Raw genomic sequence first — 72,089 nt, 5'->3', positions numbered from 1 at the left:
GAAAGAGATAGAAGATACGATGCGAGATTTTAAGGTAAGTAAGGTAAAGGTGAACAACGTACAAGATACTCAAAGGCAGAAAATCGTGAATAGTCCATGCTTCGGATAGAAGGCTAGAAGCATTGGGATTCAATATCCAAGAACAATAGCAGCATCGTCAGTGGCGTACCTTTTAGCCTATGGTTTCTAAGTACCGAGAGATCTAGTCAAGAGAGTAAAGAAGAGTTAGAGACGATGTGATGTCTTGCTTAATGTTTCAGAATAACATAAAGGAATCAATGGTGAAAGCAAGTTGAAGGAAGGTTGTGAATAGTATAAATAGATACGTAGAGGTCGCAAGCTAAAGTATAGTAAAGCGACAAGGTTTTATGACAGGAGTAAGGATGAGAAAGGGCGAGTAAGAAAGTGACGAGAATGGGTCATTTCTCGGGATTAAGCCCATGAAAACATGAGAGCCGATGGGTTCTCTAAGTTATAGAAGGCTCAGTATAGACTGAATGAACTCAAAGGAGTCTAAGACTAGTAGCATTTAGAAGAGATGGAATGCTTCCCTGGTAGTGAAATGAAGGTGTAATTGTGACAGATAAAAGATAATAGTTGGGCCTTCGACTGAATAATGATTTGAAAAAAGAAAAATAAAGGGGAGAAGGAGAAAAGATTTCGCGAACGGAACGAGATCAGAATACCCCCATAATGCGAATCATATCAAGATACTACAAAATACGATTACGAAAATCACTTCAAATATTCCTTGATGCAACGTAAGCCCTAGTGGCAAGGTTTTACGTAAGAAGTTTCAAGTTATCAGTGGTATATTGTACTTCAATATTGAGGTGAATCAATAATGGATGGACAAAAGTCACAAAGTACAAGATGAGATTAGACCGTCGTTCTTAAGATGAATATTAATGAGGAAGCATTAAAGGACTTAGATTTATACATATGGGATAAGCAAAGAGAATAACCTGGAGTTTGGTAGCAGGCCTCAGTAACGATAAATCGAAGTAAGTGTTATGGTATATTATGACCTACCTAGATGCAGTAAAGTCACACGGATGGATAACCGGGGCTATGAAACAAGATATAGCAATAGTCGTAAATTCGACAAAGTATCGAGGGAAGGACTTCAGTATACCTATAAATGCCCAGAGGGACATCTTTAGTTCTGTATATGTTCACAAAGTGAGGCCTAGAGTTTGGCTAAAAGCCGGAGGAAAGAGTCGCATAGGCGCATTTACAAGGTCAGAGTCGTACAGGCTGCATGATAGAAGGTAGCAACAGTTATGAGATTGGAAGGATTTCGACCACAAGTCGTGGTGTGAGAAAGAGGCCTAAAGGGAGGGGATGCCCTGGCCTTTGGATTTATTCACAGAACAGTTGCCTAGATGGCAAGGAGAGTAATAAAGTATTCAGAAGACATAGGCTATGAAAATGATCAGTGCACCAGTCAACATTCGAGGACGAATGTTCCAAAGGGGGAATGATGTTACACCCCATATTTTCGTATATGAAAGCACGCCATAAATAAATTGATGAGAGCTCGGAAATGAGATGTTACATCCCGTTTTTTTTTGTACACTAATATTTCGTCGTAAGTTAATCGACGTAAGTTCGGGAATGAGATTATTTTGGGATTATAAGTATTATGCTATTCAAAACAGGTGATGAGAATATCATGAAGGAAAGAGGGTAAGCAAATCAAAGCAAATGAAATTCCGACAATTTGGGATAAAATACGGTCCGAGCTATAATACCGGATATTTATGGATTAGTGTCATAAAAGGTACCATATGGCCATGATAGTATGATGTATAAAGTGTATTAAAAAGGAGTAGTATTTTAGGTAATTCTTAATTATGCAGATAATTGGTTAATTACCGGGTAACGAAATATTACCTAATTAATTAATTGATTATGGGATAAGATTACAATTACCCCCCACCCCCACGTGGCAGCAAGCCACTTCATAAAGAGATGACACTTAGTCATTCTTGATAGGTGGCAAAATAATGTGTTACCAAAACACTTCAACAACGTGAAGTGTTACCAAAACACTTCAATTCCAAAGATCTTTCAAAACAAAACCATAACTACAATCAGATCCTAAACCTCATTCCTAATAATTTCTATACCAAGACCTTACAACCAAAAGTAAACGTTAGCAATTCTCCTTGCATCAAATTCCAGCGAGAATTTTTAGAGTCTTAGCAATGGAGAAATTTTGCGGTTCTAAAGAAGTACGATGCAACCTTTTCCAAGAATATTATACGGATTTTTCCCTACTCCGGGTATGTTAAAGCTATCCCTTCTTTCCTTTTGGCATGATCTATATGAAACGAGCAAAAGCATAATTTCCATAAATGACTCTACTCATAGAAATATTAGGGGTGTCTATATTCTTGATTCCCCATGTGAATTATTATTATATCTTCTGTTCATGGGTCTCAAAAAAATACGTATTTGATAAAATTTATCTGACATGCATATTATTTTTATGACATTCCGAGAAAATCTTATTAACGTATTTCTTAAGGCATATTATTTTTATGACATTCCGAGAAAATACTATTAACGTATTTCTTATGCATTTCATGAATTTATACATATACATTGACCCATGACAAGATGGCGTTATATACGCGTATATTATATGTATATGGGATATGGGAAAAGGTTACGGCGTTATATACGCACCACCACCTGATCAGCTGGTATACGTTGATGATTTGCCCACAGTGGCTGAAATGATATGATGGGATGCCCTCAGAGGCTTGATGATGCTATGAACGCATATACCTATGCATGGTATGATATTTATACGCATATGCATGACATTATAAAAATAAAATGACTCACAGAGCTATGCACACATACATGTTGAGTCTTTTACTCCATGTTTCTCTCTTATCTATTATTTACTGATTTTCATTCCTTACACACTCGGTACATTATTTGTACTGACGTCCCTTTTGCCTGGGGACGCTGCGTTTCATGCTCGCAGGTCTCGATAGACAGGTCAAGAGTCCTCCAAGTAGGCGACCAGCTCAGTAGAAGATATTGGAGCACTCCATTTGCTCCGAAGTTGCTTGTTTGGTCAGTATGATTTAGATGTATATGGTTTGGTATGGCGGGGCTCTGTCCCGACCTTTATGATAATTATGTACTCTTAGAGGCTTGTAGACATATGTCGTGTACGTGAAAGATTGTACGGCCTTGTTGGCCTATGTTTTAAGTTTATAAATGATTATGTTGGCATATTAGGCCCGTATGTCACGTGTATATGATGATAATAATAAGAAAGATATGTTACGGTAGTACTCGGTTGAGTAAGGTACCGGGTGCCTATCGCGGCCCATCGATTTGGGTCGTCACAGTTTGTTTACTTATTTCATATTGCTTGGGGAGCGGGTTGCACGCCGCAACGGTATTGATAATAACAATATGATAGAATAAGGGAGGATGATGACGTTGATTAATGATGATATGGTGGGATCGAGTTGATGACATTATGTATGCATTAGTTGTTATTGATAATGATGATATGGCGGAATAAGGGAGAATTATGATATTGATAAATGATGATACGGTGGTATCGAGTTGCATACCGCAACGGATTGTATACGGATACTTGATACTGATTAATGATGATATGGTGGAATAAGGGAGGATTATGATATTGATAAATAATGATATAGTGGGATCAGGTTGCGCGCCGCAATGGACAGTGTGTATTATACTTTTTATTGTTGACGTGTCTTGTGTGAGTCAAGCTTTCTACGTGAACCGTGTATTACTTCAATGTATCAATTTGTGCTCCCGTGGTTACTTGGTGATTTGATTTTCAAGATGAATTCACAACGCGGAGTCATTATCTCATACCCTGTTGAGTTGTTGATAACATAACAGTTTTAAATGAAAAGAATTAGGAGCATGCTTACCTTATGTGACTCTTAAGTTAAAACTCGTCGTTTCATTTGATACTTTACTATTCTTAATAGCTTTCATATTTTACTTTAATTGATTTCTCGAATTAAACTCCTTATCCTATTTGACATTTTTACTTTACTTAAAAATCATCATTATGTTTTATTTTAACAAATTCTAGATTTAATTCGGTGACTTATCCTATGCTTTATTTTATTTGAAATATATATATTTTCCTTACCAAATAGCTTCTAAACTAAACTTATTTGGTATCTTATCTTGTATAAATTGTACTCTATTTCACTGTATTTGGTTCCTAAATAGAAACTAATTTTCTCATTGATTTTCCTACTTTATTCAAAACTGCTATTATGCTTTATTGTATATAAATAGACTCTTTAACATTTTTATTATCATTTGACGTGGATACTATGTACATGGTAGCACGTGGACTTTGCCGTGCGAAAGTGATTTGGAAAATGTGGGCACGAGGTGCCATATGTGTAAGATTTGGAAGTTGTGACTTATTATTTGAGATTTACAAGGAGCGGTACCTCGGGTAATTATTTTTGTAATTCGTGTATTAGGAACGATTTGATTGATTGAGTTGTCACCGGTTCTCCTTCCTGGAATTCATTCATATTTCATTTATGTTATGAAAATGTTGTTTCTTTATTACCTGGTTACTTCTTGTTACCATTCGTGCTTCTATTACCTTCACTGTTGGTTATAAATTTGTGATATTTTTGTTGTTGGTCTTACATTAATGTTCTTTCACTTGTTAGCTTTATGTTATATCCTACACAGATTTACATGTCTGGTAGATGTCTTAATCTAGCCTCATCACTACTCTACCGAGGTTTAGGCTTGAAACTTACTAGGTACCGTTGTGGTGTACTCATGCTACGCTTATGTACATTTTGTGTAGATCCAGGTACTTATGATCAAGTTGGTTTGAGACTTATGCTTGCGCGGCTGGAGACTTTAAGGTATACCTGCTCGACGTTCGCAGGCCCCGAAGTCACCTTCTGTTGTAGTTTATTTCCATTGTTTCCTATTATTCCGGGATAGTGATGTACTCGTTATTTCTAGTTACTCTTAGAAAAGCTTATGACTTGTATTACCGGGTTTGGGGTTATGTAACTGATATTGGTTCATCCATCTTATTTTTAGTTATTAATTATTGTACTGCAGCTTAGTTGGTTAATTTCTGATAATTCTTTTCATGTGTTAGGCTTACCTAGTCTTAGATACTAGGTGCTATCACGACATCCTAAGGTGGGAAAATGGGGTCGTGACACTGGGCCAGCTTTGCCTTCGTGATCGCGAGGCTTCTTCTGCGATCGTAAAGATGGAGTGCTAGCAAAGACTTGTTTTAAATCGGGGATTGGGTTCACTTTCTCTCATTTCACTTTGGGTTAGCCGATTTTAGAGCTCTTGGAGAGGGATTTTTCACCTATCATTGTAAGGTAAGTAATTACTACTTAATGTGAGTTTAATACACGTATTTTGGGTAGATTTTATCATATAAATTGTGGAAATTCTAGATTTAGTTGAAAAACCTAGGTTTTGATAAAAAAGATTTGACCGCGAAAATGATTATGGAAGTGAGTAGAAATTATATATTTTTGTTCGTGAGGTTATGGGTAACTTTTATTTACAAAAAATTTTGGTATCCGAATATGTGGGACCGGGGTAAATTTTAAGAATCTTCCAATTTGGGTTGGGTAATTATTCTAATAGTTAAATTATAAACTTTTGAGCATATATTAATTAATTTATACAATATTTGGCTAGTTTTGATTGTGTGGCTCCGATTTGAGGCTTTAGAGTGAATTGTGGACCAGGAAGAGGACTTAGAATCGAGGTAAGTCTCTTGCCTAACCTTGTAAGAGGAAATTTTCCCCGTAGGTGCTATAAATGATTGTTTGCTAATAATTGTGAGTGTTACGTGCACATGATGTGATGAGAGTCCGCATGTACCTAAAGACTAATATATTTGACCTACTCTACACTTTATTTATTGACCATAGTAAGTGCTGATGTCGACCCCTCATCACCACTTCTTCGAGGTTAGACTAGATACTTACTGGGTACATGTTATTTATGTACTCACGCTACAATTCTTCACTAATCGTGCAGGATCTGAGGCAGGTGTATCTGGTGGCCATTCAGGCGGGTAGCCCCGCTACCCGGAGACTTAGTGGTGAGCTGCTCTCTATGACCGTTCTGCAGTGCCCGGAGTCTCTTCTTGTTGCATTTATTTTTCTGTGTACCTTACTCCAGAGGTATAGGAGATTTTGTGTGTTCTATTAGTTGCTCGTGCACTTGTGACACCGGATTTTGGAAAATTCTAGTAGCTATGTTTTTGGATTATTAAATTCACTACTTCACTCTTTCGTTTATTTCATGCTTCTACATTATTACAATCACCTATTAATCGTTCTCTTATTAAAAAAATCAGACTTTAAAATTATTAAAATGAACAATTACACAGATAGTTCACCATTGGCTTGCCTAGCAGCGATGTTGGGCGCCATCATGGCCTATAGTGGGAATTGGGTCGTAACAGCTTGGTATCAGAGCACTAGGTTTGTCACAATCTAATTTCCACTAGATGCCGTGATTGTGCCCAACGTCGCTGCTAGGCAAGCTAACGGTAAATTATCCATGTAATTTTTCATTTTAATATTTTTAAAATAATTGATTTTATTTAATAAGAGAACGATTAATAAGTGATTTAGTAATGTAAAGCATAAAATAATGAAAGAGTGAAATAGTAAATTTAATAATCAAAACCACAAAATATCTACTAGAATCTCCCAAAACCCGGTGTCAAGTGTACGAGCAAACTAGTAGAATATACAAAACCTCATATACTACTGTCTGCAATAAAATAGACAAAAAAATAAATGCGACAAGAAGATATTCTGGGCGCTGCAGAACGGGCATAAGGAGCAGCTCACCACTAAGTCTCTGGGTAGGGGTACGAGCTTGTATGGCCGCCAGATGCACCTGCCTCAGATCCTGCACGATTAGTGCAGAAGTGAAGCGTGAGTACATAAACAACATGTACCCAGTAAGTATCTAGTATAACCTAAAAGAAGTAGTGACGAGGGGTCGACATCGACACTTACTAAGGGTCAATAGATAAACTACATAAATTATAAATAGGCATGGAATACATCAGTAATAACGAATTAATGAACAATAAATAAGTGGTTCTTTAACTAATAATCAATTAAAAACTCCCACTATCATATACTGCTTTCAACAATTAAAAGCCATCAAGTAATTATAAATTCTCAAGTCATGGAAGAAATATCAAGTATAATCGGACTCCAAGCAATATCATGCACGATTTATGTCGAGGTTGTACGGTGCGATCCAGAATAATGTGTACAATGCCGAGGTTCGACCGGCGAGAACCATAGATGCATCTATTAAATTGGCGAGGCGTTCAGTCCGATCCACAGGAATAGATAATACTCTACAAGCTCCGATTAACGGCTACTACAGGAATAATGCACAAGAAGGCATAATTTCCACCAATGGTCAAGTAACCCGCCAAAACTCAAAGTAATGAAACTCAGTCTTTACGAATCCCTTATCCAATATCAAGTATAATTTAAGTAATTAAACTAACAAGTTGAGTACAAATAATACAAAAAATACATGAAAGAGTCCTAAGACTACACGGACATAAGCATAATTTTATTTAACTACATGCGGACTCACGTCATATCGTGCGCACGTAGCACCCACAATTATTAGCAAACAATCATTTATAGCACCTACGGGAAAAATTCTTTCTTACAAGATTAGGCAAGAGACTTACCTTGTTTCAAGTTCTCTTCCCAATCCATAATTCACACTAAAGCCTCAAATTCGTGCCACGCAATCCGAAACTAGCCAATTATGAAAAGATTAATCAATATACACTCAAAAGTTTATAATTTAACTATTAGAGTAATAACCCAACCCAAATTGGAAGATTCCTAAAATTTACCCTTGGGCCCACGTGCTCGGATTCTGGAAATGTTTGTAAATAAAAGTAACCCATAACCTCACGAACCCAAATATATAATTTTTACTCAATTCCATAATCATTTTCGTGGTCTAATCCCATTTTTATAAAAACCTAGGTTTTTCAACAAACTCCTAAAATTCCCACACTTTACGTGTTTACATTTATCCATAATCTATGTATTAAACTCGCATTAGGTACGAATTACTTACCTTCAATAGCTAGGTGAAAACCCCTCTCCAAGAAGTTCCAAAATTGGGCAGGGGAAAATGAAAAAATGAGAGAAAATGGCCTAAGTCCCGTTTTAATAAAGTCACTGCCTAGATTTTCCTTCTTCGCGATCGCGAAGGAAACACGACCAAAGGATGAAAAACACTACATCGCGAACGTGAACAGAGCCTCATGAACGCGAATGCTTTCCTGGACTACCCTACACGAATGCGAGGTCTTCTTCGCGAACGCCAAGACCAACAGTGTGTCACCCCCTCCCAGCTCGCCTTACCCTTCGCGAATGCAGACCACCTTACGCGAACGCGAAGGCTAGTGGCCTAGAGCTTTGCGATAGCGAGCTCCTTTCGTGAACACCTAGGACATTAATCTCCCTAGCCCAATTCCTTCATCGCGAATGCGAATCCTTTTCCGCGTTCGCAAAGAAGGAAATCAGAACAGCAGATAGCAGATTTTTGAACTCAACTCTGTGTGGTCCAAAACACACCCGAGCCACCCGAGATCCCGTCCAACTATACCAACAAGTCTATAAACATAATACGAACCTACTCGAACTCCCAGAACACGTGAAACAAAACCAAAACTAAGAATCGCATCCCAAAACCAAATTGGATCAAATTATGAACTTCAAGCTTTTAAACTTACTCTGAACGCGCCGAATCATACTTAGACCACCCGGAACGGCACAAAATTTTGCGTACAAGCCCTAAATCACCATACGGACCTATTCCCGGGCTCGAAATCCCAAATAGGCCTCAATAACACCAAAGTCTACTCCAACCCAAATTTAAAGAACTAGAAAATCTTCAATGAACCAACTTCCAACATTAAGCGCTGAAATATTCCCGGATCACCCGAAACCCGATTCGAACACACGCCCAAGTCCAAAATCATCATACGAATCTATTGGAACCATCAAATACCGGTTCCAAGGTCATTTACTCAAAACATTGATTCAAGTCAAACTTGGTCATCATAGGCCACTATTAAGGAACTAGGTGTTCCGATTTCAACCCGAGCCCTTCCAGACCTAAACCAACCATCCTCACAAGTCATAAAATAATAAAAGCACATACATGAAGTCTTAACTAGGGGAACGATGATCTAGAAAGCAAAACGATCGGTCGGGTCGTTACATTCTCCACCTCTTAAACATATGTTCGTCCTCGAACGGGTATAGAATTATACCTGAAGTGCGGAATAAATGCAGATATCTTCTCCGCATGTCCTCCTCAGTCTCCCAAGTAGCTTCCTCGACTGGTTGACCCCTCCACTGGACCTTTACCATAGAAAGCTTCTTTGACCTCAACTGGTAAACCTGCTTGTGAACAATAACAACTGGATCCTCCTCATAACCCAAGCTCTCATCTAGCTTAATCGTGATGTAATTAATCACATGCGACCTGTCAGTATGGTACTTCCAGAGGATAGACACATGGAAGACCGGATGGACTCCCGATAGACTGGAGGCAAAGCAAGCTCATAAACAACCTCCCCAACTCACCTCAACACCTCAAATGGGCCAATAAACCTTAGGCTCAACTTGCCCTTCTTCCCGAACCTCATGATACCCTTCATCGACGAGACTTTCAAGAGAACCTTCTCTCCTACCATAAATGATAAATCACGCTCCTTCTGAACTTCGTAACTCTTCTATCTGGATTGTATTGTGCGAAGCCGCTCCTGAATTAACTTTACGTTCTCCAAGGCATCCTTTACTAAATTCGTGCCATATAACCTAGCCTCCCCGGGCTCAAACCATTCGATGTGCAAACGACATCGTCGGCCATATAAAGCCTCAAATGGAGCCATCTAAATGCTGGAATGATAACTGTGGTTATAAGCAAACTCAGCCAAAAGCCAAAAATCTATCCTACTGCCCTCCGAAATCAATCACACAGGCTCTGAGCATATCCTCCAAGATATGAACTGTCTGCTCCGACTGCCCGTCTGTCTGCGGATGAAAGATTGTACTGAGCTCTACCCGGGTACCCAACTCGCTCTGTACTGCTCTCCAAAAATGTGAATTGAACTAAGGGCCTCTATCTGAAATGATGGAAATAGGCACACCATGCAACCGGACAATCTCCAGAATGTAAATCTGGGCCAACCTCTTTGAAGAGTACGTAGTCGTCACTGGAATAAAGTATGATGACTTGTTCATCCTGTCGACAATGACCCAAACGGCATCAGACTTTCTCAACGTGTGCGGCAACCCAGCTACAAAATCCATAGTGATGTGCTCCCATTTCCACTCCGGTATAAACTTCTGTTGAAGTAGGTAATCTGGCCTCTGGTGCTCATACTTAGCCTGCTGACAATTTAGGCATCTCGCTACATACTCAACTATGTCCCTCTTCATCCGTCGCCACCAATAATGTTGCCTCATGTCACGATACATCTTCGTAGCAGTCGGATAAATAAAATACCGAGAACTGTGTGCCCCCTCTAGAATCTTCTCCCTCAATCCATCAACATTAGGAACACATAGACGACCCTAGAGTGGCAAAACACCATCCTCATCAAATAGTAACCACCTTGGCACTACAATGTAGTACAGTCTCTCTAAGAACCAGCAAGTGTGGAACTGACGAGCCTTGATCCGCTCAAATAATGAAGACTGAGCCAAAACGCATGCAAGAACTTGAGTAGGCTCTAAAATATCCAACCTCACAAATCTGTTAGCCAAGGACTGAATGTACAAAGCCAATGGTCTCACCTCTATTGAAATGAATGCCAAACTACCCATACTATCGACCTTTCTGCTCAAGGCATCCGCAACCACATTTACCTTGCCTGAATCATAAAGAATGGTAATATCATAGTCTTTCAGTAACTCATGCAACATGCACTGCCTCAAATTGAGATCCCTCTACTTGAACAAATGTTGCAAGCTACGATGATCAGTGTAAACCTCACAGGACACCTCATGAAGATAATGTCTCCAGATCTTGAGAGCATGAACTATCGCGACCAACTCCAAATCATGTATGGGGTAATTCTTCTCATAAGGCTTCAGCTGATGTGAAGCATATGCAATAACTCTCCCCTCCTGGATCAATACATAATCCAGGACAATGCATGAAGCGTAGCAATACACAGTATACATCCCTGAAATGGAAGGCAATACTAACACCAGTGTTGTAGTCAATGTTGTCTTGAGCTTCTGAAAGCTCGCCTCGTAATCATCGGACCATCAGAATGGAACACCCTTCTGGGTCAATCTAGTCAAAGGTACCGCAATAGATGAGAAGCCCTACACGGATCGACGATAATAACCTGCAAACCCCAAAAAGCTATTGATCTCGATCGCTGTGGTAGACGATGCCAACTCTGGACTACCTCGATCTTACTGGGATCTAACTTAATACACTCACCTGATACAACATGCACCAAGAATGCCACAGAATCTAACAAGAACTCGCACTTGGAGAACTTAGCATATAGTTTCTGTTCCCACAAGGTCTGAAGCACAACTCTCAAATGCTACCCGTGCTCCTCCATACTACGCGAGTAGATCAATATGTCATCAATGAAGACAATGACAAACGAGATAATGTATGGCCTGAACACACGATTCATCAAATCCATAAACGTCGCAGGGCGTTGGTCAAGACAAAGGAAATCACTAGAAACTCATAGTGGCCATATCTAATCTGGAAAGCAGTCTTCGGAATATCCGAATCACGAATCATCAGCTGATGAAACCCAGATCTCAAGTCGATCTTATAGAACACTCAAGCACCCTGCAACTGGTCAAACAAATCATCAATACGTGGTAATGGGTACTTGTTCTTATTGCTAACCTTGTTCAACTGGCGGTAATCAATGCAAGTTCGCATAGTACCATCCTTCTTTTTCACAAACAACACCGGTGCACCCCAAGGAGATACACTCGGCCTGAAGAACCCCTTCACTAGCAACTCCTCAAGCTATTTTTTCAACTCTTTTGGAGCCATGCGGTATGGTGAAATAGATATAGGCTGGGTACCTAGTGCCAAATTGATACAAAAATCATTATCACGATCTGGTGGCATGCCTGGTAGATCATAAGGAAACACATCAGAGAACTCCCGCACCATGGGCACTAAATCAATTGTGGGTGTCTCTACAGCAATATCCCGAAAAAAAGCTAGATAAGCCGAACAACCATTCTCAACCATATATTGAGCTTTCAAGAAAGAAATAACTCGGCTAGACGTACTGATAGATGAACCCCTCTACTCCAATCTAGGCAACTCTGGCATTGCCAAGGTAACATTCTTCACATAGCAATCAAGAACAGCTTGGTACAGAGACAACCAGTCCATGCCCAAGATGACCTCAAAGTCGGTCATGTCGAGCAATAGAAGATCTGCTCTAGTCTCATAACCATAGAAAGTCACTATGCATGATCGGTAGATCCGACCACAATAACAAAATAGCCCATTGGCATGGACACATATACAAGAGCACCCAAGGACTCACGAGAAACACCCAGAAAATGAGAAAACAAAAATGAAACATATAATTACGTAGACCCTGGATCAAATAGTACCGAAGCATCCCTACCGCAGATAGATAATACATGTGATCATGGCATCTGAGGCTACTGCATCTAGTCTGGCTAGAAAGGCATAGAACCTAGCTGGAGCACCACTTGATTGGCCTCCACCTCTAGGGCGACCCCTACCCACCTGCCCTCCACCTCTGGCGGGCCGAACGGCTGGTGCGGTGATCATGGGTTGATGGCCCTAGTGTACTGCCTTGCCCCAAAACCTGGGGTAGAATCTCCTCACATGACCAAACTCCTCGCACTCAAAACAACCTATCGATGCTGAATATGACTAACCCTAAGTCTGACCTTGGAGACCTGAACACCCACTGGAAGAACCCTGAATAGCTGGTGGATCCTAGGAGCTCTTTGGAATGGCGCTGAAATAGGGCCGCACTAGAGCACCCCGAGAAGGCGACGGTGTTGAATACATGGGACTGCTAGACTGGCCCCTCACAAGCTGGCCTCTTCCCCCAGACGGAGCACCACTGAACCCTCTAAAATATCGAGGCCACTTGTCCCTCAGAGCCTGCTCGCCCTTGCTGACGAATACCCTCGATCCTCTGAGCTAGCTTCACAACTTGCTCGCAAAGAGTCCCTATCTTAATCTCTCGGGCCATAGTGACTTGGATACCATAGTGCAAGCCCGCAATAAACCTATGCACTCTCTCTACATTGGTGGGGAGTCTCATAAGTGCATGACAAGACAACTCAGAGAATCTCACATCATAATCGGTCACAGACATCTGACCTTGCTAGAGCCGCCCGAACTAACCCCGTAATACTTCCCTCTAAGAGGGTGGGATATATCTCTCCAGAAAGAGACATGTGAACTGGTCCTAAATCAAGGGAGGAGAACCTGCTGGTCTGGTGAGAAGATAGGACTACCACCATCTACAGGCCTTGCCCTCCAGCTGGAATGTGTTAAACTTCACTCCATGGGACTCCAATACTCTCATATTGTGTAGTATGTCCTTGCAATGATCAATAAAGTCTTGGGGGTCCTCATGTCACTCACCGCCAAAGGCAGGAGGATGTAGCATGGTCCGTCTATCTAATAGCTTCTGCCGCTCGCCGGTCGCGGATGATCTAGGCTCTGGTATAGCCGATGCAACTGGCTGAGCCCAACCCACAGGTAGTGCACTCGCGATCTGATATACGGCAAATGCATGCCCTGGAGCCTGAGCGGTAGGGGTCTGTGTTCCCCCTCCCGCCTGAGATGTGGTTGGGTCCACTAAAAATAAACCACATTACGTCATAGAGTCCATGAACTGCAGCATACGGCTTATGACCTCCTGGAATCCCGGTGCAGACATGAAATTCACTGGGTCCAGCTCCGCTGCAGGTACCTTGCCCTACTCCTCAATAACAGGATCCTCCACTGGGCTAGGGGTGCCCTTGTAAAGACTAAAACCGCGTTATGCCTAAAATAGTAGAGGTGCGACAGCGCTTTGGTCGTGAGTGGAAAATTACTTTCTGTCTGGTTACGAGTCTGTTCATCTCAATTTGTGCCCTATTTGAGACAAAAGCAGGCAGGGTGGCGACCGGGTCCTGATCGAACTAGAGATTCCGACAACCCGGGAAATCGGCAGAAAGAGATGGGTTGGATACTGGAATCTGCACAAAAGTCTTGACTTTTTTTAGGCAGGGCTTCGACCCGTATCTGGGCAACTCCTCAAACTGCTGGGTGCGGTATATTCATGGACTGGCAAAGCGAACTCTCAATTTGATTAGGAGATCCTAGAGATCTCTCTATCTTTCCCCAAATTCTGACTAGCGCGGTTTTGTTTCTCGACCAATTTGAATTCCATTTCATTTTTTATTTTAAGAGTTGTAGAGACATCTAGGGGTAAAGCACAGTTTCGGTGCGGGACGCGATCCCACTGGTGGAACAACATGGACAATTCTCGGATGCCCTCGTCTTCTGGCAGGAGCTGGAGCCCTCCCTCAGCCTCTGCCTCGGCCTCTAGCAACAAGGGGAGCATCTCCTCCTCCGCCGGGTACATCTGTCACGTGCGTTCTCACTATCTGTGAGAGAACAAGAGAAAGATACTTAGCACAACATCAACTGCACGATAGGAGATGTAAAAAGAGAAGTTTCCTAACACCATATAGCCTATCAAAGATAAATACGGATGTCTCCGCACCGATCTGCAAGACTCTATTAGGCCCGTTCATGACTTGTGAGACCTATGTGAACCTAGTGCTCTGATACCAAACTGTCACGACCCAATTTCCACTATAGGCCATGATGGCGCCCAACGTCGTCGCTAAGCAAGCCAACGGTGAACTATCCATGTAATTGTTCATTTAAATATTTTTAAAGTAATTGATTTTATTTAATAGGAGAACGATTAATAAGTGATTGTAGTAATATAAAGCATAAAATAATGAAAGAGTGAAATAGTGAATTTAATAATCAAAACCATAAAATATCTACTAGAATCTCCCAAAACCCGGTGTCACAATTGCACGAGCAAACTAGTAGAATATATAAAATCTCCTATACTACTGTCTGGAGTAAAATAGACAGAAAAATAAATGCGACAAGGAGAGACTCTGCGCAAGGCAGAACGGGCATAGAAAGCAGCTCACCACTAAGCCTCCGGGTAGCGGGGGTACACGCCTGTATGGCCACCATTTGCACCTGCCTCAGATCCTGCACGATTAGAGCAGAAGTGTAGCGTGAGTACATAAATAACATGTACCCAGTAAGTACATAGTCTAACCTCGAAGAAGTCGTGACGAGGGGTCGACATCAACACTTACTAAGGGTCAATAGATAAAATGTAAAAATTATAAATGGGCATGGAATACATTAGTAATAACTAATTAATGAACAATAAATAAGTGGTTCCGTAACTAAGTATCAATTAAAAAATCCCATTATCATATACTACTTTCAGAAATTAAGAGCCATCATGTAATTATAAATTCTCAAGTCATGGAAGTAATATCAAGTATAATCAGACTCCGAGCAATATCACGCACAATTTATGTCGAGGTCATACGGCCCGATCCAGAATAATGTGTACACTGCCGAGGGTCGACCGGCGAGAACCATAGATGCATCTATTAAACTGTTAAGGCGTTCGTCCCGATCAACAGGAAGAGAGAATACTCTACAAGCTCCGATTAACGGTTACTACAGGAATAATGCACAAGGAGGCATAATTTCCACCAACGGTCAAGTAACCCGCAAAAACTCAAAGTAATGAAGCTCAGTCTTTTTGAATCCTTTATCCATTATCAAGTATAATTTAAGTAATTAAACTAAAAATTTGAGTACAAATAATATGAGAAATACATGGTACAGTCCTAATATGAGGGCTTCTTCGCGAACGCGAAGACCAACAGTGTGCCACCCCCTCCCAGCTTGCCTTACCCTTCGCGAACGCGGACCACCTCACGTGAACGCGAAGGCCAGTGGTCCGAAGCTTCGCGATCGCGAGCTCCCTTTCGCGAACGTGTAGGACAAAAATCTCCCTATCCCAATTCCTTCATCATGAATGCGAGGCCTTCTCCGCATTTGTGAAAAAGGAAACAAGAACAGCAGATAGCAGATTTTTGAACTCAACTCCGGGTGGTCCGAAATTCACCCGGGACCCCGTCCAACTGCACCAAAAAGTCAATAAACATAATACGAACCTGCTCGGAATCTCGAAACACGTGAAACAACAATAACAAAACTAAAAATCGTATCCCAAAATCAAATTGGATCAAATTATGAACTTCAAGCTTTTCAACTTACTCCGAACGCGCCAAATCATACTTAAACTACTTGAAACAACACCAAATTTTGCGTACAAGTCTTAAATTACCATACAGACCTATTCCCAAGCTAGGAATCCTAAATGGATCTCGATAACACCAAAGTATACTCCAACCCAAATTAAAAGAACTAGAAAATTTTCAATGTACCAACTTCCAACATTAAGCGTCGAAATGCTCCCGGATCACCCAAAACCCGATCCGAACACACGCCCAAGTCCAAAATCATCATACAAACCTATTGGAACCATCAAATCCTGGTTCTGAGGTCGTTTACTTAAAATGTTAACTCGAGTCAAACTTGGCCATCATAGGCCGCTATTAAGGAACTAGGTGTTCCGATTTCAACCCGAACACTTCCAAACCTAAACCAACCATCCGCGCAAGTCATAAAACAGTAAAAGTACATACTGGAAGTCTTACTTAGGGGAACAATGATCTAAAAAGCAAAACGACTGATCGGGTCGTTACAAGGTTCATGTAGGTCTCACAAGTCATGAGCAGGCCCAATAGAATCTTGCGGATCAGTGCGGATATGTCCGTACTTAAATTAGAGAGTCAATAGGGTGTTAGTATACTTCTCTTTCATCATCTCTTATCGTGCAGTTGATGTTGTGCTAAGTGTCTTTCTCTTATTCTCTCACAGATGGTGAGAACGCGTACGGCAGATGTACCCGGCGGTAGAGGAGTTGCTCCCATATTGCTAGAGGCCGAGACAGAGGCCGAGGGAGAGCTCTAGCTCCTGCCAGAGGATTAGGGCATCCTAGAGTTACTCTCGTTGTGCCACCAGTGCATCCAGTGGAGGATCCTGTTATTGAGGAGCAGGGCGAGGTACCTGCAACTGAGTCGGCCCCAGCGGATTTCATGTCTACACCGGGATGTTAGGAGGTCATGAGTCGTATGTTGCGGTTCATGGATTCTATGATGTAGGCTGATTTATTTCCAGTGGACCTAGTCACATATCAGGCGGGAGGAGGAGCATAGACTTCAGGTCATGATGAAGTCGTATATCAGACTCCGGGTGCATTCCATGGGCGGTGCCTGGCCAGTTGCAACAACGACACCTGAGCCTAGACCAGCTGCGGCCTGCGAGCTGCAGAAGCTATTGGATAGATGGACCAGGCTATACCCTCATGTCTTCGGGGGTGAGTGACATGACAACCCCTAGGACTTTATTGATCGTTGTAGGGACAGGCTGCACTACATAAGGGTATTGGATTCCCACGGGGTGGACTTTACCACATTTCAGCTTGAGGGCATGGCCCTAGATGGTGGCAGCCCTATCTTCTTAACCGGCCAGCAGATTCTCCTCCCTTGACTTGGGACCAGTTCACACATCTCTTTCTGGAGAGATACAATCAAAGCTCACTATAACAGCCTCGTTTGTTCCGAATATTTTTGGATGTTATAGCAAAGTGTTGTTATAAAGAACATATATTATAACATAACATAAAAATTAGTTCCGAAAAAGATTGGCTCTTATAGTGAAGTATTGTTATATATAGATGTTGTTATAGAGAGGCTTGATTGTATATCCCACCCTCTTAGAGGGAAGAGTTACGGGGTCAGATGTCCATGATCGATTATGAGGCGAGATTCTCTGAGTTATCTCTCCATGCACTTATGATACTCCCCACCGATGCAGAGAGAGTGCAGAGGTTTATTGCGCTCTTGAACTATGGTATTCAGGTCACTATGGTTCGAGAAATTGAGATGGGTTTTCCTTACAAGCAAGTTGTGGAGATAGCTCGGAGGATTGAGGGTATTCATCAACAGGTCTGAGAGCAAGCGCTGAGGGACAAGCGGCCTCGATATTCTGGAGGATTCACTGGTGCTCCATCTGAGGGCAGGGGTCAGTTTGTGAGGGAACAGTCTAGCAGGCCCACGTATTTGACATCGCCAACTTCTCGGGGTGCTCCAGTGCGGCCCTATTTCCGCGTCGTTCCAGAGAGCTCTACCGTCCACCTACTATGCAGGGTTTTTCCAGTGAGTGTTCAGGTCCCCAGGGTCAAACTCAAGGTTAGTCATCTTCCGCACTGAGAGGTTGCTATGAGTGCGGGAGCTTGGACATGTGAGGAGATTTTGCCCCAGGCTTCGGGGAAAGGCAGTACACCAGGGTCATCAGCCTATGATCACAGCACCAGTTGCCGCCCTAGACGTTCGGTCAACCAAAGGTGGAGGGCATGTGGGTAGGGTCACCCTAGAAGTAGAGGTCAGTTAGGTGGCGCTCCAGCTAGGTTCTACGCCTTTCCATCCAGACCAGATATAGTAGCCTCAGACTCCGTGATCATAGGTACTATTGCTATTTGCGGTAGGGATGCTTCGATACTATTTGATCCAAGGTCTACGTATTCATATGTTTCATCTTTGTTTGCTCATTTTCTGGGAGTCTCTCATGAGTATAAATCCATGCCAGTGGGCGATTTTGTTGTTGTGGATCAGATTTACCGGTCCTGTACTATGACTTTCTGTGGTTATGAGACCATAGCGGATCTTCTGTTTCTCGACATGACCGACTTTGAGGTCATCCTGGGCATGGACTGGTTGTCTCCGTACCAATCCATTCTTGATTGCCATGCCAAGACTGCTACCTTGGTGATGCCCGAGTTGCCTAGATTGGAGTCGATGGATTTATCTATCAGTACATCTAGTCGGGTTATTTCTTTCTTGTAGGCTCAATATATGGTCGAGAAGGGTTATTTGGCTTATCTGGATTACATCTGGGATACTTCTCCAAAGATTCCCATAATCGATTCAGTGCCCATAGTGTGGGAGTTCTCCGATGTGTTTCCTTCTGATCTACTAGACATGCCACCAGCGCCCCGCCAACATTTATGGATTTGATAAACCGGTTGTTCAGGCCATATCTTGACTCATTTGTCATTGTCTTCATTGATGAAATATTGATCTACTCGCGTAGTATGGAGGAGCACGAGCAGCATTTGAGAGTTGTGCTTCAGACCTTGCGAGAACTGAAGCTATATGTTAAGTTCTCCAACTGCGAGTTCTGGTTAGATTCTGTGGCATTCTTGAGGCATGTTGTATCAGGTGAGGGTATTAAGTTAGATCCCAGGAAGATCGAGGTAGTCCAGAGTTAGCCTCGTCGTACCACAGCGACCAAGATCAAGAGCTTCTTGGGTTTGCATGTTAATATCGTCAGTTTGTGGAATGCTTCTCATCTATTACGGCACCTTTGACTTGATTGACACAGAAGGATTCTTCGTTCCGATGGTTCAATGATTGCGAGGCGAGCTTTCAGAAGCTCAAGACCGCATTGACTACAGCACTGGTTTTAGTGTTGCCTTCTGGTTCAGGGATGTATAATGTGTATTGCGATGCTTCACGCGTTGTCCTGGATAGTGTATTGATGCAGGAGGGACGAGTTATTACGTATGCTTCATGTCAGCTGAAGCCCCACGAAAACAATTACCTCGTACATGATTTAGAGTTAGCCGCGATAGTTCATGCTCTCAAGATCTTATGGCATTATCTTTATGGGGTGTCCAGTGAGGTTTACACCGATCATCGCAGCTTGCAGCATTTGTTCAAGTAGAGGGATCTCAATTTGAGGCAGCGCAGGTGGCTTGAGTTACTGAACGACTATGATATTACCATCCTTTATCATCCGGGCAAGGCGAATGTGGTTGCGGATGCCTTGAGCAGAAAGGCAGAGAGTATGGGTAGTTTGGCATTCATTTCAGCAGAGGAGAGGCCATTGGCTTTGGACATTCAGTCCTTGGCTAACAGACTTGTGAGGTTGGATATTTCAGAGCCTATTCGAGTTCTTGCATGCGTTGTGGCTCAGTCTTCATTATTTGAGCGGATCAAGGATTGTTAGTACGATGATCCGCACTTGTTGGTTCTTAGGAAGATGGTACTACAGGGTAGTGCATGAGGTTACTATCGGTGAGGATGGTGTTCGGCGATTCGAGGGTCGCCTTTGTGTTCCTAATGTTGATGGATTGAGGGAGAACATTCTAGAGAAGGGACACAGTTCTCGGTATTCTATTTATCCACGTGCTATGAAGATGTATCGCGACCTGAGGCAGCATTATTGGTGGCGGCGGATGAAGAATGACATAGTTGAGTATATAGCGAGATGCCGAAATTACCAGCAGGTTAAGTATGAGTACCAACGGTCAGGTGGCCTACTTCAGCAGATGGTTATATTGGAGTGAAAATGGGAGCGCATCACTATGGATTTCATAGTTGGGTTGTCGCAGACGTTAAGGAAGTTTGATGCCGTTTGGGTCATTGTCGACAGGCTGACCAAGTCGGCACACTTTATTCCAGTGATGACTACAAACCCGTCAGAGGGGTTGGCCCAGATTTACATTCAAGAGATTGTCCGATTGCATGGTGTACCTGTTTTCATCATTTCAGATAGAGGCCTCAGTTCACTTCGCATTTCTGAAAAGCGGTACAAAGCGAGTTAGGTACCCGGATAAAGCTCAGCACAGTCTTTCATCAACAAACCGACAGGAAGTCGGAGCGGACAGTTCATATGACAAATCAAAGAGTCATACAGCCTAGTGAAGTTATAAAAAGAAAGCCCCAGAATTTAGGAGAGTGAATTAAACGAAAAATTAAAACTTTACCAGGAAGAAAAAGCTTTTCTGCTTTGATGGTCTCTTCTATATTGAGTTGCACCCGACCCGGTTGGTGATTTTGGTGTTATTTGCTTGCTAATTGGACCACAATCTTTTCCCTTTGTCCTTTTAGCTATTTTCCCAATTTTATTCCACAAAAGAGTACTCTTCTAGCAAAAGGTGAAAAAGAAACAGAAAAATAAATTGAATGAAACAGCAATCGATTAGTAATTACTAATACATGAATCGGTATGCGAAGATTATTTAATATTTAGTTTGATATATTACAAAATTGTATATATTATAAATTAGCATACAATACATACTTTAAAATTTTAAACAAAATAAAAAAATTACGTTCAATCTTTTTAACTACCAAATTAAGTTATTCTACTTACAAGTATGATCCTGTAATCAAATAATAGAATAAATATTATAGTATGATATGTGAATTGGATTTATAATAAAAACTATCTAGGTATATAATTTAATTACATGATACTCCCTATGTTTGATATTATGTTTTTAGTTCTTTCAAAAAAGAATAAGATATTTATATGTTAAAAATATCTTTGACTATTCACTTCTCATTTTGTTCTTAAGAACATATATTTATAGATATAAAATCATAAGTTTTAAGGATACTTCTAATGTGGGTATTTTTTTCCTTAAAATTTAAATTATAAAATAAATTATAATATAATTTGGAATATCTCTATGTAATTTGTTCCACGTAAAATAATAAATGTCAACTAGCACTAGTATTAATTATAGGATTAGAATCTAATTTAATGAGTTAGTTCATCTTGACCGACCCAAATACAATCCAAACATCTTATTTGTCACCCCCTAGATTAGATAACAGTAATCTCAAGCTCTTTATATATAATGTTTCAGAGTAACAAGTTTCACACAACCACTAAATCTTGATTAATCAGCAATATTAAGCATGAAGATTACCAAAGCAATGATCATAGTCATCTTCTTCCTTGTTTTCTATGTAGGCTCTAACTTTGGTGACTCTTCATTTGAAGATTCCTCTTCACTAAGAGTGAATGGAATTGATGTTCAAACTCAAGATAAAATTAGCAGCTCTTTTCGCCCAATGATGCTTCAAAGGAGAAACATAAGGTGTTCTTGGTGGTGTTGGCCAGTGTGTTGTAAATCTACTACTGTTAAAAAGCCCTAGTAACCTTGTTATGTATCTCAATTACATCCTTGTTTAATTTGATGGAAATCTAATTGATAAATCAGTTGTTCTCTTTGTGTCACTAATCTTTTATGTTTATATACCTTTTAGCATCTCTAACTCTTTTTATACTTTTGATGACTTTTCGTTAAGTCTTTGTCTAATTGATCCAACCTTTAGTACTGTAAAATAAAATCGAATATCTAAATTAAAGGGACTTAACTATCATATTAAATACAACTATTGGAAATGATCTATCTATCTTTACAAGGTAGGAGTAAGATCTATACACTTGATTTATTGTTGTTGTCATAAATTAAAGGGACTTAACTAGTATTTCTTTCATTTTATTTTATGTGGTATTATTTCTATATTTCTACCTTCGTCTTAATTTATGTAGTAGCATCTGACTAGCACAAAGTGTTAAAAAGAAATATTTTTAAAACTTATAGTTTAAAATAAATTATATATATTTGTAACGCTATAAATTATCTTATCAAGGATTTAAAAAAATATAAAACTAATTATTTTAAAAAGAAAAATACGATTTTTTCTGGAATAAACGTTTAAAAAGATTTAACATATAAATTGGGATGGAAGGAATTTAAAGGAGTAGTTCATTCCAAAAAGCATAACAAATTTCTGTATTTAAAAATTTTACGATTAAAAACTTCTTTATTTTTAAATTCCGTGCCTACTGGCGTAGTAAAGTAAAATTTTTGACCAATCTTGTCTCTTATCTTTGAGAATAGGTCTATTTTGGTCCTTCAAATATAGCCCCATATTTAGTCCCTTAAGTATGCTAAAGTGAATCACTTTTAGTCTCACTGACACAATGTGTTCAAAAACTAACGTTATTACCCAACTCTGATTCATGAACCAAATCTTCTGCTCTAAAGCAAAACGTCTTCTCTTTTTTTATTGGATAACGCAAATTATCACTTTAATTCCTCATTTTTAGATAATATTTTCTAAAATTTTGACCTTAAAAATATCCCCTTCTCTACGAGTTTTCAATGAGAAAATGACATTGCATAACCGTTATAAATATAATAGCCGAAAAAATATATAATAATAACATACTTAATGGACTAAATATGTTCACAGTTATATTTAATATTAGTCAAAAATGTACAATTTACTAGGTTTAACATGTGCTTTTTCCAACAGTTCACACTTGCAAATCACAGCTTTCTCCAATATTTCAACCTTCACCGAATACATCGTCAAAAATCATGACAACCCCACCACGCCCTCGGAAAAACCCCAGCTCCGCCGCGAACCACCGTAGGAACTCCCCTAAATCATCGGAAAAACCAACACCCATCACCAAAACAATCTCAAAAACCCCAGAAACCCACAGAGTCTTCACCGAAATTGAGGAAATTCAACTCCTCAAAACCCTCTTAGAATCCCCAAATAACTCTGAATTCACTTCTAACGGCAATTTCACAGAGACCCAGATCGCCAAAAAGCTGAAAAGACTCAAAGAAAAGTACCACAAGCTCGCTAGGTCCAAATCCCTTATAAAGACCCCACACGATCAAAAGATTTACGAAATAGCCCGCCAGATTTGGGGTCGAAACGCTGCTAAGGGAAAAGAACCAGTGGTAGAATTGAATAGAAGTTGTGAAGAAGAAAAAGGAGTTGAAGAAGAAGTGAATTTGGAGGAGTTTCCATTTTTGGTAAGTGAAATGATGAGTATTTTTGGGAGAAATGAGTATTGTAAAGAAGGATTGAGGAGATTGGGAAAGGAGAAGTTGAAGAGAATGAATGAGAAGTGGATGGAGTTGAGATTGAAAGAAGCTGAGGTAATGGTCAACAAGGCTAAGTTGTATCATCAATATTTGAAGTTGGTTGTTGAAGATTCTAAGGGGACTGACAATGAGATGAATTGAGGAAAATGGAAGGGTTTGATTTTCAAATCTGGAAAATGGTAGTCCTTTTTTTAGTAAAAGAAGGATTTGAATTTTTTAGGGTAAGCTTGTTGTAGAATTGGTAAATTTGCTGCTTATTAGAAATGTTGTTGTAACATCCTGTGCTTTTCGATTATCTCTGTTGTAACTTAATGATTCTAATGGATAACTTTCTTTTCTTTTATAGTACTTTTTTTTACGGTGGTGTTGTTCACTTGATTTGTAGTCCTTGATGTTTAGAGTTAAACTATAAACCATTCACATTTGTTTAGAGTGAACTATAGACCATTCACATTAAGGTTGGACACTGAACTTGGTCCAGTCCAACCACATCCAACATTGGCAAGAAGTAGCTATACCTAAATCGACAACAAGACTTGCTATATCTCAATAGCAAGCTGAGTTAAAGTCACTTACTACATCTCACTATCGCAAGCTAGTTACTGCATCTCAAACACTAGCGAATTAAAGTCCATTATATAAATTTTCACTGACTCTCGCTCCACTTAAGCCGAATTCAGTCCAATTGTGATGACTGACATGAATTTGACACGAACTTCAAAACAGAGATAATCAGTAGACAGCTGACAACGGAGAATTGATTGAGTATAGTCTGTGGGAGTCAATGGCAAGCTCTTATCAGAGATTAATCCGAGTCTAATCTAATTCAATTCGATCAATATTACCAATATGGGTTTCAAAAGATTGGGGAAGGAAGGTGGAGATAGTTTAAAATTCTGAAAGAACATAGCAAGTCCAAATTCAATATGACTACCACTTTTCAACAAGTAAAAACAGAAAAGGATCACACATTTCTTCCAAAATCTTTGTTCTAACCAAACTAAGGAATTCAAATATCTTTATTCTCCTTTGTCGTGCATAATATTTAAGAAATCTGCTTAGGGAAAGTGACCATAATTGGGGATTCTTGGCCAAGGAAATTAGATAGATCACTAATGAAAGGGCACCACAGCACATGAACTTCTATGTTTCTTACAGCAAATGAGACAATTTCCACTGCGTAAAAATCAACAAGGAAACAAGGTAAAAAATCCAATAAACAAGATACGTCGTCATGCTAGAGTAATTTTTTCACGAAATTGGCATATAAAACGGCCCTCCACATTTCATCTACACATCTAAGATTCGAAAAAATCATTTCCTACAAACTTACCTCTATAATATGGTCTATATCGACAAACTTATTAAATACAGAGATTGTGTCAAACTACTGATCTGACTACTTCCCCAACAACGTTGCTACTATTTGAATAATTTGGATCATATCTAACATCTGAAATAAAGAGATTGGAGATAACTGTTGATATGACCAGTAAATATTCGACAAGATCAGATCCACTCCAAACCTAATTAGCTTCCTCAGCCCCAACCCCATATTCAAATCCCTGTCTCAAAAATAGTGTTTCCTTGAAATGAAATATTTCAAAAGGCCACAAACGATAGATGTATAATTAAAAGCAACAACATGTTCCTTAAAGAAGACAGAACTAGCCAAAACACCACAGGAATCAAACAAATGGTAGTGGGTAAAGATCCAATAAGAGAATATGCCCTATAAAAACTGTAGGGCATCAAAATCCCACATAAAAAAACAGACATGCGTCTTGACCAATACATAATAAAAAAACAAATAGATTCAATGCAAACCAGTCTTAATTCACAATCACATCCATATAGCTCCAATTCCAAGCACACAGATATAAACCTTGAACAATTCGAAAACAGTATTTTAATACCTAAACTTGAAAGTGAAGAGCTAAGCATTACAGTACTTAACATCTTCAAAATCCCGACATTTAACTGGACATCCACATAAGCTATCATATCATTTCTAGATGAAATGAACATTACTATCTGTATATGATTTGATTCATTAGGAAAGAAACGAGAGACGTGTTTCTTCACTTGGCAAGCATAGCTTGCTGAGCCTGGTTTTCTTGTTGCTGCTGATAGTTCAATGGCCTCCTGAAGAGCATGATGTGTGGCTCTGGTCGATGAATAGCATAGTGCACCCATCCTCTGCTCTGCTGAACTCCAATTGCACGCCACTCATTCTAGTTGTCAATCAAACAAAACGAACACATTGTAAACCACATGCAATAGCAGAAATCAAAAATCTGCTCGTCAGCAGCTATAAAGCAGCACATAGCCACATCTACTCTTGAGTTTACACATAGCGCTAAATTACAATCTAATAGTAGTACAACACGATATCATTAATCTGATTTGCCTTCGAGTAATCAAACAAGAAGAACACATTGTAAACCACATGCAATATCAGAAATCAAAATCTTCTCATTAACAGTAAAAAATCAGCAAAAAGCCACATCAACTTATGAGTTTACACTTTACACAGAGCGTTAAATCAAAATCTAATAGTACAACATGATATCATTAATCTGATTTGCCTTCGAGTAATCAAACAAGAAGACGCAATGCAAACCACATGCAACACAGAAAATCAAAATCATTCAGTTTGATTACATGAAATAAAGCAGCACAAAACCACATCTATATATGAGTTTGCACATAGTGCTAAATGGAAATCTAATTGTACACACAATATCATCTATTTAAATCAGCATTCAAGTAATCAAGCAAGATGAACATAAACCGCATAGAATACCAGAAAATCAAAATCATTATGCTTGGCTTGACTAGGGATGGGCGTTCGGGCAGTTCAGATTGAATATGAGAATTTCGGTTTCGATTTTAGGTTTTCGGATTGAAGAAATGACAATCTAAATCCAATCCAAGTACGTTCGGATTGGATCGGATTTTTTTAGTTCGGTTTCGAATTAATCGGTTTGGATATTATAGATTTCCGGTTTTGAGCATATAAGTTGAGATGTTTCTACTTTTTACAAAATAAATATCCAAATTAAGTACTCATGTTAAATTGCCTTAAAAGTTACTCATTCTTGCCGCAATACTCCAAATAAAGTATTCAAGTAATAAAATTATTATATATATAAAAAATACAACACAAACATTAATACGGCTGATAAAAAGTAGCAATAGTAAAATCATGTCCAAATAAAAAGTATTCTGACAATAACTTAGTAATTAATATTGAATATATGAGATAATATCTAATGGGTAGGGTATTCAACTTATTACTATTGGTATATGCATAATGGAGTAATTATAAAGTAAAAAAAATTCGGATTTTCGGATATCCAAAAATCCATATCCGAAAATCCGAAGTACAAAATACAATATCCAATCCGAAATCCAAAAATTTTAAAAATTAAATCCAAAATACAATCCGTAATCCGAAAGTCAAAACCAAAAATCCAAAAAATTCGAATTTCGGTTTGGATTTCGGATTATGCCCACCTCTATGCTTGACTACACGAAACAAAGCAGCAGAAAGCCACATCTATTGATGAGTTTTCACTTAGTGCAAAACAATAATCCAATAGTACACACGAATCATTTATTGTGATTAGCATTCGATTAATCATTTCAATTGAAGAACTTCTAAAATGATAGCACATAATATCGTTGATTATCATTTGCTAGTTCAATATCTCCATACGCAAATTTAAAAAAGTGAAAATGAGTACATACAAAATCCTAGAGGTAAAAGGATCACTCACTTCAGACAGAAGACGATTCTTCGGTAGCAATTTCGCTACATCAGGAGGAAGAACAACATGCCTGAAAAATACAAAATCCAGAAAAACCACTACGAATTACTAAAATCATTACGAAAAATAAGTGGATACAAAAAATTACTGAAAATTCAAACTGATTAAACAAAAAATACCTATACTCGTAGGTGTCATCGAAGTACTTCTCAGAATACTGGATCTGCCCCATTTCTCAGTTCAAAATAACTGGAGAAAGTAGAATAACAAATAACAATTGGTTTAAACAGATCTGTAATGAATGAAGTATCTCGAAAATTTAAAAAAACCCTAATTTTTCAGCTAGAAAAAATGATGGAATCTTCTAGAAACTTACCTATGCGTTTGTGATGGAGAAAGGAGACGAAAGTGAGAAATGGATGTAAAGTAAGGGCAAAGAACTAATTCTAATGCTTTATGACGTATGCGGATTTAACAAATAAGCAAATATGTTAAGTATTCCTTTTATTGTGTGTTTTAGATTTTAAAATGATAAAAAGGGGAAAACGGTACATTTTTGAATTTCAAATTTTGAATGTTTCCCGCTTACACTAAAGATTGTGTCCAGATGTTTCCATTCATGTGGAACTTCTAGCGTTTAAGTTATTTTTGCACAAGGAAAAAGAAAAGTTATGTTTCCGATTAATTTTTTTCTCTAAAATAATATTTATAGGAGTGTTAGGATAAATAAAAATTTGAATCACGATTTGCAGGGACATAAAAGATAAAACTACCTACTTACACTAGTGAAGATTTTCAATAAATTGGAAACAAGGGTGTCAAAAGAGATAATTCAATAACCAAAATGTAAACGGTTCGAATCACAATGGCACGAGTTCAAATTCCAATTATTTAATGCAAGAAAAATAAAAAATGAATTATATCTCCTAAAATTTTATAACTGATATATATGCAATAACTTATTTTTTTCCTTAGATTTTGGCAATCTTTTTAATTGATTTTTAATGCAATAAAAAATAAAAATTAATTATATCTCCTAAGATTATTTCTTTACACTAATTAAAAAAAATATTGTATTATTTATTTGATGAAAATTTATAGCTTTCGATTATATTAAAAAGAGAGTAGCGGAAAAAATATTAAGCAAAATATTACACTAATACAAATTTATATTAATAATGTAATAATACTAAACATTGGATGATATAATAAAAAAATACAGAACAAAAAAATTAATCAATAACTGTTAAGTCCTCTTTTTAATTTAATAGATATTTTGTCCTTGGGTATAGTGTATTGACAAGTGAGATGACAGTTGAAATTTATTAAAGCAATACGATCTAATATGTTAAAATAATCTCGATCACAATTTAATTTCATTACTATTTTTTAATATTGACCGCTCATTGCACGCGCACGACTACTAGTTCCTCTTAATTGTTTAATAAAAATAATAAATTGCTTAAAGAAGGTATATGCTTGCAAATGGACTATTTTTTTCATTTAAATGCCTAAAGTTAATCATTATTTTGTAAAAATACCATATAATAAAGGTTTTCGAAATTTTTTATGGTTCATTACAATGTTCCTTTAGTCATATGTACGTTGTGATAAGATATAGATAAAATAGCATACATGAGATCTCTGTTGGATCATTCTGTTTTATTCAAATTGAACCAATCATAAGAAACTATTTTCTCGTCATATACCTATTTTAGAAAAACAAATACATAACCTAATCTGATTGAACGGATAATTCTGGAAAATAATTATGTTGAGAAAAATATTAATCTAAATGTTGTACTAGTGTTAATCGCTTTCAATTGAGCGAAAAACAACAGACTAAACTGAAACTCTATTAAACATATTTCCTTCTAGTTGGGGAGTTTGTGTCAAAAACTCAAGATGCATAAGCCTCGAGTCTATAACAATCAAATCGGCCCATTGGTTATGCTCAGGAAAGAAGCCTTGTTCTTATCTTAGGAAACAAGTTGCGAACTTAGTTTAGTTTTGTAAGAGTTTTACACATACAACAAAGAAAGAGTGCTAATAATGATTAAAATAACAAATCAACTATACTATGATAAACTAAGGAGAGTTTTCAATTGTTAATGTAGCAAAAATGGAGCCACTAGAGCAGATCAGGACCTTCTCATATAAGAGAATCAACACACCCCTTAAAAACAACAGACACCCTATCTAAATCCTGTGAGAGTATCTGTTGGCAACTTCCAAAACTGAGATGATCCAATTTTTCCGAACAATAGCTCCTCTTAACAACTGATGTGTACATTCACATACCGACAGTTCTTGCCTGTATTGCCGAATCCAGCAAGCATAACAGATTGAGACTACACTATCCCCTATATACACCAAAACGAAACCTGAACTATACATCGTTTTGACTTAGACGGGAAAATGGAACCCAATTTCCACAAAATATGTGCAGAACAAATCATGCCTCCAAAATTCAATTGCTTCTCTTCAGTAAAATGAAAGCCACCAAGGCCAACCACCATCGCATCAAGAACCCCCAACCTGCTTCTGCAGCATGGATGTTCCAGAAAAAACCATCATCTGGTAATTTTTCCGATAGTATTTCAGCTGCAAAGGAGAATGATGCACAGGTTAACAAAAAAAAATTTAAAAAGGGATAGATAGATGAAAGGTGCACACATATTCTTATATCAACTTATCAGGTTACCTGTTCTTCAGTGATCTTCTTAAAGCCAAATCTATTTGTCCAGATTGACTCTGCTTCTGCTGCTGAAGGAAGTACAAGGTTTTCTACATTCAGGGACTGCAGAAGGTTTTCAATACAAGAAAACAAAGACTGAAAGTAGCCCTGCACGAAAAAACAAAATTAATTAAAACAAAATACAAAACATCTGAAACGGCAAGGTATATCCTCACAAGGTAGGATAAACTAAAATCAGACGCATTTTAAGCTTAAAATTTAAGCGAGAGTCACCTGTCCTTGACAATTAGAACTTGTCGCAACTAAAGGGAGTTCTGCTAATTCCTTCCCGAAAATACGGACAATGCCAGCAGAAACAACCAAAGAACTGCAAAGTTGGAAAGTGATTCAGAATGGGTTACCAAATACTTATCTGGGATATGGTAAATTTATTTCTTACTTGACCAATAATATTGCGCAGAACATCCCTCCATAGTCTTGGTCCTTGAAATTCCTTCTGAGTATATCATGATATGTAAACAGAGTGAGGTCCAGGTTATGTGCACTAAACTAAGACCATTCATAAGACACAACAAAGAAAACCAGATGTTAAATAAACATTATTACTTACCCATAGACCAAGTGTGGGATCAAATCTAGACGGCTAGTACTTGCATCAGCAATTGGGTCAAATCGATCCTATGCCACAAGACAAAATACAGATTATCAATTCACATGTATAATAAGTCTCACCAATTAGCGTGGAGACTACAAAACTCCCAAGCATACCACAACTAGCTACAACTAAAATGTACATCAAGTGAATAGGACTAATACAACTGGAGTTTTTCAAGTGAACTGCAAATACAGCATTGCACAGGGACAGAGTTGTTTGCAGAAATGATAATCTGGGATTCTACTACCACTAGACTTGTGAGGGCATTATGATTAGGATTATAACAATTTGTCACTTGTTTTGCTTAAAAAGAATAATGCTGGGATTAAATAAGTGACAGTATATCCTTTACCATAGTGTAAAACACTCCATAGTAAGCAGGGTCACAGTAAGATTTAAATACTTTTAACAGATATATTATACAAAAGATTAGTAATAGGAAAAAATTACTAAAGAAAGAAAACAGTAGAGAAACATGAATTTTTAAAAAAAAAAATTGGTGTAAAGGGAAAGAGAGACACAAGGCAAAGTTATAAAAACGATATTTTTCTAATAGGAAATCATCCCACTAACCTGATTGGAAAAAATTATCCCATGAATAGGAGGGATATTAATACTTCACAATTCAATCCTACGGACTCAAAAACAAAACTAAACAACTAGACTAAATTATGTCCTCTTTTCCATTCCCAATCATAAACCAACAACCCAGGGGATTAGTAGTGAGGAGATAACAAGTTAACAACTAGGATCCCCACATTTGCTTTATGGATCAGGAGTTAGATTTTTGTTGTGATTATAGTTCTTTCAGAAATTATCACCTAGTAGCCAAACTTGACTTAATCCATATTGGCATATTGTAAATAAAGAAAGGGAAACTTCTGAAACATAAACAAATAATAATCAAGCTGGGCAATGATAGCAATGGGTCAAAACAAAGAACTGGTATTAGGGTACCATTAAGGGAATGGACCAGAAACTGGTATTAGAAACAGCAGAAGATAACTCAAGCACTTGAAAACTCTTGCAAATTGTGGGTCGAAACAAAGGACTTACTAAGAAGGAAAGAAAGTGACTTCTTCTCACTAACCTAAAAGGATATTTCAATTTAGCATTAAAACACTGAAGAGAAATTTTGAAAGACAGAAAGCTTCATAAAGCTCAGAATAAGGATGGAAAAAGAAAACAAAGTGTTCCACTAGTAAGATGACAAATTTATTAATATTAGAATTTAGACATGCCAAAGCAAGCACACACCCTAAAAACAGGACTGATCTTTATTTATCTCTGATTTCAACAAGGTTAGTGATGCAAATATCAAGGAGCTTGGTTGCTTTCTTAGGTGGGGAGGGGTGGGGGAATTAACTTAATGCACACAAAAGCATAGTAACCAGCGACTATTCAAGTAAATGCCTAAAAGGACATAAAAGAGAAAAGGAACATAATGGAAAAGGTAGTTGTATCTAATCTCAAAGGCAAAATGAGTAGTTAAAGATGCACTATTTGCAATTCTTAGCAGGAGACCTCGTAGAGGTGATGTTGGTCTTCTTTTCCAACCAAGAAGTGGAGTAAGAAAGAAATTAATAAAACGAACTCACATGGAAAATGGAAACAGCACCAGATAGCCAGACCCTAGTTTCTTCAGATGACATTTTCCCACTCAGCAACCGCCATTTAATGTCCAGACTGGAGTTATTCTCTGAATCTTTTCCTTCGTTCTTCTCCTTCAAGACTTTGAACAGAGACTCTGGAATCTTCAGTTCGCCTTCTGATACCAGCTTTTCCAGAGCAAAATGAATTCTCCTACAGTCTGTGCAGCAAAACCATTTATCTTTTGGCAACTCCTGTAATTAGGAGGGTTTCAAACGTTTAGAGATCAGTATGTGTGAAAATGTTCAAGGTTAAGAATCCGTATATAAAACAAGACAAGGAGAGATATAAGAAATAGAAGAACATGCAATATAACAGGAAATTCTGCAAACCTGTAAGTCATCTATGTTGTGCTCCTTCAAACATCCAACATGATACTCCTTCTCACACTGCAAAAAGGAATGGAAATTTCTTCAATACTTGACTATTATGAGAATTTTCAAGAGTAGAAACTTGAGATATTATATAATTAATACTAACAAAATAATACCTGATCACAAATAATTACTGTCCGTGGGTCAAATCCTGATTTGCTGAAATCCTGACTCCTGCAAACATCAACAAATGATATGAGACTCCTGAACAGCATAGCAACAGAGGGAAGTGTTCAACTTTGACACAGTTCTAATATATCTTTTACTCTGCAACTGAAGGAAAATACACATTTAACTCAGCCTCAATAGATATCTGATGATGCAGCGGCACAATGTTAATATGAACTTCCAAAGACATGATATTTGTATTGAGAACATGTGATGATCACTATCACACGATGATATATTACAGGACCATGATCCAAATTCCAGGCATTAAGCATATCTGGAACACAGTCCACACCTCGTTACTATCAAGTATGCAATACTCCCCCGATTCCAACTTATATGACGTTCTTTCTGTTTTGAGATATTCCAAAATGTTTTGACATCATTCCAATTCTATAAAACTTCCACATCTCTCTAGAATTCAGATTTATTAAACTATTCAACTTTTAAAATTTGATGTGATGTTTACTCTGTCAAACTAACTTTTTGTTGGATAATCGAGAAATTCTCGAGGGCCAATGGCGCACGGTTTGGAAATCAGTATAATGGGTTCTTTATCGAACAAACTTTTCAACCATTACTCTACTATTTTTCCTCCATTATCACTAATATGATATATAATTCAAACAATTACCTCAAATACCGTCATATAAGATAAACTACGGAAGTTTTTTTTTCCTCAAGGGTGTGATCCAGATATGCACAAAACAGGCTACCGAAAGAAACAAAGATTGCCCTTGAAGATTAAAAGAATACCATCTGGACATCACAAGTGCATCATTGTTCTTTAAACATCATGCAAGTACTTGTGACCATCTATAAAATTGAGTTGACTTAGTAGAGGAAAAAATAGGAAAAGAAACGTGACCTGCACAGCACACAAACACTAACTTCAGTGTCTAGAGCTTCCACCATGCGAATGCAACGCTTTGTTATCTGTTCAAAGGCATCAATTCCATGGTATTATACTGATTTTGAATAGCATTGGCATTAAACTCGACGAATCTTTCTTTTGCAAACATATTTTCACAGTATTTACAATACCAGGTACCCGTGGGAATACTTGGCAAAGAAACACACTCTGCATCAGAAAAAAGATTGAAATGAGCACATAATGGTCACGTGAAAATCAAAATCTAGGTTGCTTGTCAGACATTCACATCCACAGTTTGATGACTCATGAAAATCACATTGCAGTTTGATCATTAAACCTTAAAAACCATCTTCTGTATTTCAAAATAACTACTCCCTCTGTACCACCAATTTATATGATGCCCTTCCCATTTTTGAATATCCCAAATTGTTTGACACCATTGCATTAATATTATGTAATCCAACTTTCACAAATAAACTCATTGGACAATTCAAATTCAAAATTTCTCCCTATCAAACCTACTGAAAAACTAGATGGAACCTGGTCTTTTTTGGTTCCAGCCTCTCCCTCAAATACATAGGGTAGGTAGGGCTTGGTGAGAAATGGTTCCCTCTTGCCAATAAACTTTCCTTTAGAGAAATCAAGTTAACACTTTAAACCCAAAGTCAAGTCAAATGGTGACACGTAACATAGAATAAATGGAGTATCTAAACACATAGCAATTAAAGCATTTGTTCTGAACACATAGTATACTTATTTGAGCGAAGTGACAACCGATAAATCAAATAGGTTCGCTAGGTGACAATAAAGTCAAGAGACATCTTCACAGACATCTCAAACACATAGCAATTAAATGGAGTATCTAAACACATAGCAATTAAAGCATTTGTTCTGAACACATAGTATACTTATTTGAGCGAAGTGACAACCGATAAATCAAATAGGTTCGCTAGGTGACAATAAAGTCAAGAGACATCTTCACAGACATCTCTAGACGTATCATCAGAAGCACGTCCAAGAAAAGGAGCATACAGGTCTATAAGCAGATTTCACATTTTTCGAGACGAATGTTACATAAGAGCCCCCATTGCTTTCCACTTTCCACCACTATCTTGTGGAAGAAACTAGAGAAACGCAACAAAGATCAAAAGAAACACACCTACAACAAATTACATGGATGGCCATAAATTGCACAACAATTAGTATTTAACGCAGTTTCATCACATTTTGGATCGGATGAGTTTATGCCTTTAGCATACAAGAAGGCTATGAAGGCAGTACATGATGATGAGTAGCCTTATGATTCAGAATGGCCTTTAGTCCCAAGTAAGAAGCTAGCAATTATGCAAGAGAGGAAGCACCCAAGGTTATAGTTGATGCAGCACTGTCCTACGTAATAGAGAACGAAAGGAGATCTACTTGACTATATGTACTCTGAATTTTGTACGCCACCTTCTCACTGTGTAAGGCATCCATATCTTGCTGGACAACACTCAAGGTGCCTACGCCTCACTTTAACAATGTCTATAAGGAAATGGGAACAAGTTGATACTTCCCTCAGGTCTATTTCTTTTTCCACCAGTCCTTCAACCAACCCGTTCAATATCAGATTGTTAGTATATCGTTATTTCAACAGTAATACACTAAATAGAACTAAAAGAGGTCTTTTGAGAAATATGCATCATTGAAACAATCAACATATCGCACTATCCTAAGACAACTAGATACCGAATTGTTAAAAGGAGACCCAAGAAAGATAATATCAACCTGAGTGAAAAGCTCTTGGACAATTGTCACAGCACAGGAGATCCCCTCCATCAGCGCATATGGAGCAGAGATCATCATTTTCTTCGGCCGAGGACCTTCGTTCTTTTGAAAGTTTGATAGACAACTCATGCAGAGACACCCCATTGGAAGTATATATGTACAAATAACTGACAAATAACACAAAAAGATTAACACAAAGTGGTAAATGAAAGCTTTCAGCCAAAGAAGTTGCACTTAGTCCATTTTTGCATTTGAAGAATATTAGTTATTGTCTCTTCTCTTTATATTAATCTATTCACTGTATCAACGAGAATTGCTTCTTGACTTAAACAAATATTAATTCTCATCATCCGTTAAGATGTAACATACCCACAACTAAATCCAAAAAAATAAAGATGTAGAAACCACAACTCAATTGGAAAAAAAGGTGATAAAACTGGGAAGATGACTTGGATATGTCACTGTTCCTCACGCAACTTATCCAGATTAAACCACATATCTATAAGAAAAAGATACTCACGGCTTCCGGCGTGAAGCGCAACCTGCATGAGCTTCAAACTGTGAAGGGCTGACCTGTAAGAGCACGAGGACATTAGCATATCAAAGCTGATTTTACTAGTTAAGCACAGGAACTACGTACCTCAGTATTGCAACAGTAGCAATAAATTCCATGACCTTTCTTATAACCCTCAAGCAATTTCTGCCAGGAGACAGGAAGAAAATTAGAATCCCAATGAATGTGGATAAGAAAAAAAAAACTGAACAAACTTTTCTTTCGATAGGCAACTTTTATTCCACCAAAAGAGCACCAAGTGAGAACTATGAATGTACAAATCTACAGAGCAAACTTCCAGCATGTTTACAACACACATGTGAAAAGCAATTGGTTGAGTTGAATATTAACCTGTCCGCGGACATAATATGCTAATGCAGTTCCATCAGGTAGTGCATCTTCCTCAAATACAAGTTTGTGCATCCGCAGGTCCCTGTAGAGACAGAGCAAGTATGAAGTCAAAAAGAAGCACCAGGAAGCAATAGCAGTATGCATAAGGTAATAGAAAGAATGAAACGCTTAGATGTCAGAGCAAAGGCAAAGATAAATCATCAAAGACCAGGGAAAAAACTTTAACAGGAAAAAAGGCTTACTTTCTAGTTAACTTTCCATGAACTTTGCTTTGAGTTCCACTGCCAGAAGGCATTCGATCGGTCAACTTTGTAACAGGCACCGATGAGGTGGACCTGAAACAAATGTGGGAAATAATAAACTGAGATAACCTATAAGTTCTCGACAAGTAACAAATAGCCACCATTGAAGGTGAGGAATCATAAGACGACAAAAAGGATAAAGAGGAAAAGCACAAGGCAAATGTTTTAATTATCCAAAACAAGGAAAGAACATAATGGTAATGTTCCAGCATCACCTCAACAACAGAAGGAGAAAACAAATCAACATATAAAGTCGGCAGATGTTTGGTTCAGGCAGTTATCATTCTTTAACGATGCAGTAAGAAGGATGGCAATCATTGGGCTCAAGTCCAACTGTATGGCGCTAACTTCAAACCAGATTATTGACTTAGCTTCATACATTGAGAAAGGAAATGAAAAGAAGGAAAGAAGTTAAGCAGCATTTGCATATGAAGAGATATAGTTGAACAAAAACAGGCCATGAGGAATTTTCATCCTTTTAAGCTATCTGTCACTTCAAGGAAAAGATGATGACATTGAAATCAAACGGTCCAAGCAAATGGCAAAAGCACCTCAGTAGAAAGCCTTAAACAACATGGAAATTTCATCTGGATATGATCACAAGCCAACTAACAACCCCGACCAACCATCACCAAATGAAAGAATGAGAAAGAGAAAAGAGTAACACAAAATACTTCTGTAAATGACCACTGGTGTTCAAGATGTTTCAAAAAGCCAAATATCACATCAAAATCAAAAGCAATATGTAAGGCTTTTAAGATACAAATATTTTCACATTTTCTTGGAATCTTAATAATATCAAAGTAATCAAAAACATTGACAACAAAAATCTTGCTAACAATAGTAAGGATGATGTATAAGCTCATATAAAATAGAAGTTTTTCTGACCATGAAAATAGCTAGATGCTCATACCTGCTACTAGCTTCACTAATTTCAGAAGGGTTAGATTTAAACTCCTTTACGGGCGTGCATGCTGAAACATAAAATTTGGCATCTGCACTTCCAATGGCATTTTTTATGGCTGCTTCCAGTTCATCAGAAGGAGCATCTTTACACATAATTAACACGTCCCTCAGAGTTTTTCCATTCTCCAAATAGATGTATTCTGGTGGACGTTTGTTGGCACTACCCGCATGCAGCTCAAATTGATTTGGCGTAACAACCTATATTCAGTAAAACGATTATATCATAAAATGGATACTTCAGCTAATCTACTGAATGATATCCAAAGAGCTACACTTACAGATGTCCCATGACAGTTATCACAGAAGCACAGTATTCCCGGCCCTCTAATCTCTCCCCGAAGTCCTGTTTCCGGACGCCCTCTCACCTAATTTACAAAGATTTGGTTAATCTCTAAACATAGTTGCAACTCAATAATGCCTCTTTAAAACTCACCTTCGTGCCACGAATGTAGCGAACAGGTAAACCCTCCAGTAAACCTGTATCAAGCAGATCCTTCAACTTTGTGGGAATTTTAGTTAGTGCAACTTTCTTGGACATCTTCAACTCCAACTTTGCAGGAGCAGACATAGTTCCTACAGAATCAGTTTCATGAACCTCCTCTTCAATCTTAATGCTATCACACTGAGATACATTTGCTTCCCCTTTCGCTTTCAGAGCAGACCTAGTAAACCGCCTTGTGGGCATCTCAAATGACACCTTTTCCTCATCTTTACCATCACCCTGAGCAGTAACAGCTAATTCAGTAATTTCAGACTTTGCTTCAACAATGCAATCATCGGCCTTTTTGGGCATTTCAGTCTTACCATCATCCCCACAATTTTGCTCTTTTTTACCATCAACCAGAGTTGTAACAATTAATTCAGTAACACTTTCAGACTTTGCTTCAACAAAGCCATCATTGGCCTTCGCGGTTTTACCAGTTTCACTCTTACTATCATCCCCGCAATTTTGCTGATTTTTACCATCACTCTGAGCAGTAACAGCTAATTCAGTGCCAATATCAGGCATAACTTCAATAATGCTCTCGTCGGCCTTTGCTGTTTTAGCCATTTCAATCTTAGTATCATCTTTTTGCTCATTTTTACCATCAACCTGAGCAGTAACAGCTAACTCAGGAACAATTTCAGGCATTGCTTCAACAAAGTTATCATACGCATTTGCCATTTTACCCGTTTCAGCCTTACTATCATCTGCACGATTTTGCTCATTTTTACCAACAACTTCGTCATCCATCTTATTACTTTTCTTCTCATCATCACTATTACAATCCAAATCCACCACATCACTCTTTGGCTCCTCCTCTTCACTCAACAAAACAACCACACTTTCTTCCCGTTTCACCACCCCATTGCTCTCAAATTCCTTCGAATTTGACAAATCTTCGCCCACAGTTCCATTTTTACTCTCCTTCTTCCGCTTTTTCGCAGAAACCTTAGCACTATTACTATTATTCCCCGGACTATTCTGAGAACTCAACTGTGACCTAGTAACTCTCCTTTGACCAATCCCAATGCCACATTCAGCCTGAGCCTTCAGCATCATCGCAAACTCACGCTTCATTCCTGTCCTAATCGACGAAACCACAATTTCCCCTTGCTCCGAACCGTTTGCCATTGCAAGAAAATAACCTTCAAACACACTAATCAATCAATCAACAGATCCAATCTGATACCACCAAAATCCATTAAAAAAAAAATTTAAAACCAAACCCTAGCATATTCACACACAAAATAACAAAACAAAAACCTAAAATTTGTTCCTGATATTGATTCTCAATCATGCACAAATCACAAAATTCTTATACACGCATAATATTGTCCGATATATGTTTACATATGTATGATTTTTTCAGTTTAGGGTATGATTTTTCCGAACGGAACAACTTTGAGGGGAGGAAAAAAAAAAAAAAGATGAACAGTTAGGGTTTCCTGTAAATCGTTAGACAGATAGAGAAGAGGGGTTTCTTCATTCAAGATGACATGAAAGGTTGTGTACATTGCATTTTAAATTCCCAAATTACCCTTGATAGTTTATACGGTGTTAGAGAAATATGCTATTTACTAGGAGCCCCTCGAGTTTTTGCATTTTTGTTGTTTGACCATGAGTTAAGCTCCAGTTATGTTTCAATTTGATGGAAGATCAGTTTAGCAGTTGAAACAGAAAGATTTATCAAAATCTATATTTCTAAGAAGAAAAAATAACAATGCAATGTTTTTTTATGATATTTCAAACATAAAAACTACTAGTGTTATATTTCCTAATCTATACATCTGCACTCGTACTTGTCTTAATGTTTGTTTGCATTATTCGAGAGATTAGAGAGTGTGAAATGAAAATTTAAAATATATGTTTCTAAATATATGCATATTAAATAACAATAAAAGTAAAAGATAGTACGGTACACAAAGTATTTTGCATTCACATCGAATTCGAAAAGGTGATAAATTGTATATTTTAATACAAACATTAACGATTACTTTTATAGTCAAACTCGTGCATATTAAATAAAAAGTGAAAATGGGCAAACGCAGGAGTTGAATAGTTTTTCCTAACAAATGCTTGTAACTTTAAGAGTTCGTTAGTTGTCTTTTTTGCACTAAATCAACAATAATAATACACCATTAATGGGTGTGGCGAGATAGAAATGATGGATCATTATGGGATAGAGTGAGATACATAGCTTCTACCCCACCATCGCCGCCCACCATCATGAGGTTACTAATAACTATCTCTCGTTTTTATATCTATATATCTTTTTCTACCACCATGGTGATTCTAGTTTCGCTAAAGTTCGCCATTACTCCTATATATATATATTTTAAATCTATCTGTCTTATCCGAATATACCTAAATAATTCGTTCAATGGTTATGTTTTTCTTTTTTTACTTCATGTCAATATCAATCAAATCCACAATATTCAAAGAAAATACTAAACTGAGCAGATTTGATTAGAAGATTACATATCAATTTTAGTTGATGTTGTCCAAAGAAAACAAACCATAAAAAGGAATACATGCATTTACTGCTTATTGTAACATTATCTGAGTAAGAAATAATACATGATATGTTTAATATTTAATTACATACGTCAAAATGCTTTGACAAATAAAGTCAAATTGTTTCAAGCCTATTTATTAACTTTTCATTTAGTAGTAGTAGTCTTATAATGTAAAGTTAATCTTCAACTAAACACTTTAATGGTTTGGAAAGTGACACTTGTGCTCTAACGAAATATTCAATTTGATGACATAACGTTCAGTTGAATTTGACAGCCTAAGAAAAAACAAAACACTAATTTGATAGAAGAAAATGTGTTGGTAAATGAATTTTACCACTTGATCGGTGTGTTTTCTAATCAAAATACGCGTTTAATAATCAATAAATTCTAAACCAAGTGGATAAATATTTAATTTGACCGTCTAGGGTGTGTTTGGTACAAAAAAAAATAGTTCTAAAAAACTAATCAAAAGCAAAACAGGTAAAACTGCAACAATAGCAAATATGAAAAACTAGATCTTGGTCATCCGTAGTCATTACTTGTACTAATGTCCCTTTTTAGCTTTTCCTCCATATATAATTTAATTTTACTAGTTATCATTCATATACAAATAAATAAGAGAATCAATTGCTCGAGTAATCAGACCGTGAATGATTTAAGAGATAATAACAAACAAATTTATGAAAATAATATAAAATCTAATACCTTTATGGTGTGGTATACCGATTAGGTTTCGAATTCAAGAAAAACACAACAAATCAACGAAAAAAATTTGCCGCTGCTGAAAGCCTTTTGCAATGAAAGTAAGCCCTAAACTTTTTACTTATATAAGTACTAGAGGAATTGCGGACTCATAAACTCAATAAGAAATTTGAAGAGATTTCGACAATCTAACATTTATTAATTTTATTCTATATAATATACTTATAAATAAAGTGCTTATTTTAGTCATTTAATAATTTTTATTTATTTAGAAGAAGATATTATCCACACGGTGTGAATAATACTGGGTATATATATATATATATATATATATATATATATATATATATATATATATATATATATATATATATATATATATATATATATATATATATATATATATATATATATATATATATATATATATATATATATATATATATATATATATATATATATATTTTTTCTAAGTTGCTTTTTTTTAGATTTTAGCAAATCATACAATCACAAAAATTTGCAATACACTGCCTAACATTTTTTAATCTCTCAATATCATGATAATATTTTTAGATGTGGAACTTATAATATAATCTAGCGACTTAGAGGTTGTTCTATTTGGTTGCATCAATACATATTTCAATATATATAATGTTCTGCATAAGTATACAATAACAATATTTGATTTGACACATAAGAAAAAAATATTATCCGATTAATGCAGTGTTTGGTTGACTATATTAAACTCTACATATAAGTAATGCAACATTTCTTAATAGTATTAAACTCAGCATTACAATACCTATATAATTATAATAGAAAGTATGGGAGTATTATTTTATGTGAAATAACACTAAAGATAAAAATATCTTTAAACTAAATAATCATTGCATAATAATCGATGTATCATTATTATTGCATAGTGATCCAACGTTATTAATAGATGTGATGCGAGGGCATTTTGGTCCAAGACATAATAATGTCAGCAGCCCAATCGATTGCCTCTTTTAAATATTGCTAGTTTTTATTTTTATTTAGTGAAACCGCGAAACTTCGGGGACATTAACTGGCATTTGCTCTTTTTTGGATTTTGTGTTTCACACTTTCCGGGCGCGCGTGCACTAAATGGATCTTTTTTTATGTTTTTTTATGTTTTATTTACAAAATGGATTTTGATTGTGAAAAAGAAAAAGAAAAGAGAAATTGCCACGTAGATTTGGGCTTGTAGTGGGCCCTAGTTTTCAAAATTGCACAAAATGCGGGAGCATTGGTCGACAGGTAGGGGCCCGGTCCACGTAGCTGGAAACCACGTAGGCCTAGGAATTCTTTTGAAAAATTAAGTCAAATAGCTTTCCATTCAACTAGGTAAACTAAAAATAGCCAACACATAATTATATATGTAATATATATAATTAATATATATATATATATATATATATATATATAATTATATATAATTTATGTATATTGACAAAGAAAAGTAAACATTGAATTTGGCCGACTATTTGTACTAAAATCCCAAAATCCTTGTTTGGCCATAAAAAATCACTTTTTTTCGAAAAAATTTCGCTCTGTAGTGTTTGTCCATAAAAAATTTAAATTTTACTTGAAGTTGAATTTTAAAAATTTAAAAAACTCCAAAAAAGTTATTTTTCAAAATTTACTTCAAATCACTTACTCTTTAAAATTCAAAAAACGGCTTCAAATTGTATTTATGTCCAAATACAATTCTATTTTCAAATATCATTTCACTTTTTTGAAAAATTCACAATTCTAATGTCCAAACGCCCACGAAAATAGGGCAAAATATAAAAAAGGCCGGTCGGTCGAAAGTTTGCAGAATTTGAATCAAATATATATATATATATATATATATATATATATATATATTTCTTTAAAATTTTGGGCGAAAGCTTTTCGTTTAATGGCGGGAAAATTCTTTTATGATGGAAAATGTGTCGAATTATTTTTGAAAGAGTGCAATAAATAAGTAAAATATCTGGTGGGTAGAAAAAGCCGTAATATTTTTCTTAAAAATATTTCTATTTTCAAATAATAGGCTATTTGGCCAAGGTTCTGAAAAATCAGGAGTATTTTTTTCTAGAATAAAACCTACGCGTATTCTGTGAAAGTTAAATTTATTAGACTTGGTATGTCAATTGCCTAAAAAATGAAGTATGTCTTTTCCTCAATTTTTGCTAGAACCAACTGGATGTCATTAGAAAAAAAACTTCTTACATTTTTGCGAAAAATGAAAAAGCTACTCCAGAATCGTTTTCTAATTGTTGTAAGAACTGAATGACTTTTCTTTAATGATGTTAAAATATTGAAAGTTTTTCAAAAAATATTAAATCATTTAAGAAGAGCAAACGCCACAAGTTATATTACTCCTATAGAATGGACTGGTCACTGTGATTGGCTTATCTGATCTGGGGTTTTTATTTTGGCCCTTGATTTGGCGTTTTTCACTTAATTATTTCGTATTTCATCGTTGTTCAAATTGAGCCACAACAAACACTGTATTTATTATAGTTTTAGTATGGAACCTCAGTTGGATATGGCCTATGGGTGCAAGAAACCATTATATTGGTAGCTCGGATTTCCCATACATTTAAGTTTTGTTACATTGTGTTCTTGACATTGCACTAAGGTTTACAGTGTGGACAATAAAAAGAATATTGACCGTTATATTATTTCCTCATTCCATTATTTGAAGCAATTATTCCATCATTTACCAACTCCTAGCGCTTTGAATCTATAAAGTTCAAACTTATTGAGTATTGATTGATAAATTCGTTTTATAAGTAACATAAAATTACTTCTACATTTATGCGTTTCAAGTTTCAACATCACACAATCTTGTTCAACAACTTGCCCCTTTTTGCTCTAATTTTAAAATACGGAAATGGGCCAATCTTGTACTATATGAAAATTTTAAATATATCTCTCTTTATATTTTGGCTTCAAATATACTTCTACCGTAATGCCATTGGTTTAAATATAATCATATTTCGTTAATTTTGTCTAATGTGGACATCCAATTATACGTGACACTGACATTTGGTGATGTGGATGTCACGTGGCATGCCATATTAGTGCCTCTAACCCACTTTACTCATCATCTCTATTTATTTTTTTACCACTAAAATTCTTTCCCCTCCACCATTATTGCTAGCATGAACAATATTGAATTTTCAACTAGTCCACTCAGACCAAATCGGAATATCTAAATAGTATTAGACTGAATGATACCCTGGCCATCTATAAATGCTTTGAGCACGTGAGTCTGCAAAAAAACAAAAAACAAAAACACTTCAATTAGTCATCCCAATATCACGCACACTAGTAGTACACAAAGAGATTATCTAGTTTCTCGAGAAAGAGAACTTTATCTGAAATTCGAGAAGTTTCAAATTGTATTGAATCAAATGCGAGTGATGAGTAGAGAAACAAATATATATAAAAGATTAAAATTTTAAATACAATATTGTTCATGGTAGCAATGGTGGTGGATGAGAAAAAAGGAGGAAGATTTAATGGTGGAAAAAGGAGGGGTAAAATTGGTTACGGGCGCTGAGGTGGCATGTCATGTGGCATTCATCTCATCAAATATCAGTGTCACTTAGGATTTGATGTCAAACTTGGACAAACTTAACGAAAATGGATAGTTAAATTAATAGTATTACGATATAGGTATATTTGGACCCAAAATATATCAAGAAATATATTTAATCATTTTCTCATATTATATAGCTGCTATATTTGGATCATTTCCGTTTAAAATATAAAGGTGAAAAAGAAATGGCATAATACATCAGGACCCCTTTAAACTGCATAGCCGAATTATTATTTGTCTTAATTACCCCTGAAGTTGATAATTTCATAGCCTTTACCCCCTAAACAACCTCATCCTCATAAGGTGTGTTTCACTCGCTACCATGTAGATATTTAATTTTATCCATGTATATATTTTTACTTTTTTAAAGTTATTAATTTTCTTAGATCATTTTTTTGGATTATAAATTTATAAAAGACATATTAAAAACTTCATTGTTTAGGCATTTTTAAAACTAGTTTTAGGACACGCGCCTATATCAATAATATAAAATATTTAAAATCACGTCAATATTATGAGTTATAAAATAAAATTTTATGAAAAGCACAAGCTCTAAAAAAAATGATGGAAATTGATCTTATTTAGACAATATACAACAACAGCAACAACAATCCAGTAAAATTCCACAAATGGGGAGGGTAAAGTGTACGCAGACATTACCTCTACCCTAAGGGGGTAGAGAGGTTGTTTCCGATGGACCCTCGGCTCAAGGAGACGAAAAAGATAATATATCAGTACCGTCAACATAAACCATATAAATAATAATAGCATCATAAGTATCAGAAAAATAGATGAAAAGCAATAACAGAAACACGTAAGAAGGCTCGATACTATGAAAAGCGGAAGAAAAATGTGGACACAATAATAGCCAATAGCATGCTAGGACACGACCCTATCAGACTAGCCTCTCACCCGGTGCGGAGTAGAAAAGAGCTCAATTACCTCCTAACTTACAACCCTAATGCTCGATCTCCACATATTCCTATCCTAGTGTGCCTGCACATCCACCTTAACATCCTTATTTATGTTACTTTCATCTTCTAGATATGAGAGTACTTAACCGGCCAACACTTTGCCCCGTACAACATTGCTAGTCTAACAAATGCTCTATAGAATATTTAGACAATATAATAAAGGCAAAACGTATGTCACAAAAAAGTATTCTAATGCCATATCATAAATTTGATATATTTGTATATTTGCTTTAGTAACTCAGATAGAGTAAAATAATATGTTGATTTATACTCAAATATCATGCAACTATATGTTCATCTTGACCTTAAAAAATAAAGTCTATTTTTGCTCAGGTACCTAATATAGTAATATAAATTTCATCTTATTACTATTGGAACTCAAACTAAAAAATACGAAAACAAAAATAAGAATCCATATTGTTAGGTTTAGTTATCGTATTGCAAATTTAAGGGTAGTATTTAACCAAATTAATTAATTTACATTTAGAAAAAATGATTGTCGTAAAAATGCATGTAAAAAATGAGTGCCTAAAAAATGCAGGTAGAATATTAATATTTATTATCATTATTATTTTATTCAACATGAAGTGTATCATAATGAAATATTATTCGCAAAAAGTATAAAAATCTATTAACATTTCATATACATTTTGTGTGTAAATATATAGAAAATTACAATAATGTTTAATTAAGATTTTTTTCCATACGTATTTTAATATTTTATTCTGTTAAAAAAATTTATTGTTTACTAATTAAAAGTTATTCGTTGATAATATTTTAGTGATGTGGTACTTAAGTATTGATTGAATGTTAGTTCACTTAGTTAACGGATGATGTTGCTAAGATATGTTGTCTTTTATCATTTAGATAGCTTTTAATTATAATACTAAAATTATAATAGAATTAATATTTAACTAAATTATTAGCATAGAAGGTAAAATTTTAAGATTTTAAATCCAAAGTATTAGAACTTTATTCCAAAAAGCAAAAGGCTTTATATTTACAGTTTGCCTAAGGATTTCATGCTACAAAATTCCGTGGAATTTGGTTGCGTTTTGTATATCTGTTTTTGTTATTTTAAATAATTTAAATAAGGAAGAACTTAGTAATGAGAACTTACATAGTTGTCAACATGTATTTCGTGATTAAAGAAATTGATAAAGGGGTATTAATTATGTAAAGGGAGTTTATATAAGGTAGAATTTTAATTAATTTGCTTTTAAAGTCCTATAGTCAAATAAGAAACACTTTAGTAAGCAAAATTTTAGTTGATAAAGTTCCAAATATTAGGGAAAAAAACTTAAGTTAAATGATTATTTTATCTAATGTGAAACCTATTTGTAAAGGGTAAAAAAAAATCAAACAATATTTCGCTAAGGGCCTTCATACTTTTAATATAGTATAAATAGATATAGATTTGGCTAAATATAATGGAGTTTCACCCAAGTGTTTTTTGTACATATTTCGCCAAATATACTGTTGAAATAAATCGTCAACGTATCTAAAGATGAAACTAAAAAGAAGTACATGATTGAAAATTTTATTATTTTGGGAAAAAATATTTGATTAAAAGTGATGGAGTTCTACATTTTTTTAAAGTTGGAATAAGTAATTGTTGCATTTAAATAAGAAATAAAAAGAAAATTCATAGTTTAAGCTTTATTATTTTGACTTTTTGATTTGGTTAAATATAATGTAGCTCTAGCCAAATTCCTTTTCCTTTTTATAGTTGGCGCAGAAAAAATTATATAGTTAAAATAAATATTTGCATCTAAAGAACATTAAACGAAATGCAAACTTAGAACTCCATTATTTTGGCTAAGGCTATTTTATCTAGCTACAAATAATTGATCTTCGTCATACTTTTATTTAATGCTTTACATATTTGACCCTAAATAGAAAAAAATACACAGTAGGAATAAATGGTCATTGCACCTAGAGAAGAAATTAAAACAAAGTTGAGGTAAAATATGTGTGTTATATTATATCAAGAATAGGTAAGAAGAATAAATACACATTTAGAATAAGTAAATTATTACATATGACTGGTGGCAATTAATAGTTAATAAAATATCCAATTTATAAGTTAATTTTTAGATTTTTCATTACTCTCATGGGCCTCTCTCTTTGACATATTTGCATTTAGATGACTGAAATATATCGAAATGTCAAGTTCAAGAAGGTAATTAAGACAAAAAATAGTTTAGGTACGTGCACCGAATAAAAGGTGAAATTAAGGGGAGTCTCGAAATATTATGCCAGAGGAAAGATAGAAATGCAGCAACATTAATATATTTAAGCCAAAAACTTAAGAATTATAATACAAATTTATTTATTATTCAAAATCACTCTACCTACAAAAGAACCATACATTATGTTATTTGAAATTCCAACAACAAAATACTGTACAAACTTGATTTCTTTAACTTATTATGCAAAAATAAATAAAAAATAATTATTTCTCACATTCTAATAGGTAAAGTAGATTCTCTTTCATCTCCTCGAGACATATATACAACCAAGGACACAGACACAGAGGAACTGGATCTCCTTTTCCTCCATTTACTTTTATTAAATAAAGTAATATATAAAAGAGAAAGAGGCAAGAGCTTGAAAACTACACACACTTTTCCTATACCGAACAATTTGTTTAATTCCCCTTTTCTTTCTATCTCAAAGGGAAAACATTGTAAACGAGACATATATATTTTGGACTATTGATTGGAGATCAGTTACATCGAATTCTTAGTCATTTTGAATATTTGAAGAGACTTTTTGACCAAGAATTCGACTTTTATTAAGAGTGATTAAGATTCTACATTTCTACTTGCTTAGAAGTTGCTTCACTTGGCCAGTTACAACTCTTTTTCTTAGCCTATTGAGATTAGCCGTCGTTTTCAGCTATTGTTCCCCTCTCAAAAGCATATTTTTGCGCATTATTCACCCATTTGCCATTGAAAATATTATTTTTCATTTGACTTGTATGTGTTAAGCACGCCATAATTTGTTTGCAATATCAACTTCGTTTAAAAAGACTTCTTTTTAATTTTAAATTTTCATGGAAAACCAATAAGCTATTGCAGGTTTATTTAACGTCAAAGGGCCAAATATACCTCTCTACTTTCGAAAATGATCTAAGATTACCCCTCGTTATACTATTGGGTTATCTATACCCCTGCAGTCATACTTTGAGTTCAAATATACCCCTCATTTAAACGGAGGGACACGTGTCATCGTCTTGTTGGTCAATTCTAAATATCTCCTAATTAATTAAAAAAAACTCATTACCCATACCCGAAATTTTTTTTTTTTAAAAAAAAACTGGAAAAAACTAATTTTTGTTTTTTTACTATAAACTGAAAAAAATGAATTTTTTTTTCCAGTTTTTACAAAAAAAGCTGCTTTAAAAAAACTGAAAAATATTTTTTAAAATAATATTTTTGTAAAAACTGGAAAAAATAACTGAAAAGCAATTTTCTAAAGCAATTAAAAACTGGAAAAAACTGAAATATTTTTAACTAAAAACTGAAAAAAAGAAAATATTTGTTTTTCAGTTTTTACAAAAATATTGTTTTAGAAAATATTTTTTAGCTTTTTTTAAAGCAGTTTTTTTGTAAAAAGTGGAAAAAAAATATTTTCGTTTTTTCAGTTTTTAGTAAAAAAAATTCAGTTTTTTCAAAAAAATTATTTTAGAAAATTAATTTTCAACTTCTTTTTTTTTTCCAGTTTTTACAAAAATATTGTTTTAGAAAATATTTTTTAGTTTTTTCTTAAGCAGTTTTTTTGTAAAAACTGAAAAAAAAAAATCGTTTTTTTCAGTTTTTACAAAAAAAAAATTGCTTTAAAAAATTAATTTTCGGGTATGAGTAATGAATTTTTTTAATTAATTAGAAGATATTTAGAATTGACCAATAGGACGATGACACGTGTCCCTCCATTTAAATGAGGGGTATATTTGAACCCAAAGTATGACTGAAGGGGTATAGATAACTCAATAGTATAACGAGGGGTATTCTTAGACCATTTTCGAAAGTAGATAGATATATTTGGACCTTTACCGTTTATTTAAAGCACATACCCAGATTATATCAAGCCTAATCAAATTAATTGCCATCGAGAAAAAGAGAGGAATCCTTCATCTCCAATCTCAGCCGAGAGTACGAACATGTGATTTGGATGGCAGCCAAACAATATTTTTTTAGTAGATTTGACACTTACTTAAACTAATTGATAATTAATTACCACGAACCGCATTGCTCTTGCCACTAATCTCCCACTTCTTTTTAATATACTTCATATAGTTCTCTATTTCAAATCAAAAGCAAACTGAATTACAATATCCAAAGTTGAAAAAGAAATTAAAGTGACTAGTTCAATTGTGATAAATATATAAAATCAGAAATTATTGGGAAAAGGTAATTACATTGTCGTGAAGTAATTTTGAACGCTAGTATGTTTATAAATTTAATTAGCTGGTACATGTACCTGACTACAAATATTACGTACTGAAATGCAATATGCTTGAAAGCATGAAACCATATATAGCATAAAACATATAATGCTATATAATCTTTGATTATTTGATAATAACAAAAATTAAAGTAGAAAGCCTAAGGTCTAATTAAGGATACTTAAAACTAAAAGAGACTGACTAATTACCAAAATAAGGAACTAATCCATCTTTGCTTCCTTCACCTGCATGATGAAGAGAAGCAAGGGAAAAGAAACTTAAAATATTGCCAAAGGATTGAAGTTGCCCTGCGAAAGATTAATCATAATCTTTCTTCAAGATTCAACTGTTAATCTCATTTTCCTCCATTGATATGATCCCTGACTACCTCACACAATAAGGTAAGGGTCGTAAGGTCTGTGTATACACTATCCGCCCCGAACCTCACTTGTAGGATTACACCGAGTATGTTGTCATTGTCGTTGAAAAAGGCGGTCGCGGCCGGAGCCACCAACCACCACGGTAGCTCACTGAGCTGAGCTGCCATGACAGATCTTGGGATCATTTTGGACACTATTTTTCTTGTTTTCTAGGGTTTTGGATGGGAGTGTTTTAGGAATTTATAAATTATATATAAAAGATGGGGAAACCAGAAATAAGAATATGCTTCCCTTCTCTAATGGGTTTGTAGGAACAAGATGGGTATCTTCCAAAGGATATGCGGCGACCACCACATTTGATCACTACACTTTTTAGTCTCTTTACCATAATTTGCTTTTCACTTTCTATAGCCTTTTCCCCCTATTTTTAATTATATATGTAGTTTGGTAATACACGTGCCAAGATAAGCACCGTGGTCTTTGTTTGGTGCCAAATGTACTCCAAATAGTGATAAAACTGTGAAGTTTGTGGCCAGTAATACTTGAAGTAACAATAGGAGTTAAAGCTATATGGTGCAATAGAGTTCAATTGAATACTTTTTTGAGTAAATGTATTGCAGAAATAGGATAAAAGTAATTAATTGCTTTTATATACGTATAAATTATTGATGAATTTGTTTGACGTAGAAAACTCTTGGTGTAATGATAATGGTGGCACAAAAACAAATTCAGTCACAAGTTTAAATGCCAGGAATGACATTAATTCTTACATTTTCTTAAATCTTCTTGTTAGGATTTCTTCTTCGCCACCGACTTAAACTTTAGCAGATGTGTTTTTTCTCTCCAAAATGTAAGAAGTTGAAAACCAATCTTTAACATAAACGAATATTTTCTGGTTGAGAAATAAGTTATCCCATGATTAATTATTCTGGGATTAGTTATATCATCCTACTTATAATCTCGGGATAACTAATCCCGAGATTAATTATACCATAATTTTATCCCAATCATATGGATAAACTCATCTCAAATTTAATCTCGAAATTAATTATCCCTTATACCAAACGAGCACATGGGTTGTTTGGTGCAACGATCGGATATCCCCTTTTTTCCCCCTTCCCTTCGCATTTGGTAGGTGCCAATTCAGCTTCAGAGGCACATTTACTAAGGGGTTCAACCGAATTCCTTTTATAAAAAATAGTACTATGTGTATATTTAGTAAAAATATTATGTACATATATAAATTGTTGAATTTCTAGAAATAAGATATGAATTTTTTAAATTAATTTTCTTCCTCAGCTGCCGTGTGCATCTGTCTCGGACATTTTTCCTGTATTTTTTGTCGCACATGTAGCACCAACTTTGCACCTACGACTTTTCACATGGACGTTGTCAAAAGCGTGCATCGCCAGATTTGCACGAATTCATTCTCTGGCCCTGTTTGATTCTCTCTAAAGAAAAATAAAATATTTCCTCACTCTCAACTTGTCCCCTACCAAAAGTTATTTTTTAAAATTTCAAACCAACCTAAACCGGAATATGTATAGATTCAAGATAAAGCTCAAAGACCCTTGAATTTATTTACTATTGAAAAAAAGAATCAGATGATCCATAAAGATTGTGCACTCATATTATTTGAAATCAAATACTACGATTGTTGCTATACTACAATTCTGGCAGAATTTGTAGACAATAAAATTGCGTTAAGAAAATAATCGAGACCGAAAAATATCGAAACAATCGTAGTATTTGATTTCAAGTAATATGAGTGTACAATCTCTATGGATCATCTGATTCTTCTTTCCAATAGTGAATAAATTCAAGGGCCTTTGAGCTTGATCTTGAATATGTAGTAGTTGCCACGAACGATGATCTTGAATTCAACTAGCACGAACTTTGATTTGAACTCGTACTCCTTGAATCTTGATTTGTTCTTTGTTCTTGAGCTTGAACTTGATTTCTTGAACTTGAACTTGATTGCTTGAAGCTTGGAACCCGTGGAGAAATTTATGGCGTTTGATCCACGAGCTCTCTCTTGCTTCTTGTTATAACTTCTGGTGTCTCTTCTGGGTTATGAAGACCCTTATTTATAGTTGTGGGAGGGAGGGGGGGAGGAAGAGTTATGATCAGAACAAACTCTTTACGACAAATCTAATTCATCCCCACAAATTCTAATCACCTACCCATTACCCATTGCATGTGTCTCTCAGGATGTGAAGGGATGGATATTCATCCCTGCCCGAAAACCGAAGGCCATTTCATTCATTTAGACTGTTGTGCCCATTCCAATATTCTTGATTTGGACTTTAATGGCTTTTTTTCTTCTTTGCAGCCCGAAGAGATGGTAAATTTCAGAGACTATACCTCATCTTCCTCCAAATTTAGATATCTCACAATCGAGACTGAAGATGGCATAGAACAAACCAAACTTTTGATTCACACCCCACAAGATGGCCGGTATGCAGTCTCATGGCCTTCTTTGAGGAACCTACTTCATGTAGAAAACTGAATCTTGGAGGACAAGTCTACTTCTAATCCATTGTCCAAGATGTTATCTCTCCAAACACCAATCCATCGCCACGTAAACATTGTAAGCACCCTTCCAAATTTAGGGCGTCGCATAATTCAAGGAGAAATACGTTGGGGAGACACGATAACAATCGAGGGCGAGTATCGTCATATACTAGGATATTGAGAATGGGCTGAAGATGTACTTGGTAGAAGCCAACAAACCCCGATTACAACCAAGATTTATGATGCTGTCTATGCCTCGCTTTTCACTTATGATCAAAACTCGAACATTTTGCAAGCATCAGCTGGGGAGCTATCTATCTCTCTTTGGGACTTACATATTCTTGGAGGTTTGCCCATTGCAGGTTTTCCTTACGAAGAAGTGGTGCCTGAGACAAGAGAACTCACATGATGAAAAACAGATGAGATTTATTCCTCGATCTTGCGAGTATTTATTTGCTGTCTTCCATCATCTTAAAGAAGGTATAGGTGTTAACCAAAAGGTTTCCTTGATCAAGTGGACAAATTTTTGGTAAAAAAAGCCTTTAATATATAAACCTACCCCACCGCGAAAGGAAAAGAAATCCGTGAGCCTAAAGTCGACACATAATCTTAACGGAGTTATTCCCGAGACAACTAGGTGGTCGAGTGATCAAGAGGCTATATTTTCCAAGCTTAGGGTGAGGTCTGATAAGAAAGATGAAACATATCTAGCAACCTCCTTGTCATGTTCACTATGTGCTTTTGTGTTTCCCCATAAGGAAGAGAACTTCATCCGTCCCGAGACTTTTAAGATAGCAAGCATGATGGCAACGATTAGCCTTGTGGTCCCAGTTTTGGCGAGTATCTATCATAGTTTGAATAGAATTTCTTGTTCTTCCCAACTTGACCAGGTCAAAGTTTGTTTTCCCATCCATTATGTTTATGGTTGGCTTATATATTACCTCAAAACCCATTACCCACTTGCTAAGGGTCCGTCTGTCCCTTTGATGGTGGCATACTCAGGAGTAGGCGCCGCAAGGTACTTTGACAAGAAAGATGCGAGAAAACGCATCCACGACGGAGAGAATATAGTTTGAACACCAACAATGTTAACTAACTCTCGTCCTTATTATTATTATGTGGATAACAAGGCCCCTCAAAAGTTGGAGTCAAATTACTTCATGAGCTTACGTTTTGATTACCTCCCTTTGAGGTATGATAACTAGTTCATTATTGAGCCATATAGTCCGCATCGGTTTGGTCGCCAATTTGGATTTTGCTAGAACGTCCCTGGTCTTTTGGAGAATAATATTCGTAGCGCCTCTCTAGATGAAGGACTCAAATTTTGGAAGATTTGCACACTGTATCTGTCTATGTCACGTGCGGCTTTTCCCCCAACGGGAGATCCTGTGGAGAAGCTTTTCTCCACCAATTATATGTCTTGGTGGGAAAAAGCGCATGGGAAGTTTCTTGAGAATAATTTACAAGCTCTGGTAGACAATGTTGGGCCAAAATTTACTACTCATTTAGGAGGTGAAGATCAAGGTGTTGGAAAGACGCTCTCAAAATCCAAAGAACCACCTACTCCAATCCCAAAAGTAGTTACACAACATAAGAAAAAGGAAGCTTAAATCCTCAAAGGTATCTTTAAAAGAGGTGGTGTGCACTTCAACAGATATAGAGAAACACCCTCAAGTTCTTCCATTTAGCACGCGAGTTCCTCAAGATACAAGCCAGAGTACCAACGAAGATCAAAATTGGAAAAGGAAAAGCCTAACCCAGTAGAGATTGTAGAGGTTCCAAGTGTTGATAGTCCCTCAAGAATGCATACAGCTTGTAACAAAGAGGTAGAGTACAATAACCTCGCCCTTTTTCCTTTATTGAACGAATAGCTTCATTAAAATTTACTTTCTTTCTTTGGATTTTCCTTATGTAGCTCAATGCCATTGGGCATCCGATTGCGTCCCCACATGACAAGCTGCAAGTTAGTGATGAATCTATTATAGGGCCTACTTCTAAAGTGAAGTCATCTTCAAAGGCATCATCTCTTCCTCGTGATAAAGCCCTAAAAAGACAAACCCCAAATGAGATAACTCACGTTTCACCAACGACAAATGCCGCAGTATCTATTTTTGAAGGAAAGAACATTGTCTTTAATCGCAAAAAGGAATTCATCTTGGGACTTTGGGAGGATATTTGCAATAGACTCTTCAAAACTCGTGCAGAATTACTCTCATCTTATAGATAGCAAATCACCGAGATTTTCGAGGATATGAAGAAGGCGAATGTTTTGAATCTTTCTCCATTAGAGAGTTTACTGGATTCTCTTTTCGAGCTAGCCGCTTCATATGATCAAGAGCGATCCAATTTGGCTGATAATACGAGTGAAGATGAGAATATATAGTTGATTTCCAAATCTAAGGAGCATCTCGAATTATTCAAACTTAAAGCAAACGAAAAGGTCAAGAAAGTTTCCTCTAGTGAAAAGAAACTAAAGAGAGTTGTGAAGAGGTTGGAGACTTTACAACAAGAGAGGGAGAATCTTGAAGGTGTTATAGAAGCGACTCAAAAGGAGGTTGAAGAGATTCAAGCAAACGTTTCAGCTACCAAGACTGAGGTCTCTTCATATGAAAACATAATTTTGCTAACTATTAATGATTTGGCCAATCTCGAGGAGAAAAAGAAGAACCTGGAGACCAACTGTCAAGAATTGATCAACTACAAGTTCTGTTTAAATTAGACTATTAGCATTGTCTCCCCTTTAATCTTTATGTTAGATTGACCTAGTGGATATTTATTTCATCATCAATAAGATTTCTTTTCTTTTGCTTTACATTGTCCGACTTTTATCTTAGTCATATTAACAATTATCAGCTTTACACGCTTGTAAAAAAAGATTCATATCTTGTTGTGGGAGAGTCCAAATAACAAACTGTTTGATTTCTCGAAAATTAGACTTAAATATCCAAAATATATCCAAAATTTAGAATTGAACACCTTCAGAATCTCCCCAGATAATATTTTGAAATCAACTTTAGATTCCATCACGTTGAAAATTTCAGATTTGCGCAGTCTCACAAAAATAAATCATATCTTGGCGTAGAAACGTAAAAAAAAATGAACCGTTTGATTTTTGGAAACTAAAATTCCAAATCTAAAACATATCTAAAATGTAAAATTTAATGCCTTAAGGCTATTTTCAGATAATATTTCGAAACCAATTTTAAATTCTGACACGACGACGGTTTCAGATTTGCGCGACTTCACCAAAACTTTTGTATCTTGATGTAGCAACATCGAAATCCTGAACCGTTTAATTTCTTGAAAACTAAACTTCCAAATATAAAACATATCCAAAATACAAAATTTAATGCCTTAAGGATAGTTCAAATAATATTTTAAAATTAATACTAAATTCTGGCATGATGACGATTTTAGATTTGTGCAACTTCACCAAAAATTTTATATCTTGATGTGGGAACGTCGAAATCATGAGCCGTTTGATTTAGTGGAAGCTAAAATTCCAAATATAATACATATCCAAAAATAAAATTTAATTCCTTAAGGATAGTTTCAGATAATATTTCGAAACCAATTTTAATTTTGACACGGTGATAGTTTCAGATTTGCGCAACTTCACCAAAATATTTGTATCTTGATGTAGGAACGTCGAAATTATGAACCGTTTGATTTTTCAGAAAAAAAACTTCAAAATTGAAAATATATCCAAAATTAAAAATTTAATGCCTTAAGGATAGTTTCAGATAATATTTCGAAATTTATACTAAATTCTGACACGGTGAGGATTTCAGATTTGCGCGACTTCACCAAACATTTTGTATCTTGATGTGGGAATGTTAAAATCATGAACCGTTTGATTTCTTGGAAACTAAACTTCAAAATAAAAAACATATCCAAAATGTATAATTTAATGCTTTAAGGATCGTTCCAGATAATATTTCTAAGTCGGCTTTAGTTTCTAATATGTCGACAGTTCCAAATTAGCGCGACTTCGCCAAAACTTTCATGTCTTGGTATGGAAAACTCAAGATCGCAAGATGTTTTAATTGACATAAATTGAAATTCAAGAGCTTCATTCTCACCAAATATCTTGGGTTCATGTCTCACTGAATTTGAAATGTCGTGCCAGGTAATCTTCCTTCTTATACTTGTGTTCCCTTCTGATGCCTCTCTTTCCTTCCCCCTTTTTTTTCTAGGGCAGAGAGCGGATTTGGAGACCAAAAAAAGTTGAAGCTTTGGCAAACATGAAGGCATAGCAAATTCCCGGACTTCATTGCAAATGCTTTGCAGCCTTCTAAAAGACTATAATCGTCCCATTGAAGGTACCAATTTACAATAGGGGCTTGCCCCCTTTAAATCAAATGAGATCCAAAGTTCAACAGAAGAATAACATTTCGGCTTGATTTTTTTTAACTGGTGATTGAATTGATTGCATTCCTTCATACTTCACTCGAACGACGAATGGGTCACTATGTATCTTTTGAACTCATGCGGATGAACTTAGAATGAAACTCTAAGCTGCCTGCATACCTCGGTGAAGAGGAACAAGTCATACTGTAGTTCAAAAAGGGTGAGTTCTTTTTTCATGTCCTAAATTTTGCCTAGGCCGCCTCTTTCGAGGTTTTCAACCTAGCGTACTTTGTTTTGGGGGTCGTACATAGTTTATACTCTTGCGGGCCAGGAGTATAGGAACATGCAGTTTAGGCTCGTACGTCACGAAGCGTTGCAACTTCAAGGATAATACTTCTTTAAGAACTTGCCATTGATAGGGCCGATTCTCATGCCCTCTGCAGCAACTTCAAGGATAATTCCTTAAGGATAGTTTCAGATAATATTTTGAAATTAATACTAAATTCTAACATGATGACAATTTCAGATTTGTGCGACTTCACCAAAACGTTTGTATCTTGATGTGGGAACGTCGAAATTATGACCATTTGATTTATTGAAAACTAAACTTCCAAATCTAAAACATATCCAAAATACAAAATTTAATGCCTTAAGGATAGTTTCAGATAATATTTCGAAACCAATTTTAAATTCTGACACAACGACAGTTTCAAATTTGCGCGCCTTCACCAAAACTTTTGTATCTTGATGCAGGAATGTCGAAATCACAAACCGTTTGATTTTTTGAAAACTAAGCTTCAAAATATAAAACATATCCAAAATTCATTGCCTTAAGGATAGTTTCATATAATATTTCAAAATTAATACTAAATTCTGACACGGTGACGATTTCAGATTTGGGTGACTTCACCAAATATTTTGTATCTTGATGTGAGAACGTCGAAATCATGAACCGTTTGATTTATTAGAAACTAAACTTCAAAATCTATAATGTATCAAAAATGTAAAATTTAATTCTTTAAGGATGATTCCAGATAATATTTCGAAGTCGGCTTTAGTTTCTGATATGTCGACAGTTCCAAATTAGCGTGACTTCGCCAAAACTTTTATGTCTTGGTATGGAAGACTCGAGATCGCAAGACATTTTAATTGCCAGAAATTGAAATTCAAGAGCTTCATTCTCACTAAATATCTTGGGTTCAAGTCTCACGGAATTTGAAACGTCGTGCCAGGTAATCTTCCTTCTTATACTTGTGTTCCCTTCTGATGTCTCTCTTTCCTTCCCCCTCTTTTTCTAGGGCAGAGAGCGGATTTGGAGACCAAAAAAAATTTGAAGGTTTGGCGAACATGAAGGCATAGTGAATTCCCGGACTTTAATGCAAATGCTTGGCAGCCTCCTACAAGACTATAATCATCCCATTGAAGGTACCAATTTACAATTGGGGCTTGGCCCCTTTAAATCAAATGGGATCCAAAGTTCAACATAAGAATGGTATTTCAGCTTGATTTTTTTAAGTGTTGATTGAATGGATTGCATTCCCTCATACTTCACTCGAACGACGATTGGGTCACTATGTATCTTTTAAACTCATGCGGCTGAACTTAAAATGAAACTCTAAGCTGCCTACGTACCTCGGTAAAGAGGATCAAGTCATACCATAGTTCAGAATGGGTGAGTTTTTTTTTCATGTCCTAACTTTTGCCTAGGCCGCCTCTTTTGAGGTTTTCAACCTAGCAGACTTTTTTTTGGGGCCGTACATAGTTTATACTCTTGCGGGCCAGGAGTATAAGAACATGCAGTTTAGGCTCGTGCGTCAAGGAGCATTGCAACTTCAAGGATAATATTTCTTTAAGAACTTGCCATTCATAGGGCCGATTCTCATGCCATCTGCATCAACAAACTTGTAATCCCAACTTGAATAAGCTTCTTGCACGACATATGGCCCATCCCATTTTGAAGAGAACTTCCCTACAGGTTTATGGGAAGTAATAATAGGTTTTCGTATGGCAAAGACTTGATCTCCTACTTGAAAGGACCTTGGGCGAACTCTTTTATTGAAGGCGCGAAACAATCGAGCTTGATAACATTCAAGACTCTGTTGAGATTCCAACCTCTTCTGATCAAGAGCCTCCAACTCTGCTAATCGAAGTCGAGTATTTTCTTCATCAATGATCCCTTCTTGAATAGATAATCGTAATGAAGGTATTTGACACTCGAGTGGCAAGATGGCTTCGACTCCATAGACGAGTGAATAAGGGGTTGCTTGTGATGGCATGCGGTGAGTTGCTCTACATGCCAACATAGCTTCTTCCATACGGTTATTCCAATCTCGTTTGGATTTTGGAGACAACTTTATTTAACAAGTTGCATAGAGTCTTGTTGAATGCCTCAACTAGACCATTGGCGACAACATTGTACATAGAAGAGTTACGTTGCTTGAAGCCAAAGAGATCACAAATTTTTTTCATCAACCTATTATCGAATGGCTTGCCATTATCCGTTATTATGTAACGAGGAATGCCAAAGCGATAAATTATGTTTACTCAGATGAAACTTGCAACATTTTCCTTCTTTACTTCCTTAAGAGCAACCATTTTGAGAAGTATCTAGTTGTAGCCAAGATGTATAAGTGCCCACTGGAGGATTTTGGCAATGGTCCAACGACATCCAGCCCCAAAGCGTCAAATAGCCATGATGCAACAGTCGGATATAGCACTTCAGGAGGCTAATGAATAAAATTTGCATGGAATTAGAAAGCCTTGCATCTTCGAGCGTAGTCCAAGCAATCTTTTACCATCGTTGGCCAATAATTTCCCATCCTTTTTATATGGAAGTGGAGCTTTGGTCCAGACTGGTATGACCCACATACCCCAGAATGTGCTTCTTGCAAAGCTTGGAGTGCTTCATCTTCTCCTAAGCATCGCAAGAGTACTCCCACAAATGATCTTCTATATAGAGTATCTTTGTAGAAAAGGAAGCGAGGTGCACGACGGCGGATTTCAGTCCTTCTCCTGGGATATTTTGGAAGTATCCCGTAGCTCAAGTAATCGATAATGGGTTTGTCACGCCCCGACCTCGGGGAGAGCGACCGACACTCAACCAAGATAACCCAATCAAGCAAGTCTGTTAGATACTTTCCACCCGACCTTGCCCATGAATAGAGTAGAGATGTACTCCATTAATTAAACATTGAAAGGATTTCATAAACTACATCCGTTTCATTACCATTAGCAGCTTTATTTAAAATTTTCAAAATATTACAAGTTTATAGATATAATGAAAAATATATTTTCCAAATACCAACACTTCTAGTTCAATTCTCAACATCAAACACCACCCACAACCTGCCTACGGAGCCTCTAAGTATAATAGAAGAGTAGTATGTAAGTGCCGGCAACAAGGCTCCGGCTATACCTCATAACACAATGTACAACATCAAATGACATCAATCCCGGAATAGAGCAGGGCTTACCAAAACTTGCTGAATAGGGAGTAACTGCTAACGAGATCCAAAGATGCCCTCTGATGAACCACCTGCATCCATTGAAGAAGCAGCGCCCCCGACAAAAGGGACGTTAGTACATATGGAATAGTACTAGTATGTAAAGCTAAATGCTCTCTTTCAAAATAGAATGCCAATATAATAAAGGAAAAATCATAGAAACAGCAAGTCACAATCAACAATATCCAGATGCCTAGTCAAAACATAATAATTTTCAAAATACAAAAATAATATATATTTTTGGTTGGGAGATCATTAGCACCGATATACCACCATGTTTTTAGCACAGAGTCCTATCACGCCCGATTATCTAGGCCATCTCCCCACGAACAATGTGGTTTGACATGTGATGCAAAAAAAGATATTTCCAAGAGTAGTACCACCATGTGCGCAACATGGCGCCCGATCTCCACCCGATCGGCTAGGCTGCCTTCCCATGTATGCCGTGTGGGTTGACTTTCCAATTCACATCTAATATCAATCTCATACAATTTAAGGGTAATAATCACAATCACATCAATATTTCAATCTCATCCCAAACAAGGAGAATAATCACAATCCACCCCTACACCGGTAAATGTAGTTTCGGGTGTGGGTCTTGTGACCCACCCTTCCTCGGTTTGCTATTGATACTCCCAAAAACCTTTTGTTTTTGCACACAAAGAACACAAGGTACACATATTTTTTATATTCACCTCTTAACCTTTCACACTATATATATAGATTCGTTAGTACTTTCAACCATTCACAACATCATTATTTCCTTGGCTCTCTTGGCCATACTTATGATTCTTCATTCATGGCACGTTGGCCGTATTTCATATTCCACATTTTCATTTTTTTACTTTCATGGATCATCATCATAAATATCAACAAATATAATATTCCAAAAATTAAAACTTTAGGTTTATTAGCAATGAAGAATTTAAACACAATGAATTTCTTTCCAAAAAATGGAGTAAATTGATTAGCAATCGAAGCACAAGTTAAAATCATAAACGTGTAACATATCATTTGTTCTTGAAATACTTTTCCCCGAAAAGGGCAATATACAATTTCAACTCATGAAGACATAAGAGCTCAAAACACATTAGAAATAATTACAAAGCATATCATTAGTTAAAACACCCATATTTGGGCATAAGTTGGGTACATAAGCTTTTAGGAAAATCTATTTTCGAAGTCAGTTTGGAACAGTTGAATCAAGGCCTATTTCATAACCTTTCTCACATCATTTTATTTCCTCAGCACCATTGACCACAAGTATAACTTCTATTCTTGGCACGTTGGCCACACTTTATATCTCCAACCACTTCTTTCACTTTCAAGCATCCTTATAGATTATCAACAACAAGACATTTCTACTCAAGACTTTAAATACACATTTGAGAAATTAACCAAATTAAGGGTCTGAGGCACATGTGATTTCTTATACAATTCAACATGCTAGTTTTCATTAGAATCACGTTTTCAAATCATAACATATTAACACATTGCCCATGCTTAATCACCTTCTCAAATAGTAACTCTACATACAAGAACGTTTGGAATACAACTTGAACGCATATATCTTTTGACACAAGGCTTATTCGGAATAATAAATTTATAATGAGTAACACGAGACTTACAAGGCCATTATGGGGGTCCAATTCTAAAAGAAGAGTTTAGCCAACATAACTTGTTTGAGCTTTCCTTAAGTTACTACAATGTCCCAACACTTCTAGCAATAACAATTTATAGGAAGATAGCGAAAATCGGATAATAATTAGAAGGATTCACATGGTATAACTCTCTTAGGAATTTTGTCAAACACCTAGTATGCAAAATAGACTATAAAGCTCTACAATGGTAATCCTTTCCTCCCTCAACCAATTTCAACAAGAAACTAACCAAAATGGTTCATTAATCCCACATACTACAACCTATTTTAACATGCATGGCCTAATTCCAATCCCACAATATACTTAGACCCTAAAATAACTTGTATGAGTGGTATAGGACATGAACCTACCCGGATAGATGGTGGTCTAGTGATTGGCTTCCTTGATTCTTGAATATTGGTGCAAGAATATGTGATTAGAATGTTAGATTTCTTCATTCACTCACTAAAATGCTCTCACCTCTCTCTAAAATCACCAGACAACCGTTCCAAAATAAGCCCCAAAGGTTATTTATCAAAATGGGGTTGGGTTATAAAAAGAAGGGACCGTACAACAGATATGCGGTCCGCAAAATGGGCTGCAAATATGATGCCAAGAACTGGGCTGGTCTGGAGCGGTCTGCGGTCCGCAGACCACTTATGCAGCTGCAGAGTGGACCGCAGAATCACTCTCCAAAATTCTTCATGAAAAATCTGCGACGGATGTGCGAACTACGAAACAACTATGCGATCGCATAATGGACCGCAGAACAACCTTCAAAATTCAACAAATTCTCTGCTCAACTCCGCGATGATTATGCGGCCCGCGAAATGGTTATGCGGTCGCGAAACTGACCGCATAATCACCTTCTTCAGCCAAAAATTTTCATCAACTCCTCAACGCATTATTCAACCCAAAAGGTCCGCACCGCGGCAAACACATAAGCCTACCTAGGCACCACGAAACCTTAATTCCTTGGTGAAATTTTACGGGGCCTTACATCCTCCCCCACTTAGGATCATTCATCCTAGAATGAGGAGTGGAGTCTGTCCAGAACACTTCAACATAATTCATTTCCCCTTTCACACATCATGATCCCTCAATTTGACTAACTCCCAATTTTTTTAGAAATTTTGGCAGAGCCCCCTGTAATTGGGCCTATCCACCTGCCAGAGAACCACCAAAACAACTCTTAACAACACATCCACAACTCAACAAAGCATCACAATATATATCAGCAACACTAATCTCAACATTAAAGGCATTACATTAACAGAGGTGGTACCTTGACATGAACTGCACACATTTTAAGTCATAACACATAGAAAGTACCTTTTGAACCACAACTATTTGGCTCTACAAACAAGTGAGAATATTTTCTTTTCACAACACACTCGGTCATCGAGGCGACCTCCTCGACTCACAGACTTAGCTATAGTACTTGACGAAGGCAATCTCAACTTCCGGACTTATCTAGCAAGGATGACAATTAGGTACCTCTCATAAGCCAATTACCCATTAACTTTACCTTCCATAGCTTCCACCGGAACGATAGACAAATGATTCTCAACTACCTTCTCGGACATAGACACATGAAACACCGGGTGCATGGAGAACATGGATGGGGGACATCATACGCGTAGCTTGGCCTGTTTCATTCAAGATTCCATAAGGCCCAATTGTAAACTACACCTATCTTTCCTTTATTAACAATTCACATAGTATCTTCATGGAGAAAGTCTGGAGAATAACTCGTTCACTCTCTTCAACTCTAAATCTGTCACGACCCAAAATCCATAAAGTTCGTGATGGCGCCGGATACCACTGTCAGGCAAGCCAACATTAATTACTTAATTGGGTGCTCATTTTATTATTTTCGAAATCATATTTTCCTTATATTTAAATAGTAAAGGATGAGGATTTACAGAGTAAATAATAATACTTTTAAAAAATTCAATACAGAACAACCCATAATCATCCCAAAACCCGGTGTCACAAGTGCATGAGCATTAACTAGGAATATAAAATAAATTATAGCAGCTGTCCGGAATACAAATTGGACAGGAATAAAAAATATAAATACTCTGAAGGAGACTCTGCTGGCTGCAGGTCGACAAATGGAATGCAGCTCACCTAGGTCCCCGCATGTATACACACCTCTACTCTCACATGGCCTCTAGACATATATGTGCCTGCACAAAAATGTGTAGCAAGTATAATATGAGTACGTAAGCAACGTGTACCCAGTAAGTATCTAGCCTAACCCCAGAAAAGTAGTGACGAGGGGTCGACATCGAAACTCACTAGTGGTCCAACAACATAAAGTACAGTAAATAGGTAGCAAATATGAAGTAGAGTAAGTAAGTGGAATAGACAAATATAGATCACGTGGTACAAATCCCCTCTCTTTACGAGGAACTCAAGCTCTTCATTAGAAATTCCCTCCTTAACCGGAGAATATATAGGTATAGTGAAACTTATCAAGTGGCTGCCAAAATTCAAATCCAAAATTAACAGATACACTGGCTTCTTGCCAAGTTTTATGCACGATTTCATGGGAATGTGATATAGGAAATGACGAGGCGTACGACCCTATCCAACATAATAATAAAACTGTGCACTGCCAAGGGTCGAACGACCCGAACTATATGATAAATCAATTAACCTGCCGAGGCGAACGACCCGCTCCCATGAGAGTGTGGTACATAAATCCTGCCGAGGCGAACGACCCGATCCCCTAAGAAGTGAAATACAAATTCCTGCCGACGCGAATGGCCCGATCCCATAAGAAGTGAAATACAAATTCCTGCCGAGGCGAACGGCCCGATCCCATAAGAATAAGAGGCTTAGACGGGTCCTTGACCCCACTCATGAATAAACATGTGAGTTGTAATTCATTTAATGAAAACCTTTCCATGAAATATATATATATATATATATATATATATATATATATATATATATACCGGAGCCATGCCGTAAGAGGAGGAATATTATCTGATGGCTAATCGTGAACCCGTGAAGTCTCTACAATAGCAAGTCTAGTCTCAAATAGAATGTAAAGCAGTGGAATTAATAAGCGAGAGACTACTCAAATAGCACAGCTATAGCATGATGTGAACCTAAGTCTACCCGGACAATAACATGAATGTAGCTACGTACGGGCTCTCGTCGCCTCGCGCGTACGTAGTCCCCACAACAAGTAGCACACATCAAACATATCACATAGGGGTAATTTCCCCCTCATAAAGTTAGACAGGAGACTTACCTCGCTCCGAAATTCCATAACCGGCTCCAAAGCCTCTCTAACACCTCAAACTGATGCCTGTCGCTCCAAACTAGTCAATTAAGATGCAATCCAATCAAAATGTACTCTAATACTTATAATTAATAAATTTATAATAATTTCCAACTCCGCTCGAAATATCAATAAAGCAACCCTCAGGCCCACGTGCCCGGATTCTGAAACTTTTTGAAGATAACTATTACTCATAAACTCACGAACTCAAATATATAATTTATTCTCAATTTCATGCCCAAATTCGTGATCAAAATCCAAAAATACCAATTTCTAGGTTTTTCTTCAAAATCCCAAATTTCTACAAATTTTCATGCTTGAATCTATGTAAAAACCATGTATTTAACTCACAATGTGAAGAAATCACTTACCCCATTATAGTTGATGAAGATGGCACTCCAAAAGTGCTCCAAAATCGGCTCCCATTGACGAAATGAAGTGAAAATGAGCCAAAACCCCGTTTTATAAATCCTCACTGCCCCACGATCCTCGCACTTGCAGCGCAATAGCCGCTTCTGCGGCTCCGCACCTACGGAAATTCCATCGTAGGTGCAGTTCAAGATCATCCCAACATTCCTGCATCTGCGCGTCCGCTTCTGTGGTCCATGCGTCGTACCTGCACCCTTTGCCTGCTCCTGCGTTGCCCACTTCGCACCTGCGCCTTCGCAGGTGCGCCCAAATGTTCCGCACCTGCGGTTGCTAACCAGCTTCCTCTCCTTCGCACCTGCGACTCGTGGCTTGCACCTGCGAGCTCACACATGCGGCCCTTTTCACGCAGGTGCGATTGCACCAGATATCAGCTGCCTCAGCATTTCATCCAAGTCCAAACTCGATCCGTTAACCATCCGGAATCTACCCGAGGCCCTAGGGACCTCAACCAAATATACCAACACGTCCCAAAATACATCACGAACTTAGTCGAGCCTTTAAATCACATCAAACAACGCTAAAAACATGAATCACGCTCCAATTCAAACTTAGTGAACTTTGAAACTTCAACTTCTACAATCGATGCCGAAACCTATCAAATCACGTCCGATTGACCTCAAATTTTGCACACAAGTCATATTTGACATTACGGACCTACTCCAACTCCCGAAGTCAGAATCCGACCCTGATATCAAAAAGTCCACTCCCGATCAAACTCTCCAAAACCCTCAAATTTCTAACTTTCGCCAAATGACCCTGAAATGACCTACGGACCTCCAAATCCACTTTCGGAGTGCTCCCAATACCAGAATCACCATACAGAGCTATTTCCAGGCTCGGAATACCATGTGGATATTGATAACATTGAAATACACTTCAACCCAATTTTCATGAAATTCTTCCAAAATTCCAACTTCTATAATAGGCGCCGAAACGCTCCTGGGTCATCCAAAACCCGATTCGGACATACGCCCAATTCCAAAATCATCATACGAACCTATTGGAACCTTCCAATTCCGATTCCGAGGTGGTTTACTCAAAAATCAAATCTTAGTCAATTCTTTCAACTTAAAGCTTCCGAAAGTAAAATTTTCTCCCCAAACTAACTTCGAACTTCCCGAAATTCAATTCCGACCATACGTACAAGTCATAATACCTAAAGTAAAGCTTCTCAGGGTCTCAAACCGCTGAATGACACGCTAGATCTCAAAACGACCGATCGGGTCGAAAATCTCTACGTTAAACACCCAAATTAAACCCTTGGCGACCTTCAACCATTATTCTTTGGTAGGCTAGAATGAATATGACCATAGAGTTCCTACCCAATATGTTCGATCGTGGAATGATGTTTCTTATTTGACATGTTTGAACCTACTACTCTCGATAGATTCACTACAAATAGGAATAACGAGGTTCGAGATTGGACTGGAATTTTTCAATAATCCATCAATGTACTGAGAAGGAAATTTCAGGAGGTTATATCCTAAGAGACATGAAGGTTACTACCAATAGCACTGACATGGTTAATCATTATAATGACATCATTGGTTAGAAAGGTTCTAATAAGTAATATGATGCTCCGGGGAGAAAGACAAATAACTCCTATCCACCCAGGGATGTGGAACATTAAGGATAGTAAACTCTCCGCACATGAAAATGACATAGTTAGTGATTCTAGAAGCCAAGTGTGTAAAGATAACGGAACCCATGGAGACACTATAAAATAATCATGGAAGGTTTGCATATGTTCATAATGAGTTCGTCATGGATTTTATGACTTGAAAAGTACCCATATGCTAATGAAAGATAGGAAAATATGAGAAGCATACGTGATGCTATGATAACCCCCAAAGGTGCATTTGGTCTTGACGGAGAACCTATTAAGGACCCTTATGAAAAAGGAAGTGTTGCAGCAATATATGGAAGGATGTGATCTCTCTTGGTTATCCAACAAATGTCAGGAAACTAGCACAATGAATTCACTAACTAAGGAACATAGTTAATACATGTTTAGAGGTGTAAAGAGAAAATGAACATTTGTTATATGCTGGACACGTTTCTGCTATATTAACTCCCAAACTGCAATACAAGGCTACGTCATGGGCAACTACAATACTAGGAATAAAGTGAGTTACTTACTGTGGAATGTCCTAAGTGGACACGAAAGTTATACTAAGATGGGCGACACAAGATCTTCCAAAGACGGAGGTGTGAGGATCTCAAATTTCAGAGAGACTTTATGCAAACAAGTGACCATTTCGATTGACATGTACACATCTGATATGTGCTGAGATATGCTCTTATGTTACTAAATAGTGAAGGGAGTTTATGATAATGTTCACAAAGGAAGTAAAGTGATTCCTCAAATCCTATGAGCCACATACACAGGAGAGGGAGAGTGAGGCTCAAGAAAGATCTCAACACTAGGTTGTCTTACATTAGATTTGATACTACGTAGGTAAACATTGTGATGGTGCATGCATAAGCAAAAGCGAGCAGATGTTATCCATTTGAATTAGAAGGTTCCAAAAGAAATTCATCAGGTATAGTACTTTGTTGAGAATTTGGGGAAGCAAGCGGGAAGTATTAACCTAGGGTTGTGACTCAATTCAAAGAAATCATTTTAGAACTCAATTCCTCAAGAGGTTGTAAGTAAGATAGTGGTGATAAAGAAGCTTCATGAATAATGCGTCTCATTCAAAGAGTGGATACATGTAATGTTTTGTGATTTAGATTCTTGTTAAGACCGTGTTCATGTAGGCTCTCAATATAGACGTACATATATAATAAGGAAAAGTATATGGTGTTTAGAATGATGTACTAAGGAGTGACTTACTTGGTAACTTTAGATTGACGGGGCAATGCCTTAACTGGTGCCTCCTGACTCCACATATGTAACATACATTGGTACCATAGTGACGTACCCCCGAATGACATCTCCTACACTTCATGCAACGAGGATGAGGTCCACTAAACTGACTCGCCCCATTGACTTGATAGTTAACCTTTTGCATATATCATATGCATCCTCCTTATCTTTTCTCCAAGCTATCATGGCAGGAGTAATGATCTCTGTACCGGCTTGCTGTGTAGGCCTTTGGAATTGCCCAAATCTACCACCCCTAACACGCTGATGATCATACTCACAACACGACGCCAAATGTTCCCGCTCGCATATCGGGCAAACCGGGCTAGGTGCACCCAACCTACGACATTTGTTTTTCTTGTGCCCCCTTTTCCCACAACCATAGCATATTTCAAGAGTAATCCAACATCTCCCCAAGTGACGCTTCTTGAAAATCAAACAATCCGATTCAATAGTACCAACAACCCTCTTTCGTTTCTTAGGTGCTCTCACCACATGATTCGGTGGTACAGTGACATTAATAGGAACAAGGACACTTTCCCTAGAAACTTGTTCATTCAATCCCCTCACGGCTCGACACATTCTCCCGATGAACTCTTGTGCAATCTCCCTCAAATTCAATGGCGCGGTCATTCCCTCATGGATTACTCATCTAGGAAAATGAGATATGATGAGAAATTAGCTTCCTATCTTGAGCTCTATCGTACAATCTGGAGTATCAAAGAAGGGTAAAATTCCTAAATGTCCAAGTAGCCTCTTCATTATAGATGTGGTCGACAACACACCGATAAGAAGGGCTCTACTAGACACGGCTCCGAGACATCCTAGGACACTTTAAAACCTTAGGCTCTAATACCAAGTTTGTCACGCCCCGACCTCGGGGAGCGCGACCGGTGCTCAACCAAGATAACCCGGTCAAGCAAGCCTGCTAGATACTTTCTACCCAACCTTGCCCATGAATAAAGTGGATATGTACGCCATTAATTAAACATTGAAAGGATTTCATAAACAACACCCATTTCATTACCATTAGCAGCTTCATTTCAAAATTTCCAAAATATTACAAGTTTATAGATATAATGAAAAACATATTTGCCAAATACCAACACTTATAGTTCAATTCCCAACATTAAACACCATCCACAACTTGGCTATAGAGCCTCTAAATACAACAGGAGAGTAGTATGGAAGTGACGACAACTAGGTCCCGGCTATACCTCATAACACAAGGTACAACATCAAATGACATAAGGCCCGGAATAGAGTAGGGCTCACAAAAACCTGCTGAATAGGAAGTAACTGCTAACGAGATCTAAAGATGTCCTATGATGAACCACCTGCATCCATTGAAGATGCAGCGCCCCCGGCAAAAGAGACGTTAATACATATGGAATAGTTCTAGTATGTAAAGCTAAATGTCCTCTTTCAAAATAGAATGCCAATATAAAAAAGGGAAAACCATAGAAATAGCATGTCACAATCAACAATATCCAAATGCCAGTTAAAACATAACAATTTTCAAAATACAAAAATAATATATATTTTTGGTTGGGAGATCATTAGCACCGATATACCGCCATGTTTTTAGCACGGAGTCCGATCACGCCCGATCGGCTAGGCCATCTCCCCACGAACAATGTTGTTTAACATGTGATGCAAAAAAAGGTGTTGCCAAGAGTAGTACCACCATGTGCGTAACATGGCGTCCGATCTCAACCCGATCGGCTAGGCCGCCTTCCCACATATGCCGTGTGGATGGACTTTCCAATTTACAGCTAATATCAATCTCATCCCAATTAAGGAGAATAATCACAATCACATCAATATTTCAATCTCATCCCAAATAAGGGGAATAATCATAATCCACCCCTACACCGGCCCATGTAGTTTCGGGTGTGGGTCTTATGACCTACCCTTCCTCGGTTTGTTAATGATACTCCCAAAAATCTTTTGTTTTTGCACACAAAGAACACAAGGTACAAATATATTTTATATTCACCTCTTAACCTTTCACACTATATATATAGCTTCGTTATTATTTTCAACCATTCACAATATCATTATTTCCTTGGATCTCTTGGCCATACTTATGATTCTTCATTCATGGCACGTTGGCCGTATTTCATATTCCATATTTTTATTTCTTTACTTTCATAGATCATCATCAGAAATATTAACAAATAGAATATTCCGAAAATTACAACTTTAGGTTTATTA

General features: G+C 36.8%; 2 protein-coding genes across 2 annotated transcripts; both read right to left on the bottom strand.

Annotated features, from left to right (window-relative positions):
* Positions 1-25,815: 25,815 nt before the first annotated feature.
* LOC107813910 (cyclin-dependent kinases regulatory subunit 1) lies at positions 25,816-28,304 on the bottom strand. The gene is made up of 4 exons (XM_016639226.2): positions 28,169-28,304; positions 27,972-28,041; positions 27,802-27,862; positions 25,816-26,253 (listed from the first exon to the last, which is right to left on the bottom strand). Exons 2-4 carry the CDS (start codon positions 28,022-28,024, stop codon positions 26,101-26,103), a joined length of 267 nt encoding a protein of 88 aa, XP_016494712.1. The 5' UTR covers positions 28,025-28,041; positions 28,169-28,304; the 3' UTR covers positions 25,816-26,100.
* A 1,544-nt stretch (positions 28,305-29,848) lies between these two features.
* Positions 29,849-40,156, bottom strand: LOC107813909 (uncharacterized). The gene is given in 18 exon segments (XM_016639225.2): positions 29,849-30,396; positions 30,497-30,637; positions 30,764-30,857; positions 30,930-30,986; positions 31,101-31,168; positions 32,744-32,989; positions 33,128-33,184; positions 33,286-33,343; positions 34,206-34,315; positions 34,318-34,418; positions 35,979-36,145; positions 36,499-36,551; positions 36,619-36,678; positions 36,883-36,964; positions 37,125-37,217; positions 38,098-38,348; positions 38,429-38,515; positions 38,584-40,156. Coding segments are annotated over 18 exon segments (2,988 nt in total). The 5' UTR covers positions 39,766-40,156; the 3' UTR covers positions 29,849-30,315.
* Between the last annotated feature and the right edge of the window lie 31,933 nt (positions 40,157-72,089).

Source organism: Nicotiana tabacum, chromosome 9 (genome assembly GCF_000715075.1).
Source record: "Nicotiana tabacum cultivar K326 chromosome 9, ASM71507v2, whole genome shotgun sequence".
NCBI lineage: Eukaryota > Viridiplantae > Streptophyta > Magnoliopsida > Solanales > Solanaceae > Nicotiana > Nicotiana tabacum.
The sequence above is the reverse complement of the archived record's forward strand: the minus strand, read 5'-3'. Positions and strand labels throughout refer to the sequence as shown.

What these genes read in the sequence shown, in the direction of transcription:
- LOC107813910 (XM_016639226.2), bottom strand. Translation starts at nt 28,024, where the DNA reads ATGGGGCAGATCCAGTATTCTGAGAAGTACTTCGATGACACCTACGAG. An exon ending in GATGACACCTACGAGTATAG is followed by an intron (nt 27,863 to 27,971) that starts GTATTTTTTGTT and finishes TGTATTTTTCAG; the next exon opens with GCATGTTGTTCTTCCTCCTG. An exon ending in AGAATCGTCTTCTGTCTGAA is followed by an intron (nt 26,254 to 27,801) that starts GTGAGTGATCCT and finishes ATTGACAACTAG; the next exon opens with AATGAGTGGCGTGCAATTGG.